General features: G+C 42.2%; 3 protein-coding genes, 1 long non-coding RNA gene and 4 pseudogenes across 7 annotated transcripts, besides 4 other annotated features; 3 read left to right on the top strand and 5 right to left on the bottom strand.

Moving 5' to 3' along the window:
• Nucleotides 3,254-3,755: an enhancer, noted in NCBI's record as "H3K4me1 hESC enhancer chr2:228451619-228452120 (GRCh37/hg19 assembly coordinates)". NCBI's record gives its function as "activates a minimal SCP1, AML or CMV promoter by ChIP-STARR-seq in primed H9 embryonic stem cells {active_cell/tissue: H9 hESC(primed)}" and the evidence as "EXISTENCE:reporter gene assay evidence [ECO:0000049][PMID:30033119]".
• On the bottom strand, nt 3,588-3,866 carry SCYGR9 (small cysteine and glycine repeat containing 9 (pseudogene); annotated as a pseudogene).
• Nucleotides 9,519-9,608: a silencer, noted in NCBI's record as "silent region_12401". NCBI's record gives its function as "represses an Ori minimal core promoter by ATAC-STARR-seq in GM12878 lymphoblastoid cells {active_cell/tissue: GM12878}" and the evidence as "EXISTENCE:reporter gene assay evidence [ECO:0000049][PMID:35858748]".
• Nucleotides 14,710-14,879: an enhancer, noted in NCBI's record as "experimental_57064 CRE fragment used in MPRA reporter constructs". NCBI's record gives its function as "activates a minimal promoter by MPRAs in K562 erythroleukemia cells, with activity observed for the non-introgressed 2:228463160 variant allele {active_cell/tissue: K562}" and the evidence as "EXISTENCE:reporter gene assay evidence [ECO:0000049][PMID:34662402]".
• SCYGR2 (small cysteine and glycine repeat containing 2) lies at nt 15,244-15,606 on the top strand. Its single transcript, NM_001395403.1, has one exon. The coding sequence runs from the start codon at nt 15,244-15,246 to the stop codon at nt 15,604-15,606; it is 363 nt and encodes a 120-aa protein (NP_001382332.1).
• Nucleotides 24,371-24,571: a silencer, noted in NCBI's record as "peak4071 fragment used in MPRA reporter construct". NCBI's record gives its function as "represses an SCP1 promoter by STARR-seq MPRAs in K562 erythroleukemia cells {active_cell/tissue: K562}" and the evidence as "EXISTENCE:reporter gene assay evidence [ECO:0000049][PMID:32103011]".
• Nucleotides 25,135-25,452, top strand: SCYGR10 (small cysteine and glycine repeat containing 10 (gene/pseudogene); annotated as a pseudogene). Its single transcript, NR_173327.1, has one exon. The product of NR_173327.1 is annotated as a small cysteine and glycine repeat containing 10 (gene/pseudogene), transcript variant 1, non-coding (transcript).
• Nucleotides 25,453-26,440: 988 nt separating this feature from the next.
• Nucleotides 26,441-49,671, bottom strand: SLC19A4P (solute carrier family 19 member 4, pseudogene; annotated as a pseudogene). Of its 2 annotated transcripts, NR_172911.1 has the most exons (4): nt 49,320-49,671; nt 44,790-44,862; nt 29,291-29,385; nt 26,441-28,007 (listed from the first exon to the last, which is right to left on the bottom strand). The product of NR_172911.1 is annotated as a solute carrier family 19 member 4, pseudogene, transcript variant 2 (transcript). The 2 variants fall into 2 exon arrangements; NR_172912.1 differs by lacking the exon at nt 29,291-29,385.
• On the bottom strand, nt 30,889-31,191 carry SCYGR3 (small cysteine and glycine repeat containing 3). The gene has a single exon (NM_001395404.1). The coding sequence runs from the start codon at nt 31,189-31,191 to the stop codon at nt 30,889-30,891; it is 303 nt and encodes a 100-aa protein (NP_001382333.1).
• On the bottom strand, nt 33,342-35,006 carry LOC729968 (spore coat protein SP96). The gene is made up of 2 exons (NR_149019.1): nt 33,829-35,006; nt 33,342-33,575 (listed from the first exon to the last, which is right to left on the bottom strand). It is a non-coding gene; the product is annotated as a spore coat protein SP96 (long non-coding RNA).
• Nucleotides 33,849-34,166, top strand: SCYGR4 (small cysteine and glycine repeat containing 4). Its single transcript, NM_001395405.1, has one exon. The coding sequence runs from the start codon at nt 33,849-33,851 to the stop codon at nt 34,164-34,166; it is 318 nt and encodes a 105-aa protein (NP_001382334.1).
• Nucleotides 64,193-64,962, bottom strand: LOC100420667 (solute carrier family 19 member 3 pseudogene; annotated as a pseudogene).

The following is a 71,019-nucleotide window of genomic DNA, read 5'->3' on the forward strand; positions in this document are numbered from 1 at the left end:
GTTTAATTGGCTCACAGTTCTGCAGGCTGTACAAGCATGGCACTGGCATCTGTGTGGCTTCTGGGGAGTCCTCAGAAAGCTTTTACTCATGGCAATAGGCAAAGTGGGAGCAGGCATGTCACACTGCAAAAGCAGGAGCAAGAGACAGAGTTGGAGGGGGAGGTGCCACACATTTTTAAACGACTAGATCTCACAGGAACTCACTCACTGTCACAAGAACAGCACCAAGCCATGAAGGATCTGCACTCATGATCCAATCACTTCCCACAATGCCCCACCTCCAACATTGCAGATTACATTTCAACATGAGATTTGGGTGGAACAAGTATCTAAACCACATCAAGCCCCCACACAGAGTCCCCGGCAGGGCACTGCCTAGTGGAGCTGTGGGAAGGGGGCCACCACCCTCCAGACCCCAGAATGGTAGTGCTACCAGCAGCTTACACCCTGAGCCTAGAAAAGCCACAGAGTCAATTATGACCCATGAGAATAGCCATGGGGGCTGCACTCTGCAAAGCCACAGCGGTGGAGCTGCCCAAGCCTTGGGAGCCCACCCCTTGCACCAGTGTGCCCAGGATATGAGGAGACCTGGAGTCAAACATTATTTTGGAGCTTTAAAGTTTAATGCCTGCTTGCTGTGTTTTGAATTTGTGTCTGGCCTGTTGCCACTTTCTTTTTGCCAGTTTCTCTCTTTTGGAATGGGGATATTTACCCAATGCCTGTACCACTATTATGTCTTGAAAGTAAATAATTTGATTTTGGTCTTACAAGCTCATAGGAGGAAGGAACTTGCCTTAAGTCTCAAATGAGACTTTGGAATTCTGAACTGTTGCTAGAATGAGTTAACACTTTTGGGGACTCTTGGGAAGGGATGACTGTATTTTGCATTGTGAGAAGGACATGAGATTTAGGAGGCAAAGGGCAGAATGATATGGTTTGCGTATTTGTTCCCTCCAAATCTCATGTTGAAGTGTGACCTCCAGTGTTGGAGGGGGGCCTAGTGCAACGTGTTTGGATCATGGAGGCGGATCCCTCATGAATGGCTTGGTGCCTTCCCTACAGTAATGAGTTCACACGAGATCTGGTTGTTAAAAACACCAGACTGTCCCAGGTCTATAAAGGGTTTTGTTGAGCAGATCTTTAGATGTTGTTCTTTGGTCTACAGAGGACAAGAGGAAACACAAAAGCAGGGAAGATTTCAATCATGTGTATGGAAGACTTTTAAGTGGAGGATAATAGTACATTGAAATGGGCTAGCAATAGAGGGCATGGATTTTCTGTACCTGGACTCCTTCTAAAGAGAACAGGCACCCTTTATCCTGAATTTTTTAGAAATTCTCCTGTCTAAAGGTAAATGATTAAGTTATTAAAATGTAGGATATATCACAAAATCAGTGTAGATTAATTCTTTCCAATTTCTAAGTCTACTAGGTGTTGCCATTGAATTCTTCAGTTATGTAGATGTTTTCTTTCTGTTTAATTTTTCTAACTTACTATTTATTTTTCTTTTTTTGAGACAGGGTCTCACTGTGTCACCTAGGCTGGAGTGCAGTGGCATGTTCTCAACTCACTGCAACCTCACCTCCCCGGGTTCAAGCGACTCTCCTGCCTCAGACATCCAAGTAGCTAGGATTACAGGTGTGCGCCACCAAGCCTGGCTAATTTTTATACTTTTAGTAGAGATGGGGTTTCACCATGTTGCCCAGGCTAGTCTTGAACTTTTGAGTTCAAGTGATCCACCCGCCTCTGCTCCCAAAGTGCTGGGATTATAGGCATGAGCCACTGTGCCAGGCCTCTGTTTAACTTATATTCTGTTAGTTACACATGAGGAGCAACTTCCTGGGTCATGAACAATCAGGTACTTATATTATATTCTTAGTTTGGATTGGCTAAGTGTAATTTCAGTTTTTATTTGCATGTTGCAGAGAGACTTTAAAAAATCTTCATGCCCTTGCACGTGAATGCATGTAAATAGTACGGTGGATCCTTGATCAACATCTTAGGTCCATTTTGTACTTTTGCTTTGTTCTCCTCATGGGAATGAGGTGAAGAATTGCTCTTAGAAACTGGCAAATATAAAATTAAGCCATTATCACCATTTCTAAGATTAATGCTAGAGTAAAAACAAAGAGATTGAAACCTCTACTTCTTCAGGGTGGGCCTAACCTGGGCTCATTAGACTTTGTCAGTACCTGCATGCACATCTGCTCCCAATACGTCTCAACCCATCCCAGCACAGAGCCAATTCTGCATGAGGCAGATATCTGCTGGCCTGACCTGGTTGTGGCCTCTTCTGAAAATCCTTCTCTGTGATAAGTATTTTGTATCCAAGGTCATATACTTCCTTTTTTTTATTTTTATTTTTTTTGAGTCGGAATTTTGCTCTGTCACCCAGGCTGGAGGGCAGTGGTGCGATCTTGGCTTACTGCAACCTCCAGCTCCTAGGTTCAAGCAATCCTCCTGAGTAGCTGGGATTACAGGCACCTGCCACCATGCCCACCTAATTTTTCTATTTTTAGTAGAGATGTGATTTCACCATGTTGGCCGGGCTGGTCTCAAACTCCTGACTTCAGGTGATTCACCCACCTCGGCCTCCCAAAGTTTTGGGATTATAGGCGTGAGCCATTGTGCCCAGCCCTAAGGTCATATACTTCTAATTGGGATTAGAAAAGGAAAGATTTAAGGCAGATTTGAAAATGTATTACATTTGTTTTAAGGTTATCATTTTCAGGGATGGGTTAGGCTGATTTGGGGTAAAGCACCTGCTATTCTTTTGGCATGTCAGCAACCCAAATTGGGTTCATGCTCCTTTGACCTGACCCAATGAGTGGAAGTGAGATGTAGGCAATTTGGGAGTAAATTACATTAACATTGACTCCAAAGAAATGACTGTCACAAACAGTGAGACAGGGAAATTGAAATTGGGTAAATAAGGCTTCCCTGAGACCTGCTCCACATGCGAAGTATTTCTGCCCTGGATATTGAGCCCATAATGCATTTTAGCACAAGTTTGATCATAAAAGAAATGAATCTCACAGTAGAGGAAATTCTTCCCAACAGGGTTCCTTTATTTAACTTGCGTGAATTTATACAGCACAAAAGGTCCTTTTATAGCAAGACAATAAGTAAAAGAGATGGTTAGCCATCAATATATGGTACATTATTCTGTGCATTTAGTTTTTAGCAGTACAGAACTGCTGGATATGAGAATAGAGTAGAAATAGCATGTAGTTTACAGCACAGTGAAAAGAAGGCAGGCACTGAAGTTTGTGTTAAGGAATTTCAGAAAAACATAAAAGTTAGTAACTATGATTTCATTTTCCATTTCTTCAACCGTGAATTGTTTGCAGGAGCTGGGCTGTCCCTTGCTTTCATAGTTTTCATTGTTCACATGAATATCACTCAATATTTTGAAATTATAGATTTGTGATGTGACAGAGAGGAGGGTATCAAATCTACAGCCCTTGTGTGACTCCCAGTCACATGTGTGACTCCCAGTGATGGAAAGAGAACCAGGGCGAGGTTGGGGGAAGGCTTGCAATGGGCAAGCAAGATGCAGCAAACTCTTCCAGAGTCAGGTGCCCTGCCTAGCAGCAGCATTGCTTTTGGCAGCAGGATTTCTGTTGGCAACAGCCCTTCCCACAGCCGCAGCCACACGAGCTGCAGGTACGGCGGCAGCAGCAGATCACGGGAGTGCTGCAGCAGCCTCCACAGCAGCCGCGGCAGCAGGGGCAGCAGCTGGAGCAGCAGCCCACCCGGTAGCACCTGCAGGTGGTGCAGCTGCCACAGCCACCACCGCAGCCACCACCGCAGCCACCACCTCAGCCACCACTGCAGCCACAACTTCCACAACCACAGCAACCCATGGTGTCAGTAGAGAGGACTCAGGTGAAGTGAGGAGGGAGGATGTGAGAGGTGACGAGGTCTGATGTTTGCCTCTGCAAGGGACCCTTAAATACTGCTGCTGGGGCTTGGCACATGACTATAGTCACTTCCTTGTTGTTTTGGCCACTTTCCGTGGCAAACTTTTGTTTCCTGTTTATTACTTCCTCAGGGGTGTACACAACTTGATTTTTTATTTCAATTTTAGATAAATTCACTTCTATTTCAAAAACGGAATCAGAACTGACATTTTTTTCAGAAAACACTGCATTGTTTCAATCTGTCTACCTGAGGGTAAAATTATTTTGATAGTAGTCAATGGTCTAAGCCAAAGAGATCCAGCCGTTCCTCGTCTTTCGCAAATCAGTAATAGCTGCCCAGAGGAAAGAGTCCTCTTCAAAATGTATCTGTCTTTTACTCTAAGTATATACATTTTATGTGTATTATCCTTAATCACCCTTTATAAAAACCCCAACACATTAGGTATATAGAGTCTTTATTAAAATGAGTTTTGTCATCAAAGAAGCCCAGGAAATGTTGCATATTGTTTCCATTTGGGAAATTCACATTAATATATTAAAGGTAATAGGAAGTCCTGGAGGAAAAGGGAGTCTCAAAAATCAATATTCAACATAAAGAGATTTCATATCAAATAGAAAATGTAGTTAAAAAATTACTTTTTGAATGGGTTTACTCAAAACAAGGATTTAGAGAATCCATTTGAAATAGCAACAAAAATAAAATTAAAGTATGATATATGACTCCAATGACATGCAGGATCTTGATGGAAAAAATTTTTAAATTCTACTGAGGGACATAAAAGAAGAAAGAAATAGAGGTTTGTGGATGGAACATCTCAACTGACATCTAAAAGATGTCAATCCTTTCCAAATAAATTAATAAATTCATTGCAATTCTATTAAAAACACTAAGAGATGTACAAACTTTTCTTGTTTTGATTTAACTTGACAGCTGCCCCCAAAATACATTTGACAAAACAAAAGGTCAATAATATCAAATACATGTTTTAAGAGGAATGAGAAGGACAGTTTGCCCTATCAGATGTTGGGACTCCTTCTAAGGCCATGGTCATTAAAACAGTGAGAAATTTTGTTGCTGAGAGAGATAGACTAATGGAGAGGAATAGAGAGCCCAGAAATGGAATCACATAGATTTTGGAATTTGATATATGGCAGAACAGTTACAAATCAGAAGAAAATATTGACTATTCAATATTAGTACTGAAATAACAGGTTATCCGTATGGATAAAAATAACACTAGCATCCTTCTTCACACCATACATAAAAGAAAGTTCCAGATGATTTTTGAGATCTAAAAATGAAAAGCAAAGCTTGATATTTTAAGAAGACACAATAAATTATTTTTCTTTTTTTTAACTTTTAGGTTCAGGAGTACATGTGCAGGTTTGTTATAGGTAAACTCATGTCATGAGGGTTTGGTTTACAGATTATTTCATTACCTGGGTGCTAAACTTAGTACTCAATAGTTATTTTTTCTGATCCCCTTCCTCCTCCCAGCTTCCACCCTCAAGTAGACTCCAGTGTCTGCTGTTCTTCTATTCATATCCATATGTTCTCATAATTTAGCTCCCCCTTATAAGTGAGAAAAAGCGGTATTTGGTTTTCTGTTCCTGCATTAGCTTGCTAAGGATAATCACCTCCAGCTCCATCCATGCCCCTGCATGATCTTGTTCTTTTTTATGGCTGCATAATATTCCATAATAGTAGACTGGATAAAGAAATTTCTAAATGGATAAATTTCATTATCCAGTCTACCACTGATGGGCATTTAGGTTGATTCCATGTCTTTGCTATAGTGAATAGTGCTGCAATGAACATGTGTGTAAGTATCTTTATGGTAGAATGATTTATATTCCTTTGGGTATATACCCAGTAATGGGATTGCTGGGTCAAATGGTAGTTTTGTTTTTAGCTCTTTGAGGAATCACCAGACTACTTTCCACAATGGTTGAACTAATTTACACTCCAACCAACAGTATATAAGCATTTCCTTTCCTCTGCATCCTCACCAGCATCTGTTACATTTTGACTTTTTGATAATAGCCATTCTGACTTGTGAGACAGTATCTCATTGTAATTTCGATTTGCATTTCTCTAATGATTAGTGATACTGAGCTTTTCTTCATATGCTTGTTGGCTGCATATATGACTTCTTTTGAAACGTGTCCATTCATTTCCTTTGCCCACTTTTTAATGAGGTTGTTTTTTGCTTGTACATTTGTTCAAGTTCCTTACAGATGCTGGATATTTGACCTTTGTTAGATGCATAGTTTGCAAATAATTTCTCTCATTCTGTAGGTTTTCTATTTACTCTGTTGATAGTTTCTTTTGTTGCATGGAACCTCTTTAGTTTAATTAGATCCCATTTGTCAATTTTTGCTTTTGTCACAATTGCTTTTGGCATCTTCGGCATGAAATCTTTGCCCATGCAGATGTCCTGAAAGGTACTGCCTAGATTTTCTTCTAGGGTTTTTATAGTTTTGGGTTTCACATTTAAGTCTTTAATCCATCTTGAGTTGATTTTGTTGATTTTTGTATATGGTGTAAGGTAGGGGTCCAGTTTCAATCTTCTGCATATGGCTAGCCAGTTATCCCAGCACCATTTATTGAATAGGGAGTCCTTTCTCTGTTGCTTGTTTTTGTCAGCTTTGTCAAAGATCAGATGGTTGTAGGTGAGCAGCATTATTTCTGGGCTCTCTATTCGGTTTCATTGGTCTATGTGTCTGTTTTAGTGCCAGTACCATTCTGTTTTGGTTACTGTAGCCTTGTAGTATAGTTTGAAGTTAGGTAACATGTTGCCTCCAGCTTCTTTCTTTTCGCTTAGGATTACTTTGGCTGTTCAGACACTTTTTTGGTTCTATGTGAATTTTAAAATAATTTTTTCTAGTTCTGTAAAGAATGTCATTGGTAGTTTGATAGGAAAGAATTGAATCTGTAAATTGCTTTGGGCAGTATGGCCATTTTAATGATTTTGATTCTTCCTATCTATGAGCATAAGATGTTTTTCCATTTGTTTGTGTCATCTCTGATTTCTTTGAGGAGTGCTTTGTAATTCTCATTGTAGAACTCTTTCACCTCCCTGGTTAACTGTATTCCTAAGTATTTTATTCTTTTTGTTGCAATTGTGAATGGGATTGCATTCCTGACTTGGCTCTCAGCTTGACTGTTGTTGGTGTATAGGAATGCTGCTGATTTTTGTTCATTGATTTTTGTATCCTAAAGCTTTGCTGAAATTGTTTATCAGCTTAAGGAGCTTTGGGGCAGAGACTGTGGGGTTTTCTAGATGTAGGATTATGTTATCTGCAAACAGGGATAGTTTGACTTCCTCTCTTTCTATTTTGATGCCCTTTATTTATCTTTTTATTATTATTTTTTGAGATGTAGTTTCACTCCTGTTGCCCAGGCTGGAGTGCAATGGCACGATCTCGGCTCACTGCAACCTCCACCTCCCAGGTTCAAGCGATTCTCCTGTCTCAACCTCCCAAGTAGCTGGGATTACAGGCATTCACCACCATGCCTGGCTAATTTTGTATTTTTAATAGAGATGGGGTTTCTCCATGTTGATCAGGCTGGTCTTGAACTCCTGACCTCAGGTGCTCTGCCCACCTAGGCCTCCCAAAGTGCTGGGTTGCCTTTATTTATTTCTCTTGCCTGATTGCTCTGTCCAGAACTTGCAATACTATGTTGAATAGGAATGGTGAGAGAGGGCATCCTTGTCTTTTGCCAGTTTTGAAGGGGAATACTTCCAGCTTTTGCCCATTCAGTATAATATTGGCTGTGGGTTTGTCTTAGATGACTCTTATTATTTTGAGATATGTTTCTTCAATACCTAGTTTATTGAGAGTTTTTAATGTGAAAGGATGTTGAATTTTATTAATAGCCTTTTCTGCATCTATTGGGATAATCAAGTGGTTTTTGTCTTTAGTTTTGTTTATGTGATGAATCCCATTTATTGATTTGCATGTGTTGAACCAACATTTTATCCCAGGGATAAAGCCTACTTGATCATGGTGGATAAGCTTTTTGATGTGCTGTGGGATTTGGTTTGCAGTATTTTGTTGAGCATTTCTGCATCTATGTTCATCAAGGATAAATTATTTCTTAGAATAGAGAAATCCAAACAATAAAGAAAAATATGAATTAAATAGAAAATACTTCAAATGAAAGAGAAGAAAACATTTTCACATAAAAACATGCTGAAAATTGGCTGGGTGCAGTGGCTCATGCCTGTAATCCCAGCACTTTGGGAGGCTGAGGTGGGCAGATCACCTGAGGTCAGGTGGGCAGATCACCTGAGGTCAGGAGTTCGAGACTAGCCTGACTAACATGCTGAAACCCCGTTTCTACTAAAAATACAAAAAATTAGCCGGGTGTGGTGGCACATACCTGTAATCCCAGCTACTCGGGCATCTGAGGCAGGAGAATCACTTGAACCCGGGAGGCAGAGGTTTCAGTGAGCCAAGATCGTGCCATTGCACTCCAACCTGGCCAACAAGAGCAAAACTCCGTCTCAAACAAAAACAAAAACAAAAAACAAACCAAAAAAATGCTGAAAATAAAGATTAAAATAAACTTTAGCCTAAAGAACAATTAATTTTAAAAAGAAAACAAATTATTAGAAAAGTGAATGAAGAATATGAATTGAGGAGTTATAGAAGACAAAATTCAACACAGAAAGATGCTCAACCTCACTGGTAATCAGAAAAGTGCAAATTAAAACCACACCATGGTTTTAATTTTATACCCACCTGATTATCAAAATGTTCAAGTCTGACAATACCAAATATTGGTGAGAATGTCAAACAATTGGAATTCTCATACTTTGTTGGGTGGGAGTGTAAATTGCTATAACCAATTCTGAGAGCAATTAAGCAACGTCTGGCTAGGTCAAAGATATGCATTCTCCTGTTTAATCATTTATATCAATATTGGCTGATCGAACCCTATTCTATTCATTGAGTTATAAATCTGTTACTGTCATTATTCTGATGCTCAAGTTGTCCCAAATTTTGCCATTGGTAGCACCTTCAAGCTGGTCTGTGGTTTTAAAAAATATCTCCATAATTTTTGAAGTACTAACTTAAATTCTGGCACAAGATGTTCAAGGTCCCATTTCATCCTTTTCCTGTCCCAGATCTGGAATCAGCCTGTTCTCCAAGGATTCTGGTTCCTTTTATTGGATAGTGATATTTAGAATCCAAGATCTGGGTACTAACTGCACTCATTGCTAGGATTTGTTTTCTGCACCTACAGTCAGTTCTTCTATAACACAACATATGTGCTCCTAAAAATCATGAGACTGTACAAAATTGTGCAATAAAAGCATAGGACTCATGGCTAACACTGAGCTTTGGGAACAGCACTCAAAAAACTTCATCAGTGACTCATTAAAGAAAAGATGGAGAACTTAGTAAAAAGGGTGCACAGTTCTATACATAACATGTGTGTATATATGTGTGTGTGTGTGTATTACAGGATATACATATATCATGTAATAAATGTGGCATTTTACCTGAAGTTTGCTTATGGAAGTGGGCATAAGAAGGGTTGCAGCTTGTGGTATTGTCAAGTGATAGGAAGGGAGTGGTATCTGAAATGAAACAGAAAGTTGTAACTGTTATGTGCAGAAGGGTTTCATTCACAGCACATTGGTGAGCAGGTAGCTAGTAGGTAGTTGTTTGAAGTATGCATGCGTGCATTTTAGCTGGGTGCAGTTTTCTGTATCTACTTGGTATTTCTCTAGGACAAAATCACATATAAGCAAATGCAAAATTTGCCTTATGTTCCAGTTGTTTCTCAATACATCAGCCTCCTTGGAACACATTTACATTTTCAAAAACAAGTGTTATACCAGAACTGACTGTATTACATATTAGGAACCGTGCTAGGCATTGGGAATTTGAATAATTGATCCCCTGTATGTTTTCCACTTGGCTTTCTGTTTCAGGGCTTTTCATATTTTCTTATGGTTTGCTTTTGTGTTTGTCTTATTTGATGGACCTTACATGCTTCTTTAGGGCCAGTTTCATCTCTCATTCATCTTACTCTCCCAAGTGCTACACAGTGTCTGAAATGTATAACAGTATTATTAAACTTTTGATAAATTGATACCAGTAAGGATAATGTATAGTTCCTCCTTTCAAAGAACTACAGTCTGGAATTGTTCCGTCCAATATGGCAGCCACTTACAATGTAGGCTAATTCAGTTCAAATTAATCAAAATTAAATAAAGTAAACAATTTTGTTCTTCAGCTTCATTAGCTACATTTACGTACTCAATAGACACATGTGGTAAGTGGCTACCATATTGGTCAGCTCAGAATAGAACATTTCCATCTTTCCAGAAAGTCCAACTGGGCAGCTCTGGTCCAGATCCAAGTGGATGGAGAATTACAGCTGCCTTATTATTCAGATCACTATCGGAAGACCTGGTGATGACCTGCCTCCTGTCCCCACAGAAAGAAAAAGTGACCCTACATGTAGGAAGATATAATTGAAAATATTTGAGACTGGAGGTCTTCTGAAAAATCAGAATTTTAAAAAGGTAGATCCATGTAATAAAGCCTAAAGTATTCAACAAAGAAGTCAATGAGATCTAAAGAAAGTGAAATTCTCCCAAAGACATAACAAGGAAGACTTACTTACCAAGTTTCAAACCTCCCAGAGTCATTTTCTGCAAAGTGGACTGGAGAAGAATAACAGAAGTAGTAGGAGAAAAACAAGGAATTTTGTCTCATAAAAGTCAACAGATGAGAATGTGTTAAGAAAGATTTGTCAACTGCATAGTGCTGAGAAGTCATCTTGCAACACTGTCAAAGAGCATATTGTGGACTCCGCCGCAGTGGAGGTCACGGGGGATTTGAGTTAGAGCATTTCACATGCAGGGGTTGTCTAGGGAGAAGTGGGGAAGTTTTGGAGGATTTTTGGTGAAGATTCTTATTTTTTATAGTAAGTGAAAAAACAATAACTCAATATATGTACCATAATCCCCAATTTTGTTTTTAAGTAGTGCAGATGGGTGGACATAAAATTCTGGAAGAAAAATAAAAAGTGAAGAATGGTTATTTCCATAAGGTGTGATTGTGGATAATTTTTTTCTTCATATTTCTGTGTATTTTTCAATTTTCTGCAATAAGCATGTATAACTTTCATAGTAGAAAAATATCACTAATTATACTTAAATAGAATTATAGGTAATATTTTGTTTCTTCATATTTTTTATATTTTAAAAGACATGTCAACACATTTTATTATGTATAATCTTTTAAAAGTTTTTTTATTTATTCTTTCTAAGAGAAGCAGTCTTGCTATTTTGCCCAGACTGACCTAAAATTCCTGGGCTAAAGGGATTCTCCAGCCTCAGCCTTTCAAATAGCTTGGACTACAGACATGCTCCACTGTGCCTGGCTTTTTGTGTATAATCTTTGAGACGGAGTTGTGCTCTGTTGCCCAGGTTGGAGTGCAGTGGTGTGATCTTGGCTTACTGCAACCTCCACCTTCCAAGTTCAAGCCATTCTCCTGCCTCATCTTCCCAAGTAGCTGGGACTACAGGTGTGTGCCACCATGCCTGGCTAATTTTTGTATTTTTGGTAGAGACAGAGTTTCGCCATGTTGGCCAGGCTGGCCTCGAACTCCTGGCCTCAAGTGATCTGCCCGCCTTGGCCTCCCAAAGTGTTGGGATTACAGGCGTGAGCCACTGCACCTGGCCGCTGTATATAATCCTATGCGTACTTTGCTGACTCCTCATCCCACATTCCTGCTTCCTCACCCAACACCTATTTTTTAGTGTCACTGTTCCCCTGCCTATCATCTAGAGGGAGGTTTTTTTTTGTTGTTGTTTTCTTGGCTTTTTTTGGACAATGCTCTCTGCAAGTGTGGCTGTCAAGGGGAGGAGAGACAAAGGCAGTAGCTGGAGGGGCACTGGACTCAACAGTGTGCTTTTTTTGCTTGAAGGGAGGAGAAATGCCACTTACAAGGTTTTGATGTGGATGGAAGAATCTGGAAGGTTGGGGGAGTGTTGATTGCTGTGTTTGTAGTGTCTAGGATGGGTGGCACTTCACAGATGCTCAGCAAATACCCGTGGAGTGAGGGAATGAGAGGAAGAGATGCCTGAGAAAGGAGATTTAGAAAGCCAGATGGAGGTGGTTTCAAGTGCACAGGTGCAGGGGCCAGTCTTGGATGGTGGGAGTGGGATCCACACCCACCTCCTCCTCCATGGTTAACCGAAGAAGAGGAGGACTGACTGGATTCCAGCACTTTTTTGCACAGTATGGTAGGAAGTGCCTTCTTGGAGTGAAGGGGTCGGAGAAGGCATCCAACATCTGAAGAAAGGGGAGAAGATAGGAAGTAGTCATTGTAGGAAGAGGGCAGGCCAGCTGATGGGAGAAGGGGAGAACCTGGAGGAGGGCAGGCAGCTCCCTCTGCTGCCATCTGTGGTGGTGATGACAGATCCCAGCCCCCTCTTTATTCTCCTGCCTCCACACCGTTGCCTCCTCATTTTCCCACTGTTGCTCTCCCTTCTTTTGTTATAATTTCGTGGAGATATGACCAAAACAGAAGGGGGAGAAAAAGAGACAGCTAAGTTTCAATTGGGGTGATTGGGGATTGATGACATTTGAACTGTGTCTTTGAGGAATGCTTGGGACGTCCCTGCTGGAAGAGGGCCCTTTAAATTAAGGCACAGCCACAAGGGAGGTGGGGGAGGAGGCAAGTTCAAGTTATGGTGATGCGGCTGGCATGTTTCTTGTGTGAAAGCAAAGGGTCTGTGTCAGAGGAGCAACCTGGTGCCTGCCCTGCATTTGCTCCCTTACTCCCAAGTGTCCTTTGCTTTGTTGGTTTCGTTCCTGTCCTTTGGTGAATCTTGCCCCCTTCATTGTTCTTGTCTCTGTCTTATTTCTAAGAGTGTGGTACAGTGTTGAACACGTGGTACCTGCACTGTAGATATTAACTTCTACTAGTAGTCATGATGTTAATTACAAACTTGCCCTTCTCATGTAGCCTTGGGCTACTCTAGAGCCTCAGACAGGAGATTAAGCTGCAAAGATAAATTGAAGCTAGATTATTTATTATTATTATTATTATTATTTGAGATGGAGTCTCGCTCTGTCACCCAGGCTGGAGCACAATGGCGTGATCTTGGCTCACTGCAACCTCTGCCTCCCAGGCTCAAGCGATTCTCCTGCCTTAGCCTCTCGACTAGCTGGGACTACAGGACTGCACCACCACGCAGGGCTAATTTTTGTATTTTTGGTAGAGACGGGGTTTCACCATGTTGGCCAGGCTGGTCTCAAACTCCTGTCTTTAAGTGATCCACCTGCCTCGGCCTCCCAAAGTGTTAGGATTACAGGCATGAGCCACCGCACCTGGCCTGAAGCTGGATTGTTGAGGGCATTTTAATGCCATACTAGTGAGTCTGAATTGTTGAGTAGGAAAGAAATGTTGAACATTAGAATATAGAGCAGCACAAGATAGCTTTTAAAATACAGAAGCACAAAAATTTCATAAAATTGTGTTAACATCATTATACCATATACTGACCATGTATAAGGATTTATACTTCATGAGGTCATAGTTAATAATAGGGACTATTTTAAAGTAGTTTGTTTCCTCAAGGACCAAAATCTTTCCAAGTCTCTGCTCTGGCAGTCTTCAAAGTGTGATCTAAGGACCTCTGGAGGCCCTGAGCTTATTAAGATACTCCTCCTTTTTCCAACTGCATATCTGTGTCAGGCTGGATTTTTACTCCAGCCAAAACACTGTAGGATAATAGATTCATCAAAGAAGGAGAATGAGAATCCAGCTGTCTTTGATCAAGACAGACATTAAAGAGATTGGCAAAAATATAAAATAATGGCCACTGTACTCATTAATTCTTTTTTATTTTGGAAAATGGAGTTTTTTTTCCAAAATGTATTATGTATGTGATCATGTAATGGGCTTATATTATTTAAAAATGAATTAATAAACTTTTTAAAAGTCTCAGTGTTAATTTAGAATGCAATAAGTATCTATAGATTTAAGCCATATAACAAGGACAATTTGGAGTTCTCAATACTTTTTAGGAGCATAGGGATCCCGAGAGTAATAAGTTTGAGAACCACTGCTCCAACCTTTCTCTTCTCTTTGGTCAATGTGTGAATGTGCTTTTCCAAATCCACCGTTAAAATCTGAACGTAGGACGTCCTGGGACTCCACACCTGAGAAGTAAATGAAAGCCTTGCTTTCCAGACTGAAAGGAAGTTCGGGGCGGGGTGAGGGGTGCGGAGTGCGGTACTCCCCCTCCCACTTAGAGAGTCACAGAGCACGTGACAAAGGCAAGCCACTGAGGACAGAGTCAAAAAGCCTGTCTGGCTTTATTTAAATTCATTATTTCTCAAAAATAGTCAAACCTTTTTTGTGTGTTGCCTTTTAATGTCCTGTGGAACGAATCTTCTACCAAATGTGTTTTGGGAAGCCTGACATTGATTAGTCCCCTTCGTCCTGAGTTCTGAGGAGCATTGCAAGGCCAGATGAGGGCATCTCTGGGGACAGTGGAGCTTCCTGGGGCCTCTGGACCCTTACTTTGGGGTTGCCTTGCTGCCAGCTCTGTCATTAAGGTGGGACCTACAAAGTGTGACTCATGCGAGAAGAATTCATTAGGAGGAAGAAACCCGAGGACCAGAAGGTACTGAAGCCGGATCTGAGGGCTGTGGGCTTCTCTAATGAGGCTGATCTTGATAATTCCCTAAATGAGCTCACTGTGTGTGCTGAGGGCTCTCCCAGGTAGAATAATCAGACATAGCCACTAACCTAGATGCAGGTGGCCTCTTTGAATTGTGACTTCCAGACCAGTGATAGAAAATAGCAAAGATTGGGAACTTCCTTTATGTTAGCTTCTGTGTTCTCCTTCTACTCAAGTAAACCCTAGGAATTTTTTTTGGAGAGATGTCAAGGGAAATATATGATTCTCCTGGGAAAATATTAGTAAGCAAGGAAACCATCAATGACAGATATATCTCTCTGGCTCATCTATTCAAGACTGGCTGTATTTGAAAATAGGGATAGGTCCTTGGCTGAATATTCCCACTGGATGGAACAGAGGTTAATTTAGCTGAACTGAAGATAAATGACTTAATGAGATGAAAGGTGCCTAATAGGGACATAAACAGGAGGTTTCCCTGTGGAAACTGAAATAAACAATAACAAGGAAGTGGTCATGTGTCTTCCCTCTCCTCTCCCCAGAGTTGGTACATAAGGGCCTCCCCCAGCAGAAGGAGGCATCAGACCTCCTCACCTCTCCTGAGTCCTCCTCACTTCACCTGAGTCCTCTCTACTGACACCATGGGTTGCTGTGGTTGTGGAGGTTGTGGTGGCTGCGGTGGCCGCTGTGGTGGCTGCGGTGGTGGCTGTGGTGGTGGCTGTGGTGGTGGCTGCGGTGGTGGCTGTGGTGGTGGCTGTGGTGGTGGCTGCGGTGGTGGCTGCGGTGGTGGCTGTGGTGGTAGCTGTGGCAGCTGCACCACCTGCAGGTGCTACCGGGTGGGCTGCTGCTCCAGCTGCTGCCCCTGCTGCCGTGGCTGCTGTGGAGGCTGCTGCAGCACTCCCGTGATCTGTTGCTGCCGCCGCACCTGCCACTCATGTGGCTGTGGCTGTGGGAAGGGCTGTTGCCAGCAGAAATGCTGCTGCCAGAAGCAATGCTGCTGCTAGGTGGCCGGCCTGGTTCCACCCCTGCCCAGGAGCTGTGGGAACCCTCACTGTCTCCTGCTGGCAAGGCTCTGCTTAACCCCATTCTGTCTAATCCTTTTTCTAACCTATCTGTCACCAGCAGATCCCCTTGGCTTCTGCCTCATGTGCCTTGTGCTTTGTCCTTCTGGGATCTTCCTTTGCCCACACACGGCACCAACTTGCCCAGACCACACAATGTGAAACAAACGGGCAACCGAGCAGCCGGTGATAACCAGATAAAGTCAGAGCCAACCAGGAAACTTAGTACTTTATTATTTTGTAATGTTCAATCTTTCCTAAATAGTCAGTCCTGGATTTCACCATTTTTCTGTTCACTGTCTGTGTGCAATCTTTTCCATTGCTTTTGTCTATATTTGCTCTTTAAAATTTCCCAGTAAAATGACTTGGTATGTCACAAAAATCTCTTCATTAGTCATTTTTTTTTTAATCGGTTCCTTCGTCGGCTTATCCATCCCTGTGCTGTGAGTCCAGTTCTGGCCCTCACACTCCTGCAACCTCCTGAAGCTGGCCATGGGCCCAGCCGCTGAACTTGTAGCTGTTGATCAGAGAGGCACAGAGCTCCCTGTGCTGCTGCTCTGACATGATGTCTTACCTGTGGGGTCTGTGTACTCGGACTCTCCCAAGGATTTTCTAGGGTGGGATGAGGGTGGTGTGAATTGATGGTGGTGATAGGTCTCTGTTTCTCCTTGAAATTTATCTAGGAGGCTGGGTGTAGTGGCTCATGTCTGTAGTCCCAGCACTTTGGGAGCCCAAGATGGGTGGATCCCTTGAGACCCGTTGTTCGAGACCAGCCTGGGCAATATAGGAGACCTCATCTCTGAAAAAAAACCCAAAATGTTAGCTGGGTATGGTGAAGTGCTCCTATAGTATCAGCTACTTCGGAGGCTGAGGCAGGAGGATCGCTTGATCTCAGGAGGCTGAGGCTGCAATGAACTGTGACAACATCACTGCACTCCAGCCTGGGTGACAGAGTGAGACACTATCTAAAACAAATTATGTAGGAAATGAAAAATGAGCCCCAAAGGAGGGGGGAATGGATGTAGCCTCTACCTTGCTGTGCTCAGTGGTTTCTGAAAAGACTGGAAAGTGTTTGCCAGGACAAGGAGGTTGAGCACTGTGGGGGGTGGGGCAGTTCCATGTAGCTCATGTCCTTGCTGGTGTTCTCGGCATGGCCTCCGAGACCACTACTAGGCATCAGTAGTCGTAAAGACTTGTAAATAAATAAGAAAGTTGGGGCTGGGTGTGGTGGCTCATGCCTGTAATCCCAGCACTTTGGGAGGCTGAGGTGGGAGAATCACCTGAGTCCAGGAGTTTGAGACCAGCCTGGGCAATATAGTGAGACCCTATCTTTACAAATAATCAAAAATTAGCCAAGCATAGTGGTGCACACCTGTAGTCCTAGCTACTTGGGAGGCTGAGGCAGGAGAATTACTTGAGCCCAGGAAGTCGAGGCTATAGTGAGCCATGATCACCAGCAGTCAGCTTGAGCAACAGAGTGAGACCCTGTCTCTAAATAAATAGGAAAGTCATTCTAACCCTGGTTATGGCAATGAAACAGATTCCACTTAGGAGGGAGGTTGGCTACAAAAGCTTAGAGAAGTGTCATGCTCATTCAAGGTGGGAGAAAGAACAAACTCGCCAAACTCGTATTAGATTGGAGCTCACCACAGTGTACCAGGCCCAAGGCAGTTTGCTTGCACTCAAAAATCTTTTTTTGACTAAATGTTCTTCATGATCTAGACTACGCTTTGGCAATTTTTTCTGTGAAGTATCAGATGTAAATATTTTCAGCCTTGCAGGCCACATGATTTGTTGTAACTTGTCAACTCAGCCATTCTACCTTTAAAACAGCCACTGACAACAATTAAATGTGTAAGTGGCTGTGTTCCAAGAAAATATTGTGTACAAAAGCAGGTGGCAGGCCAAAAGTGGGCATCAGTTTGTTGACCCCTGGTCTTGACATTGAACGGTGAAGATGAGTGCAATGTTGCACAGTGGTTAAGAGGGCTGGCTCTGAGGTCAGCCTGCCTGGGCCTGTTTTCCAACTCTCCAATTTAACAGTATATGCTTTGCAAAGTTATTTCAAGAATTAAATCAAATGATACATGTAAAATACCTAGAATTGTGCCCGCAACATTAGAAGAGCTCAAAAAGATTTCTACAGAGAACCAGAAAGGTTTAAGCATTGTGGAAGTACTCGTAATATAGATTTGACTTTCTTAGCGACTGGGGGAACATGTTCTCTGTGCTCCAATGTCCTGGTAGACCCTGATCTTGGCAGGACCACGTGGGGCGCCAGAGCTCTTTCAGGGAGTTGGTTCTCCTCTCCTTCCTCAGGGTTCAGCTCAGATCTCATTTCCCTCCATAGACAGGGCCTGCGACTGCTCTCCCAGTGACCAATGGGCCCCTCACATATCTTTAGCAAAACTTTTTCGCCGGGCGCGGTGGCTCACGCCTGTAATCCCAGCACTTTGGGAGGCCGAGGTGGGTGGATCACAAGGTCAGGAGATCGAGACCATCCTGGCTCACACGGTGAAACTCCCTCTCTACTAAAAATACAAAAAATTAGCCAGGGGTAGTAGCGGGCGCCTGTAGTCCCAGCTACTCGGGAGGCTGAGGCAGGAGAATGGCGTGAACCCGGGAGGCGGAGCTGGCAGTGAGCCGAGATCGCGCCACTGCACTCCAGCCTGGGTGACAGAGCGAGACTCCGTCTCAAAAAAACAAAAAAACAAACAAAAAAAAACCTGTTTGACGTTGGACTAGGAACATCTGCTCAGTCTGCCCTCAGCCTATGAGAACCATTTCCTTTTTCCGTTTCCTCGTTTCCCATCTTTATCTTCCCGAGTTCATGCACACACGTGCCGCTTTGAGGCTGTCTCAGTCACCTTCGTAGATCATCCCTCTCACTCCCACCCATGCCCAGCGCCCAGCACAACACCTGGCAAAGAAGCGTGCAGCACGGTGTGATTGTTCTGTCGGCAAAGAATAACAGGGCACATGTTCAGCTTGTGTTTCTGTTGTTGACTGTAATCGCTTTGGGGAATTATCTTTATTGTATCCATTACTGTAATATAGTACGATGAACAAGAATTTCAAGAAGACTGTTGGCATTTGAGAATTTTTAATGGGAATGAAGTTCTCTAAAGCCATCTAACTGACCCATCTCTAGGTTTTCTTTTTTAATTTGATCCTACAAGCTGCTGTCAGATATATCTTCCTGAAATGCTATATATTCATTTTTTATTGTGCTATATAATTCACTTGCAAAAGAAACATCAAAGTCTTCACAGTCTAAAGTTCATAACTACTCTCAAATTTTATTTCCAGCTTAAATATCTATTAACTTCATTGGATAAACTTTCTACTGTAGGTAAATTGCTTTCCTTCCTGTTTCCTGAATAAGTCTTCTATTTTCCCTTAACAACGTGTAGCCTACGTTAAAATTCTAATAATAACTAACATTTATTGAGTGATTACTATGTCCCAAGCCCTATTCTATGTGTTTTATATGTGTTATCACATTTCCATTTCATAGTAACCCTATGATATACATACTATTTTTCCATCAGGGAATTCAGGTATAAAAAGATCAGGTCACATCTTTCTAGAAGCAGAGGATCAGTTTACATAGGATAATCCCAGACTGCACTGCACCATACCCTCTACCCTCTGCTTCTCCTTCCTCTCCACCTATTCAAGTCCAGTTTTCCATTCAAGAAGGCTCTGCCTTCTTCATAAAACCTCCCTTTCTTCTATCTAATTGGAAGTAATTTGTCTCTTCTCTTGTAAGTTTTGATATTCACCAGCAACTACTTTGAGACAACTCTTATTGGGCTATTAGTTAAATCTTTTTTCTTCCTTACTTTTCCCAATTATTTCTTCTCATCTCTCTTTTTTATGTATTTATTTGAGACTGAGTTTCACTCTTGTTGCCCAGGCTGGAGTGCAATGGAGTTTTACTCTTGCCGCCCAGGCTGGAGTACAATAATGCAATCTCGGTTCACTGCAACCTCTGCCTCCCCAGTTCAAGTGATCCTCCTGCCTTAGCCTCACGAGTAGCTGGGTTTATAGGCACCCACTTGTATTTTTAGTAGAGACGGGGTTTCATCACATTGGCCAGACTGGTCTTGAACTCCTGACCTCAGGTGATCCACCCCCCTTGGCCTCCCAAAGTGCTGGGATTACATGCATGAGCCACCATGCCCGCTATCATCTCTCTTATTAATTTGAAGTAATTTAGACATATATATCTTTATATCACCTGTATTGCCTTGCACATTACAAGGTTTCAGCAAATGCTTGTTGATTAGGTTTGATTTTGCTCAAATGTTTATCTTTCACAATAGGATTACAAGCAGGAAGTTAATGGATAGATGCACTGAATAGCATCCTCTATTTAGGACAGCAACACCTGGTTATATTTAACTGGCATGCTTATGCACTTGAGCCATGCTTTATGTAGGAACTTATGCTACTGACTAATAGGTCACATATTTGAATCCCCTGTGGTTTCCAATGACCTGGATTTTACAGGTTGGCTGATTGGGGCTTGGGACCACTGTGTATCCCCAAGAAGCCGAGCAGAGCTGCCTGCCTGTATGTAGGTGAATCTGAATGCAAATACACTTTGAATGAGTTCTAGTTATTGCCCAATATAATTTTTTTTCTAATTTTGGTTTAAAAGTTCAAGAAAAGCAAAGAACCTATTAGATGGTATCTGTGATCTGTGTAGGAGTCTAGTCTAGTCTTTGGGTAATTAGTCTTTGGGATTCCTCTTATAATGGAAGGCATTATTGTTAGTATTAAATACGGTGGTGGGCAATATATCCATGCAACAAACCTACACATGTACCCCCTACATCTAAAATTAAAAATATGTGCATGGGGCTGAGGCAGGAGAATCGCTTGAACCTGGGAGGCGGAGGTTGCAGTGAGCCAAGATTGTGCCATTGCGCTCCAGCCTGGGCAACAAGAGCAAAAATCTGTCCATATATATATATATACACACACACACACACACAGACACACACACAGACACACACATATATATACACACACACATATACATATATATGTGTGTATATATATGTATATACACGCATATTTATACAACATATAACATATATATTATATATGTATATATGTGTGGTGGTCCAGGATTCACCAGAATGTTGGAGTGCCCTGAGTCCAGATTTCTTCAACCTCTGTCTACCTTTTCTCAACTTAACCCATCCAATCCATCATCTCTTTGGCTCTGTGAAGTGTCCCTAATGGACATCCTTTTGCCACATCCATTGATGTTTATTTTTCCTCTAGGGCAGTGTAGCAGTGTACAGAACCCTTCTTTCCTTTCCTATAAGAAGGAAAGGGAAGCAGATTACTTTTTTTTCTTAAATAAGCGTGCTCTCCCACTACTTACAAAATATAGAAAAAGTACACAGTTACAATGTTCAAGGTACAAACAAATAATTCAATTTTGTTTACAGAAAACAAGAAACTTTAAATTGTTGTTAATCCATTCGATATTAATTCAGTCAAGAGCAGAGCCTCTGAATGGCAATTTCCACATTACTGTGATACTTGTTCATACCTCATTAATTATCTGAATACCTAGTTTGAAAGTTGGCTGTGGGGGTGGGGAAACCTAATGAAACAATTCTCGCTACTTGACTTGTAATAAATACACTTTCTAGCACGTTCACTGCATGTAGAAATTTACATTTTGACCTAATTGTATTGAGCATTGGTAGGAAAACAGTGAGCAGTTGCAAGTAGGTGATTCCCGACTACTCCTCATATTTCCCTGTCTCCAATCTTTTTTTTTTTTTGAGATGGAGTTTCGCCTAGGCTGGAGTGCAATGGCACAATCTTGGCTCTCTGCAACCTCTGCCTCCTGGGTTCAACTGATTCTCCTGCCTCAGCCTCCCAAGTAACTGGGATTACAGGTGCCTGCCACCACGCTTGGCTATTTTTTGTATTTTTAGTAGAGACAGGATTTTGCCATGTTGGCCATGCTGGTCTCAAACCCTGACCTCAGGTGATCTGCCTGCCTTGGCCTCCCAAAGTGCTGGGATTATGGGCGTGAGACACCGTGCCCAGCCCCCTGTCTCCAATCTTTACTGAAGCCCTTTCCTGTGATAGACAGTCCCTGTCAGAGTTCCTCCCATTCCCCTTCTCCCACAGACACTCAGACTTGATTTATTTTTCCCCACACATCTAAGAAAGTCATTCGGTAGGGTTCTTGTTGCAGGTGCTTTTATTGGAATCTCTTTTCATGCATTTCTTATCAGACCGGGAGCTTGTGGATTCATCTTGTTAAGTCCTCACAGTGTGCCCTGCGGAGCCACTTTCTCCTAAGAGGAGGACAATCCAACAACTGTTTGTTAAATTGACTACACTGCTCCCTGCAAGTTTATATGATGGGAAAGTATTACGGTGCATCAAAGTAGAGGTTCATGGGCCTCTTTAAGTAAAAACAGACAAATCCTGGAGATTAGAACGTTGGAAAGAAATGTATACCAGGTGAAGGCATGGAAGAAATGCTTGTTTAATGTGTATTTTACAATATGGTTATTGAAGCAATTTAACTGTTCTGTCTTTAATCTGGAATATTGGAAAAAATTACCAAACATTGGCAGGAAATTATTACATTCCAAAATTTGAGGGAAAAATATGAACCAAAAACTAACTATTTTACACAGGGGCTCATCCTTGAAACGTGGTACCTGAAGCCAACTAAGTATAGGCAGGACTTAGAGGGCTGTACAACAGAACCACAGTATTGAACCACTTCATTATCTTTCTGGATTGAAAAGTAGTACGCAGTTGCACTCTCGAAAAAGTAATCTTTAAGACTTCTTGTACAGTAACTAAAAATTAATCTGAAGAAAGGCCAGTGTTAAAGATCTAGCTCATATGGCTGAGTGCGGTGGCTCATGCCTGTAATCCTAGCACTCTGGGAGGCTGAGGTGGGCGGATTGTCTAAGCTCAGGAGTTCAAGACCAGCCTGGGCAACACGCTGAAACCCCATCTCTACTAAAGTACAAAAAATTAGCCAGGTGTGGTGGCACGTGCCTGTATTCCCAGCTACCTGGGAGGCTGAGGCATGAGAATTGCTTGAACATGAGAGGCAGAGATTGCAGTGAGCCAAGATCACACCACTGCACTCCAGCCCCAGTGACAGAGCAAGACTCCAACTTAAAAAAAAAGAAAAGATCCAGATCATATTATTCCAGGGTATTATTATTCAGAGTTCTCCTGAGAAACGGAACCAGTAGGAAACATGAATAGATAAATGAGATTTATTATGGGAATTGGCTCATGTGATTATGGATGCCAAGAAGTCCCATGATCTGCTCTCTGCCAGGAAAGCCAGTGGTGCAATTCAGTCCAAATCAGAAGGGCTGAGAACAAGGGCAGCCAATGCTGTAAGTCCCAATCAGAGTCCAATTGAAACTCAAGAACCAGGGTGCTGATGTCTGAGAGCAGGAGATGGATGTTCTAGCTTAAGAGGAGGGAGAGAGAATTCCCCTCACTCTATCTTTTGTTCTATTTGGGCCCTTAATGGACTGGATGATGCCTTAGTCCATTTTTTTTGTTGCTATAACAGAATACCTGAGACTGGGTAATTTATAAAGAACAGAAATTTATTCTCTTACAGTTTGGCTGGGAAGTCCAAGATTAAAGCACTGGCATCTGGTGAGGCCTTTCTGCAGCTTCGCATGATAGAAGGCAAAAGGGCAAGAGAGAGATAAACTATGTGTCCTCTCTTGGCAGAAGAGCAGAAGAGGGTGAACTCACTCTCACAGGCCCCCCTTTTTTTTTCTTTTTGAGATGGAGTCTGGCTCTGTCACCCAGGCTGGAGTGTGATCTGGGCTCACTGCAACCTCCAACTCCCAGGTTCAAGTGATTCTCCTGACTCAGCCTCCTGAGTAGCTATTACAGGCACCCACCACCATGCCTGGCTAATTTTTGTACTGTTAGTAGAGATGGGGGTTTCACCATGTTGGCCAGGCTGGTCTCGAACTCCTGACCTAAAGTGATCCACCCACCTTGGCCTCCCAAAGTGTTAGGATTACAGGCATGAGCCACCACACACGGCCTCACAGGCCTCTGTTTATAGTGGTATTAGTTCCTTCATGAGGGCAGAGTCCTCACGATCTAAACACCTCCCATTAGGCCCCACCTTCCAACACTATTGCATTGGAATTATTTCCAACACGTGACTTTTGGGGAGCACGTTCAGACCATAGCAATGCCCACGGTGAAGGTGATCTTCTTTACTCAGTCCACTGATTCAAATGCTAATATCTTTTAGAAATACCCTAACAGACATATCCAGAAATAATGTTTACCAGCTATCTGGACATCTCTTAACCCAGTCAGGTTGACACATAAAATTTACCATCATGCAGGGGAATCAGAGTTCCTCCAACTCTGGGGCCTGCGGGGACCTGAGAGGACTCTTGGGTTCTCCTTGTCTTGTGCTCCTTGGCATGGCCTGGGGTGAGTGATAAGAGCACTATATTCTGAGAACAGATACGCAGGGCTAGAACCTGTAGATTTCATTGATGGCCTTCACTATTCTATTTTTCATTTTCATTTTTCCTTTGACAGGAAAGAGTAGTCTGCATAGGGATGGCCAATTGGAACTAATCATTTCAAGTCAGCATTCCATGGGGGACTGGTCCAGGATCAACCAGGCTCCAGGGGACTGCCAGAAACATGCCTTCAGCATTATCCTCCTTTCTTAACAGGCTGATGATAACAGAAGCCTCTTTGAGTTTGGAAAGTGACTTGGAAACGTTCTGCTCAGGATATGCTTTTATCATCTGCACAACACGAAGGATGCCCTGTCATAACCCTTGATAATGCAGGATCCCCTCTTCTCTGAATCAGAGAGTCCTGACTCATGTTACAGGGCTAGCAAATGGCCGAGGAGCTCTGCCTGGGGAAGACAAAATAACATAACCTGAGACCACTCTTTCCTTTTCCATATTCAAAGTGCTCTCCTCCATCTAAAGGGATGTTTTGCAAATTAATAAATAGTTACAAATAACGTAGGAATGAAAAAATCTTTGTCCTGGGCTGATACAATGGAGATATGTACAATAGCTAAGGGAAATTGTAACCCCACTCTGACTTTTCCAATCACCAAAAAAAAAAAAAAAAAAAAAAAAGGGAGTTGTTAGATGTTTACTATTCTATATTATAGATGGCTTTAAAAAAACAAGTGAAAGCTAAATTTAGCAAATTTTTGAAGTCAGAAGGACCCATTAAGGAAGTGTACAAAAGGCCATGTGAGATTCTGCTTTGGATATTTGCCAAAGGGAAGTGGCAACAACAGAGAAGTGGCATTGAGTCTTAGGTCAATATTCTCCCCCAGAGTTAGTATATAAGCTCCACCCCCAGCAGAAAGAGGCATCGTATCTCCCTCACCTCTCCTGAGTCCTCTCTTCTCACTTCACCTGAGATTTCTCTACTGACGCCATGGGTTGCTGTGGTTGTGGTGGCTGCGGTGGCCGCTGCAGTGGTGGCTGTGGTGGTGGCTGTGGTGGTGGCTGCGGTGGTGGCTGCGGTGGTGGCTGTGGTGGCTGTGGTGGTGGCTGTGGCAGCTACACCACCTGCAGGTAGTACCGGGTGGGCTGCTGCTCCAGCTGCTGCCCCTGCTGCCGCGGCTGCTGTGGGGGCTGCTGCAGCACACCTGTGATCTGCTGCTGCCGCCGCACCTGCCGCTCATGTGGCTGCGGCTGTGGGAAGAGCTGTTGCCAGCAGAAGTGCTGCTGCCAGAAGCAATGCTGCTGTTAGGTGGGCTGGCCTGGCCTCCGTCCTGTGGCAGGATATGCTGGGGACTTTCCTTCACCCCATTCACCTGCCTTACCCATCCTCTGGGTATCCTAGCACTTATGCTCTTGGACTGTAACTTTGCTCCTGTATTCTGGGTTCGTGTATTTTCTGCTTTGGGTGTTTCCAGTCTGCCTACGTGAAAAGTTTCCTCTCTAATATCAAGCAGCCAAAACAAAGACACAAGGACAACCTACCTCTTCAGGAAGAGTCCACATCACTGAGCTCAATCAAAGAGGATCATGATTCCCAACAGACTTTTTGATGTATATGATCATTTCATTTCCATTAGTGTGCTTTTCTCTGCTCCTTTTCTATCTTGTATTCCTATTTGTCAATAGCTACTTTCTAAATTTCCTAATAAAATAAAAATATATTATTAAAAGTTTATCTTTGCATTTTTTTTTTGGTTTGAACATATCTCACATTCTAGAAAATCTTAATCTCTCTTAGAAAGCCTTTGGTGGATGCGCAGTGATCGTGGAGCAAGTTAAAGACCCTGAGAGTAGCTTCCTGCCTCTGTTGTTTGTGCCCTCTAGTTACCAAACAGAATACTTGAATGTCCAGCTTCTCTCTACAGTTCGTATTCAATTTTGAGATGTGAGGTTCCTTTAAAAATAGACAAGCTGGGCCAGGCGCAGTGGCTCACATCTGTAATCCTAGCACTTTGGGAGGTCGAGGCGGGCAGATCACCTGAGGTTGGGAGTTCAAGACCAGCCTGGCCAACATGGCAAAACCCCATCTCTACTAAAAATACAAAAAAATTAGCCGGGCGTGGTGGCGCACACCTGTAATCCCAGCTACTCAGGAGGCTGAGGCAGGAGAATCGCTTGAACTCTGGAGACAGAGGTTGTAGTGAGCCGAGATTGTGCTACTGCACTCCAGCCTGGGCCACAGAGCGAGACTCTGTAAAAAAAAAAAAAAAAAAAAAAAAAAAGACAAGCTTCCTGAATGCATTCAAAATCCTGTTTTATTTACAAAGAACTAATTCAAACAAATTCTCAGAAACACACCTATTTTCAAAATGCAGGTGATTACATTTGCTTTAGTTTTCCATCTGCTGGGGCCATTTACTCCTTGCCTGGAGGGCAGAGTCCCATCCTTTCTTAGAAGCCTAATTTTTACCACCCCCCACCACACCATAAGTTCAGCCAACAGTGCACATTTAGAACTGTGGTATTATCGATTTCACTTTCACATTTCCCCAACCACAGAATTAATGCCATCAGGTTGTACTGAATGTGTAGGCATTGATGAACATTGGATTTGGGATTTATCTTAGCCCTCCTGGATTTCTTGTATCCACCTTCGGCTCCACTTCTTATTTTCAAGTCAATTGCTATTTGCTTTTCTGTCTAAATTAATTTAACTGTGATTGGAGTATTGTTAAGGCTTATGGTTTCTTTCTAATTCATTTCAGATATTACTTAATAACAAACTGTGATTTAAGTTTTTGTTCATTTCTTCTATTTTTTTTTTTGAATTCATAAGCCTAAGGGGCCTTGAGATTAGAATAATCTAATCTGTGTCCTTTTGCCAGGCGAGTGAGTCCATTTCTGATAGAAAAACCATTTTTGTGTGTATAGGATCTATGGTGTTTTTTATATCTAGAGAGAAACGTAGATAATAATTAGATAATCCTCAATAATCATATTCACTTGGAAGGTATAAATTGAAAGGCAAATGATGTTTTATGACTCAGACTATGAGTAGTCTATAAAAGCATTAACAATTTTTAGAAGAGACTTCTTTCTGTCGACCAATGCTCATCAAGAGACTCCTAGATATAGGCTGGGCCTGGTGGCTCACACCTGTAATCCCAGCACTTTGGGAGGCTGAGGCGGGCGGATCACTTGAAGTCAAGAGTTTGAGACCAGCCTGGCCAACATGGTGAAACCTCATCTCTACTAAAAATATAAAAATTGGCCAGTCATGGTGGCACGTGCCTTTAATCCCAGCTACTTGGGAGGCTGAGGCACAAGAATCACTTGAACCCAGGAGGTGGAGGTTGCAGTGAGCTGAGATCACGCCGCTGCAGTCCAGCCTGGGCAATGGAGCGAGACTCTGTCTCAAAAAAATAAAATAAAATAAAGAAACTCCTAGATATAAAGGCAGGTTTAAGGGGGTAAGACCAGTTCAGAGATGGAGCAAGTCCTGCTGTGGACTGTCTTTGGGATGGGATGCATTGTGCACAAAGAATTATAATCCTAGGCAAAGAGTGGTATTTGCCATGGTATCCCTGTCAGAGGTGGGAAGCTAGTTCCCCTGAAACCATCTAGAATGGCTCCAGAGCACCGAATCTTGTGGCTTCTTGTTCTCTGTGGACTTTTCATTACATGCTCCCTCCCTCACACTTGGTCTGTTTAGGGCAGTGCTGGAGAGAGTTTCGGCTGAAGCCTCTGCAGTTGGATGGCAGAGGCCATGGCCCGCAGGGTGAATGAAGGTCAGCCCGCATGTCTGTACGGTAAGTTTCCTCATCCCTGGGTCCCAAGGCTCTAGTTTCTCAGATGGACTTAATACTGAAAAAAGAAAAAAAGATAGTCAGAATTTAAAGAAGATATTTCTGTAGTTCGATTGTGCCCAACAAATTGTTTTCATTTTTCAATCTGCTAGTATTCTCACTTGCTTTGCAAATCCCTATAAGCCCTGCCTATAAATTCCCCTACAGTAGGGGATAGTTGACTACATTTGTGCTAATTATTCAGACAGCCTAAAGCAAGACTCCAACTCACAATTGGATTACAGGGAGGTACCTACAGCCACTCCTCTGCGGGGGTGAGATGCAGACAGGTGCCCCCAGTGCACTGCATTGTAAGTTTTGCGCATCTCTCCCAGGTGAGCCCCAGCGTGGTATGTTTAGCCCCTGCCACAGGTTCACCTCCCTGTCCTCCCCTGACTGAGACCCAGTAACATTCAGATGCACTGATGGACACCCCTGCACCTCTTGCTCATATATTCCACCCTGACACCCGTGAGCAAGCCTATGGGTCCTTTCTCCCTGTCTGCCTGGCTGAGACCACTCCCCCGGTGCTGCCTCCCATGTGACCCCCTCTTGGCATGCAGTGACTCCATCTCTTTAGGACCTGTGATGGGAATACACTGTTTTCCTGAACCTATCCTTTGTCTCTTCTTTTTATTTATTTATTTATTTAATTTTTGAGATAAAGTCTCACTCTGTTGCCCAGTGGCACGATCTTGGCTCACTGCAACCTCCACCTCACGGGTTCAAGTAATTCTCTGTCTCAGCTTCCCGAGTAGTTGGGACTACAGGCACATGCCACTGTGCCCAGCTAATTTTTGTATATATATTTTTAGTAGAGTTGGGGTTTCACCATATTGGTCAGGCTGGTCTTGAACTACTGACCTCAGGTGATCCAACCACCTCGGCCTCACAAAGTGCTACGATTACAAGCATGAGCCACCGTGCCCAGCCGCCTTTGCCTCTTCTTGTGGCCGCGCCTGACAGACCATCTGACTATCTCATAATATATGTACATATATACACACACAACACAAACCCCATACCAGGCCACCTGGGTTCTTTTTTCACAAATCTATGTCAACATGAGTATTGAGACCCAGCAAATCCTGGCAGACAGCCACATCTTCTATTTACGCTGACTGGAAACAAACTCACATTTTCAGCGAGTGGGACAGGAGGAGCAAGTGCCTAAGAAGTGTTGGGTCTTGGTGGCTGGAAAAACCACATGTCCCAGAATTCTGCCCATTAGGTTGGTCAACATTACTGGGAAAAGCGACTTGAGGGGTCCTCCCTCAGTGGGGAAAAGCGGATGCCACTTGCCTTAGCGTAAGATGGATGAACTGGCACTTCTCTCCTGACCCCGCTCTTCCAGCTGAGAACCATCACAAGGGAGGGGGCAGTTCTACAGGTGAAGCCTGGGAGGGAAGAATGAGTGAGAGGGTGGAGCCCCAGAGGTAATTCCTAAAGGCTGAGAGTAAGTAAGGGCCTTTGGGTAGCCTGAGGGTATTAGAGGCTCAGGGCTGTTGGAGCTGGAAAGGGAATAGAGACAGAGCCAGATGAGTGCCCAAAACCACCTTGTCAACTTAGACTTCAGAGGGCTCATCTCGCACCTGCCTCCAAACCCTCTCTTCTGAATTTCAAGGTGGAAGGAAAACTGTCTTTCTGTGACAGCATCTTCCCCTCTTTGGAAATCTTATTTGACATGGTTATTTGACTCATGTTCCCTTTGGTTATAACATTCATTTGGTCAGTTCAACCTGTTTAAGCTTCTGTCCAGAGCCAAACTGTGCTTAGAGTAACAAGGACACACCCTAAGTGGTCCTCGTGGGGCTGGTGCAAGAACCAGCTTCTCCGGGAGACACACCCAAGGAGCTTGGCTTCCCTCAGCCCCCGCCCCACTGCTCACCCAAGCTGGGATTCCCCGCTCTCTGCCTTGTTTCCTTCTCACTTTGCTGCTAAACTAGCCACAATAAATCAAGAATCTGAAGTCTGCAAAGAAAAGGATCAGGGAATCTCTATGAAAAATTAGCAAAATGGGTGTTTGGGGACATTTTTTATTGTGCATGGGGACACTCTCAGTAGGGTGTATCATTATTTTGATTCTAATGCTGATAGTCTCACATTACAACTGAAAGCTAATTTTGTAGTTTGAAGTGGTTGATACCACAGACTTCCATGATACCTAACATGGCTAAGAGCCAAATTTCATCATTGCCCAAAAGTGGTCAGGCTCCTGAATGATCATATGACCATTTGGAGTCTGAACAGGTATTTATGAGTCCAGACTTCTGTTTCTAAGACTCTATCAAGAGAGAGATTTGGGGAAAGTTTTGGTTTATGATAATGAAGTATCAGGCTGAGTATGTGCCCCCCAAGTCCCTTCCTTCTTTACAAACCCACAGTGAATTAATCATCCACGAATCTATGTGTCTAGTGTAAAGAATTCATCTAGTTTTTTATTCTTTGATTTATCTTTTGGGATAAAACTCATTTTTCCCCATGGACAGACAGTTTAGAGACTGGAAAGAACAAAAGAGATAGCTCTTTGAGAATGATTTAGTATAATTTATTAAGATAAGTGTTGCTTTGTGTATACAAATATACCCAGGCAGCGGTAAAAACAGCACAGAAATGAAGGCAACCTTAGAGGCATTTCAAGGTCTAACTATCTTCACTCCATTTTGTTGAGGTCATGACTTGAGTTGTAATCAACATAGAAGGCTGCATGGTTGTTATTTTTGTTGGTGATGATGATTAAATGCAGGCAGAATCACAAAAAAACTATAGAAATGTGAAATACTCACGGGCAGGTGACAGGTTCAGGTCATGCTTGTGTCCTATTAGTCAGTGGCAGCCAGAAGGGGAAAGCTTACCTACAGCAGTTACCTGCAGCAGCTGCCAGAGGCTGAGGGCCCTACCTAACAGCAGCATTGCTTCTGGCAGCAGCACTTCTGCTGGCAACAGCCCTTCCTACAGCCACAGCCACATGAGCGGCAGGTGCGGCGGCAGCAGCAGATCACAGGTGTGCTGCAACAGCCTCCACAGCAGCCGCGGCAGCAGGGGCAGCAGCTGGAGCAGCAGCCCACCCGGTAGCACCTGCAGGTGGTGCAGCTGCCACAGACACCACCACAGCCACCACCGCAGCCACCACCGCAGCCACCACCGCAGCCACCACAGCCACCACCACAGCCACCACAACTTCCACAACCACAGCAGCCCATGGTGTCAGTAGAGAGGATGCGGATGAAGTGAAGAAGGAGGACTCAGGAGAGGTGAGGAGGTCTGATGCCTCCTTCTCCTGGGGGAGGCCCTTATATACCAACTCTGGAGACAGGAGAGGGAAGGCACATGACCACTTCCTTGTTGTCATTTGACTTGATGTACATGGAAGAATCCCTCCATCTCATATTGACTTTCCTTTCAGACATCTTTGTCTTCACTACATTTTTGGTTTTGTTTATTTTTTTCATAAAACTATATGCCAGTATAAGTTAAAAAGGCCTAAAAGTTCTAGGGAAGCATTCTGGGAGCTGACGTGTGGTGAGGCTGTCCTTAGTAATGACAGCCTTCTCCTTCTTCCTAAGATGCCCTGGGAATACGCGCCATGTGCATAGGTCCATGAGTTGTTAGCAGGGCTTACAAACCCCACACAGCACCAGGCAGTCCCTGCACTGAACAATCTGAGAGCTTCTCAGCGATAGGTACAGTGATATTGAAGGCACAGTCCCTGACTTCAAAGGGCTTGCAATAGTAAGTAACAACGCAAGCTGGGAGGTGTAAATGGCCACAGATTCAAAGGTCACTGCCAAAGTCAGATGCCATCATCCCATTTATTGACCAGTGAAGGCACTGGGGCTGCTCCCTCCCTCCTCATTTGAAGCACATCATTGTGATTTGTCTTCTGCACACCAGGTCTTAATGATTATTTCAAAAGCAGAAATCAATCCTCTTAGGAGTCTGCATTTTGGTGATGTAATTCTTGGTCTGGTTCACTGTAAACTCCACCTCCCGGTTTTAAGCGATTCTCCTGCCTCAGCCTCCCGAGTAGCTGGGATTACAGGCATGTGCCACCATGCCTGGCTGATTTTTGTATTTTTAGTAGAGACAGAGTTTCACCATGTTGGCCAGGCTGGTCTCGAACTCCTGAGTTCAAGCAATCCTCCTGCCTTGGCCTCCCAAAGTGCTGGGATTACAGGCACGAGGCACTGCGCCCGGCCAGGAATTCATTTTTGTCCTTGATTAGGTGATGTCAATTGATGGCTGAGAGAAAAAAGTCTGTGCTAAATAGCCTGGCCTGGGCTCCCTAGAGAGCAGGCTCTTGGGCTATTGGGAGAGCGCAGGGTGGGAACATCGAGGGACACATGGTCCAGAGGTCAGAGAAGCTTGCTGAGCTGAATGAAGGCCCAGCATGGGGAGGAAAGGAGTTTATGGCTCCAAGGAGAAGCCTGTGGCTGTGGATCATGGTGGAGTGTGAGAATTTGTGACCAACAAGAAGCCTGTAAAAAAGGCAAGAAAAATATGAGTGCAAGCAGGGTCTTCTCCATGCATGCTGAGGTAGAGGCTTCTGGCGATCAGTCAGTGCTCAGCAGACAGCAGTCAGCATCTCTGCTGCAGACGAGATCATCCTCCAACTCATTTTGTAACAGGCTCGCTGCCCAAAGCCTGTTTTCCCAACTTGGTAAAATTGTTCTTCAGAAATTTGAGCAAGAGAAAGTGCTGCCACGTCCCTGTGGCTGATTAGAGTTGTTTATTAATGACCTCAAGCTGTCTCTGTGGTATATGGACTAAACAGAGCATTTTCAACTTGTCAGGGAGTTGCTTGAACTGGGGTCGCGGGGACAGTGGAGCTAGAGAGACGTGAATAGGTTTGAAGTTATTAACGAGGCAGAAGCAACAGAATTTGGTGAAAGACTAGAAATGGAACTAAGAGAAAAGAAAGATTCAAAGATAATTTTTAACATGGATTCATATCTTGATGGATACGGAGCAGTGGAGGGAACACACAGTTTTATTTTGGTGGCTAGTTGGTGATCAGGCAGGGAGAATTATGACTTGAGTCTGGAGCATGTGACATTGGAGGTGTCCCTGAAACTCCAAGGGGAGAAGGTGGAATGGAGAGTGGCTATTGATGGATTTTGTAGTCCGCAGGAGAGTCTGAGCTGGAGGCACCCCATGGAGAAACTAACCAGGGAATACGCATATGGAAATCTACACATGGGTGTGAATGTCAGCACTCTGGGAGGCAGGACGGAGTGAGAAGGGAAGGGAGTGTTGCTTCAAGCCTTATCATAGACAATTGTGAGCGGAAACAAAACAGAAAAAAGAGTCATTTACTATAAAGATCCCTTCAGAAATATAGTTGGCAAGTGAGCATTTTTGCAAAAATGACATGTTTTATTTGGATGCTCTTATTTACTCTTTTGCATCTCGGGAATTTCCATGAAAGCAGGGTGATTTCCTGGAGAGAAGCCATGGCAGAGAGATGGAAAAGCAGCTGGCAGCCACCTTGGGTTCCGGCTTAACCCGAAGTCTCAAGGATTCAAGTGGTTTCTGAGTAAATGAAGATCCTCTCCTACATGTTAGCATCTCTTGGCTTGCTTTTAATCTGGTTTTAACAGAGACAAGTGAAAATTAGCAAATGTTTTGGGTCAAATATAGTCCATAAGGATGTAAACAAGGAATAGTCCTAGATAACCTTATCATGGAAACTGCAGTAGCAACAACAAGGAAGTGACCACTGGTCATGTGTCCTGGGTCACTCCCTCTTCCTTTCCCCAAGATGGTACATAAGGGTGTCCCCCAGCAGAAGGAGGCATCAGACCTCCTCACCTCTCCTGAGTCCTCTCTGCTCACTTCACCTGAGTCCTCTACTGACACCATGGGTTGCTGTGGTTGTGGAAGTTGTGGTGGCTGTGGTGGCCGCTGCGGTGGTGGCTGTGGTGGTGGCTGCAGTGGTGGCTGCGGTGGTGGCTGCGGTGGTGGCTGTGGTGGTGGCTGTGGCAGCTGCACCACCTGCAGGTGCTACCGGGTGGGCTGCTGCTCCAGCTGCTGCCCCTGCTGCCGCGGCTGCTGTGGAGGCTGCTGCAGCACTCCCGTGATCTGCTGCTGCCGCCGCACCTGCGGCTCGTGTGGCTGTGGCTATGGGAAGGGCTGTTGCCAACAGAAATGCTGCTGCCAGAAGCAATGCTGCTGCTAGGCGGGCCCCCGGCCTCTGGGCAGGGGCTGCAGGTATCTGCCCTGTAGGTAAGACTCCCATCCTTCCCATCCTGTCTGGTCTCCCCCTCCTCTGTGGTCTTGAACTCTGTTGCTGTTTTTCTTTGGTGTTTCATGTCTTTCCGTCTGAAAAGCTTCCAAACTAATAGGAACGATCTCATGGAAAAATATGAGAACAGCACAGCAGCTGTGAAACTGTCCAGGTCACTGACCTCAGGGAAATGAAATCACAACTCCTCGTGTTTGGTCTGATGGACATGCTCATGGCTATGCAGCTCCGTCTTAGTTCCACTTTTCCCATCGGCATGCGATGCTTCTTTTGTTTCTTTGCTTTTGTGTTCTTAGTTATCACATAACATTGTCCAAATTTCCTAACAAAATAAACTAAGTGCCCATAAAAACTTCTCTTTTTGCCTTTCTTCCACTTGATCACACTGAATTCTGGTTTGTCTGTTCAGAAACTGGAGAGATGTTTTATCTTTTTTATCTTGGAACAAAGCCTTTGAAACACTTGTGCCCTGGCTCATCCCTGTAATCCCATCACTTTAGGAGGCCAAGGCAGGAGAGTCCAGGAGTTCAAGACCAACCTGGGCAACATGGTGAGTTCCCCCGTCTCTACAAAAAATACAAAAATTAGCCAGGTGTGGTGGTGCGTGCCTGTAGTCTCAGCTACTCGGGAGGCTGGGGCAGGAGGATCACTTGAGCCTAGGAGGTTGAGGCTGCAGTGAGCCGAGATCATGCCACTGCACTACAGTCTGGGGGACCCAGCAAGACCCTGACACACACACACACACACACACACACACACACACACTAAACAATAACCAAAAAAAAAAAAAAAGGAAAAAGATGAAAAACACTTGCTATGGCAGCAATGCAGCAAAGGATCATGTAAGAAGCTGTGGCCGGGCCTCTGGGGACCAGCCTTGCTCAGTGACACATTATGTTGCCTCAGAACAAGCCTGCAGTGTGTCTTCCTCCCTGGAGATCCAGGGTCCCTGTTTTTGTTTTTGTTTTTTTTTGAGATAGAGTCTCACTCTGCTCCTCAGGCTGGAGTGTAGTGGCGTGATCTCGGCTCACTGCAACCTCTGCCTCCCGGGTTCAAGTGATTATCCTGCCTCAGCCTCCTGAGTAGCTGGGACTATAGGCATGAGCCACCACGCCCAGCTGATTTTTGTATTTTTAGTACAGACAAGGTTTCGCCATGCTGGCCAGACTGGTCTCGAACTACTGACCTCAAGTGATCCACCCGCCTCAGCCTCCCAAGGTGCTGGGATTATAGGCATGAGCCACAGGACCCGGCCTGGGGCCCCTGTTTTATTGATGTAAGACGACACAGCCCTTCAGTGATAGACCCACATGCCAAGCTCAGGTGTTGCAATCAAGAACAAATATGGAATTTAATGGTGGGGTAAGCTCAGCTGGGTTTCGCTGGGTTTCGTTCATTCATATGTTTCATATTCTTCTTTCTTCTTCCTCCCTTTCTCCTGTGTGTGAGGTTTTCTTCTTTTCCTTTTTTTCCATACACTGCAACATTTCGTGGAAGACATTTGAAACCTTTTATTTATTTATTTATTTTGAGACAGAGTCTTGCTTTGTCGCTCAGGCTGGAGTGCAATGGCGTGATCTTGGCTCACTGCAACCTCCGCCTCCCAGGGTCAAGCGATTCTCCTGCCTCAGCCTCCTGAGTAGCTGGGATTAGAGGCGCCTGCCCCCGTACCTGGCTAATATTTGTTGAAACATTTTAAAACCAAATACATTCGATTGTGGAAAAATTCTCCCAGTGACACCGTCTTCTTTACTACCTTTAGTAAAAGCAAGAAATGAAATCAGGGCCTAATAAAAGAAAGCCGGTGGGAAGGGGGTTTTCAAACTTCTTTGAAGGAGGAAGTCTTTTTTTCAGTGCTTCAATTTAACGAAGAGCATGTTGCTCTTTCCTTTCCCTTCCTTTTTTCTTGTTGATTATTTTCTCTAGCTTCCACACTTTTTCTGACTGTTGAGATTCTATGGTTCTGTTTGCTGAAGAGACTTCAGGCTAAGGAGATTTGGGATCAAGATGGTTTCATGTGTTCACACATTGATGCGGCCTCTGCTCAAAACAGGAAAAAGAAAGTTTGTTTTTGTGTTATATACACAGGATAGATATGTGTATATAACATATAAAAATAAAATAACAACATAGCTGAACTCAAAAACAAGACATCTATCTCTGTGGATCACAGACTGAAAATATAAAATGCAGGGCTGGAGCTGTGGGCTTGCTGGGTTCTGGGTCACAGGCATGACGTGCGTAGGATACAAGAGAGGCCAAATACCTCATGAGAGTGGGGGATCAGAGCCAGTCTCACTTTTGAAGATAGGTGTCAGAGTGGGGCCACCTTCGTCTTGGAATAAACCTGCTGTCCTTGCTGCCCCAGGCTGTGGATTCTGAACTGCTAACCCCTTATACCAGGTGTCCCCAAACACCAGGCCACGGACCAGGACTCACAGCAGGAGGTGAGCGGTGGGCAAGTGAGCGAAGCTTCATCTGTATTTACACCTCTCCCCATCGTTCACATTACCATCACATTACCACCCAAGCTCCGCCTCCTGTCAGATCAGCAGCCACAGCATTAGCTTCTCATAGGAGCACAAACCCTATTGTGAACTCCGCATGTGAGGGATCTAGGTTGTACATACCTTATGAGAATCCAATGCCTGTTGATCGGTCACTGTCTCTCATCACCCCCAGATGGGACCATCTATTTGCAGGAAAACAAGCTCAGGGCTCCCACTGATTCTACATTATGGTGAGTTGTACAATTATTTCATGATATATTACATTGTAATAATAATAGAAATAAAATGCACAATAAGGGTAATGTGCTTGAATCATCCTGAAACCATCTCCCCACTTCCCATGGAAAAACTGTCTTCCACAAAACCAGTCCCTGATGCCAAAAAGTTGGGGACCACTGCCTTAGAGAGACTGGAGGATACAGACACAGTCTTTTTTTTTTTTTGAGACAGAGTCTCACTCTGTCACCCAGGCTGGAGTGCAGTGGTGGGATCTCAGCTCACTGCAACCTCCGCTTCTCGAATTCAAGCGATTCTCCTGTCTCAGCCTCCTGAGTAGCTGGGATTACAGGTGCCTGCCACCACACCTGACTAATTTTTTCTTCTTCTTATTTTTAGTAGAGACGGGGTTTCACCATGTTGGACAGGCTGGTCTCGAACTCCTGATCTCTGGTCATCTGCCTGCCTCGGCCTCCCAAAGTGTTGGAATTACAAACATGAGCCAACACGCCCAGCCCAGACACAGTCTTAGGCTACAGATTGACCTAAATCCTCTGCAGGCTTGAGAATAATCTATTATTATCCCCATTAGCACTACGGGATGGGGCCTGGGGATGGGACAGGAAAAGACAACTGCAAAACTGCTAGACAGGTAGAGGCAAGTGGTGCTGGGTCAGGGTGTGTGTGTGATTGGGATGAGGAGAGAAAGTGAGAGCAATGGAAACAAAAACACCTTGCACTGAAAATTATGACACTGACGGACTTCATCTGCCTCACATGGCTTCCTGAGCCCGGCTTCTTGATCATGATGAATCTCAGGCTTCTGATGCCCCTTGCTGCCTGCCTATAAGTAATCAACCTGCTTCATGTCATTCATTGTGTGTGTGGGTGTGAGCCTCCCTGGACTCAGAAAAATTGGTAATCAGTGCACAGTGAATTTGCTCCCCAAAACTGACACAGCAGGCGGGGTCCAGTCTGACAGAATCATGGCTTATTGGTGAAGCAGGGGGCAAAACCCCCTAGTACCTGGTTGAAGGTGGAGACGTCAGCCTGGGGGCACAAGAGCTAGATGGTACTGCTGGACATGTTATGGGTCAGGAGGGGTTATATGTGGGACTCCTGGATGTGAGTGAGCTGGACATGGACTGAGGCTGCCAGGAAGGCACGTGGAAACGAGATTGTGGCGCATGGCCCTGAATGTTGGGCACTGATGTGATCCTTCATTCCTGGGGCTGCAGAGCTCAGGAAGAGAATGCTCAGATGGACCCTGAGGCACCTGAGAAGGATGTGGTCCTGAGGCATCTGAGCAGGAACCAACCATGCAATGCAGGCTGCCACAGAAGAGGAGACTCTCTAGCTAAAGGACAGGTATGGAGATGGTTCAGAGATGGCTTATGCAGCCTGGTTGATGTGTTTGTTTGATAAAAGGACATTGCAGACCCAATGTCTCAGGCTAAATGGTGTGGTTAGATTGAGGCCAAGGTCTCTGGGTCTCCACTGGAGGTCAACGGCGCTATACTCCAGTCCATACAGAAAGGGAAAGAAGGGGAATTCAGACTTTTCTGGGGTTCTTGGATATTGGAATCCATATGGCAATATTTCCAGGTCCCCTTAGGGGAATAATTAGCCTGGTGACATTGGGATGTTTGAGGACAAACATGGTGACCTGTGGTGCTTATCTGCTTCCAGGTGGGGCCCTCAGGCCATTCTGGGTGCTGGTGACCATGGTTCCTACCACTTCATGTATTACAAGCACTAACATAGGCTGCTTGTGGCACAGACCATCACTGTGGCCTGAGGGGGTACAGCCCCCTACAGCTAAGAATTTGAGCTGTAATAGTGGAACATATCCACTGCTGCTGGCTACCTGAGCTCCCAAGCCTGATGGGTTATTCAACAAATTAGTGCTACAAACTAAGTGAAAGAAAGTACATTACTTGTTTAAATCTACATCAGGCAGGGTTCAACCTGAGATGCAGAACAAATAGGAGATATAAATTAAGAAACTAATTTAAAAAAGTTGGCTCCCATGGTGATGGAGGCTGGTAAGGCAGTCCAAAATTCACAGGACAGGCCATCAGAATGGGTGGGCTAGGACTCACAGGCACAGGCTGAAGCCCCTGAACACAGACCAAATCTCCCTTTTCAGAGGAACTTCAGCACTGCTGGTAAGGCCTTTCCCCTGATTGAATCAGGTCTACCCAGATTATTGAATCAGATCCTCTAGGACTGTATTTAAAATCAACTGATTATGGACTTTAATCACATCTGTAAAACACTAGCATGACCGAGGTTAGTGCTCTTAGATGGTCCCACTCTTTTGGTTTCCATGTTGTTTTGGGGGTAGACTTGAATGTGTTGAAACTGTATTTTGGGTTTCATTTGCTCACTGAGGTCATGTAGATGGTTTGTTTCAATCTGTTCCATTAAATAATTTGATTGTGCCCAGTTCACTGGCTGATGGGTGTGGTTTCAATGGGGCTCATGATGGCCCAGTCTTTCATGGCACCCAGTTTCATCAATTATCAATTCATGGCCAATCTAGTTTCATCAATGACCCAACCATTTACCCTTTCCCCCCATGGGTTAATTTGAATCCTGTATCATATAATTTAATAATATTTATTAATTTAATATTTAATATTTAATAAACATTTCAGTTTGTATTTTTAAAAATAAGGACCCAGAATGTAGAAATAAAGATTCAGAAAGACTGTATTACAAGGTAAGAAGAGATGCAAATTTAAATATGATCATCATGGCAGGCCTCATTGAAAAGGAGACATTTGAACAAAGACTTAAAGGAAGTGAGTCACAGAGCAATATCTGGGTGAAAGAGCATTCCAGGGAAAGGAAGCTAAAGTCCAAAGATGGTTTCTGAAATATTTAAAGACTCTCAAGGAGCCCAGTGTAGCTGAACTGAGTGAGAGGAAGAATAGTAGAAAATGAGACCAGACAGGTAAAGGAGAGGGCAGGAATATCAGGTGGGGTTTGCAGGTTATCCTCAGGCCTGTGGTTTTTTTACTGTGTATGAACTGAAAAGCCATTGGAGAGTTCAGAGCAGAAAAGTGACATGATCTCATGTATATTGTATGAAGAGCTCTGACTGCTATTTTGAGGCTAGGTTGAGGAGGGCAAAGGATTAAAGCAGAGATGAGTTAGAAGGTCTTGCAATAATCCATGTAGAAGAGATAGTGACAACTCAGAACAGAGTGGTAGCCATGGAGGTGATGAGAAGCAACTATCTCCTAGAATTACTTTGAAAATAAAGAATACTTTTTGACACATTATATCTGAGATGAGAGAGAACAGGAGGAGTCAAGGAGTCAAGTGAACAGGAGGACTTCAAGATTTTGGGCCTAAGCAACTTGAAAGATGGGGAAAAACTGTAGATAGCACCGTTTTGAGCAAGATGACGATTCCATCTGGAGCATGCTGAATTGCAGGTGTCTACTAGACATCCCAATGGAAATGCTGAGTAGTAGGCAGCTGGACACAGTGGTCTGAAGTTCAGGGGGAGAAGTCAAGGTCTGAGCTATCATTTTTTTGGTGTCATCGGTATACAAATATAGAGATTGCATGAAACCATCAAAGACTATATAGAGAAAAGAATTTGTAAGCACTTAACCTTAGGAGCTCCAGGGTTAAAAGCCTCTGAAAAAAGAGGAGAGGCCAGCAAAGGAGACGGAAAGGAGCATCTAGTGAAGAAAGAGTAAAATTAAAAATGCATGGTGCCCTGGAAGCGAGTATGGAACTGTTTCAAGGAGGAGAGAGTGATAATGGTGACAATGCTACCAAAGGATGAAGTGAGATGCGTGAAGTGAGGTGAGCACTGATGAATGACTGCTGGATCGACATCGGTGATCTGGACAGGAATGGTTTTGGCGAAGTATTGAAGATGAAAGATGGATATCAATGGGTTTAAGAAAAAGTGTGAAGAGAGGAATTAGAGCGACAGGAAGTAGACAACACTTCCATAAATTTTTGCCTTAAAGGGAAGCAAAGAAATGACTTAATTTCACAAATATAATGTTAAGCAAAACAATCTATGTAAGAATGCCCAACTATATTCATATAAAATATTTTTATGTATGTGTATGGGTATAAACACATATACATATACACACATTTTAGAGACAGGGTCTTGCTCTGTTGCCCAGGCTGCGTGAACCCTATAGTGAATTGTGCGTGTGAGGGATCTAGGTTGCACACTCCTTATGACAACCATAGCTCATTGCAGCCTTGAACTCCTAGGCTCAAGTGATCCTCCTGTCTCAGCCTCCCAACTAGCTAGGACTATAGTGGTGGTGATGAAGTGGTCTTCCCTAGGTACAGGCAGTAAGGAGGAGAATTACCTGTAGAGAATTTAAAAGCAATAGTAAAACTGATGAAGGGCCTGTCTGCATTTTATTGTTGCCATGTACCAGCAATTCTAAATAATGATGGTGATAAAGTATGCTCCCCACCAGGTGGGCTGCTACCCCTCCCGGCTTGGCATGCCACCCTGGCAGTGTCTAATTAATAACTTTTACCTTCTCTAGAACAGTACAAAAATCTTTGGTTTTGAACATTCTTCTAATTTCTAATTTATTATTGTCCAGGATGTTAGTCTTATGTTTTTCAAAACTCTTCAAGATATAAAACGTTACTACTGTTTGACATGGCCAGTGTTGAGATTTACTCACGTGTTTTCTGTTTCACACTCCCTCTTGCATCATATGCCTTCCTTTTGGGGTAATTTTCCTTCTTTCTTGAATGCATCCTTTAGAAATTGCTTTTGGAAGGGTCTGTTACACTCTTACAAAGCGAGTGTGCCTCACTCACTCCATTTCTCTTTGTCTGAAAATGTCTTTATTTTATTCTCATTTTTTGAAATGTTTTTCTCTTTGTATACAACCCTAAGCTGGCAATTATTTTCCCCAGCACTTTAAAGGCATTATTCCACGATCTTTCTGGCTTCCCTTGTGTGCCATTGAGAAGTCATTTGTCAATCTAATTATCATTTTTCTGTAGGTGATGCTCTTTTTATTTTTCTGACTGTTTATAAGATTTCTTTTTCTTTGGTATTCTGCAGTTTCACTACGGTGTGTTTAGACTTGAATTTCTTTTCATTTACTCTTTTGGAGAGCTGTTAGGCTTCCTAAATCTAATTCATGCCTTTCATCTCATCTGCAAAATTCTCCATGGATATTTCTTTGTCTGTCTCTCACTTCTATCTTATTATCTCCCCAAGGAACGTCAAATAGACATTCGTGAAACTTTCTCACTCTAACCTCCATGTGTGTTAATTTTTTCCACTTTCATCTCTGTGCTATATTCTAAATGAGTTCTTACAGTTTAATATTTTCTTCTTTATTGCTCTTAACTTCTACATAGCTCTTAACTTGTTTATTAAGCTTCTATTCTTGACTACAGTAATGCATCCTTAATAACAGGGATATTTCTTGAGAAATGCATTGCCAGGTGATTTTGTCATTGTGCAAACATCATATGGTATACTTATACAAACCTAGATGGCATAGCATACTACATACTTAGGCTAAATGGCATAGCCTATTGTTCCTAGGCTGTAAACTTGTACAGCATGTTACTGTACTGAATGCTGTAGACAATTGTAACACAATGGTAAGCATTTGTGTATCTAAACGTATTTACACATAGAAAAGATACAGTAAAAATACACATAAGAGATAAAACATGGTACACCCATATAGGGCACTTACATGAGTGGAGCTTCAGGGCTGGAAGTTGCTCTTTCAGGGTCTTGATCCATCACCCAGGCTGGAGTGCAGTGGTGCGATCTCGACTCACTGCAACCTCCACCTCCCAGGTTCAAGTGATTCTCCTGCCTCAGCCTCTGAGTAGCTGGGATTACAGGCACCTGCCACCATGGCCGGCTAAGTTTTGTATTATTTTTTTTTAGTAGTGACAGGGTTTCACCACATTGGCCATGCTGGTCTCAAACTCCTGACCTCCGGTGATCTGCCCGCCTCGGCCTCCCAAAGTGTTGGGTTTACAGGCGTGAGCCACCGCACCTGGCCATTTATTATAATTATCAAGTATTATATACTGTACGTAATTGCATGTGCTAGACTTTTATAAGACTGGCAGTGCAGTAGGTTTGTTTACACCGGCATCACCACAAACTCATGAGTAATGCTTTGTGATACAACATCACGATGGCTATGATGTCACTGGGTGGTAGGGATTTTTCAGTTCCACTACAATCTTATGGGACCACTGTCCTATATGCCAGGGGTTCTCAACCTCCAGTCCAAGGGCCTGTACCAGGGTCCATGGCCTGTTAGGAACCAAGCCACCACCAGGAGGTGAGTGGCAGGTGTGCAAGAGAAGCTTCATCTGTATTTACAGCCACTCCCCATTGCTCACATTACTGCCTGAGCTCTGCTTCCTGTCAGATTAGTGATGGCATGAAATTCTCATAGGAGCGGGAACCCTATTGTGAACTGTGCATGCGAGGGATCTAGGTTGTGCACTCCTTATGAGAATCTAATGCCTTATGATCTGTCACTGTCTCCCAGGAAAACAAACTCAGGGCTCCCACCGATTCTACATTATGGTGAGTTGTATAATTACTTCATTATATATTACAATGCAATAATAATAGAAATAAAATGTACAAAAATATAATGCACTTGAAACCATCCTGAAACCATCCCCCTGCCCTGGTTTGTGGAAAAATTGTCTTCCACAAAACCAGTCCCTGGTGTCAAAAAGGGTGGGGACTGCTGATACACATGGTCCATCATTAACCGAAACATAGTTATGCTTCCCATGACTGTAGTTCTATTTTTTCCCCAAATTCATGATTATTTTGTTCTATTCTTATGATGTTCTATTTATGTACCTTGTTCTATTCTTATGATGTTATTTTCCTCCATGTGTAAACATATTAAACATTTTATTTTATATTCTAATACTGATAATTCTTCTACGTCAAATCTTTGTTAGTCTGATTTCGCTATTTATTACTTCAGTTGGCTTGTTCATGAAACTTTATATCCTTGTTTGATTCTGAATTTTTAAAAATCATAATCTCCTATTCGATGGAATTTTATTTGTGGCAATATTTTGATTCCTGTATTGAGGTACATTCTTTCAGAAACCATTTGCCTTTGTTACATATAGGTGCCTGGAGACACTGCCAATCAGGACCACTTTAAACTAAATTTTCAGCTTGAAAAAAAAAGTTTAGCCTATAGGAATAGGACTCCAGAATTACGTAAGTGCTGGTTTATAAAGGCAAATGCTGAGGGTATATTCTCCAGACTCCACCCAGATTAGTCTTCTTCATTAGGGATTTTCCCCCTGTCATTTTGTATTTTGTTCTGATTCACCATTCACTGAGGATGTGGCCCTTTGGGGTTGTCACTAAAACCAAAACTCTAGGTTCTGGGGGAACCAGCAGATGCCTTGAGCACACCGCAGAGTCAATGCTTCCTTAGCTATCTGGCTTCCTGTTCTTGCTTTGGCATCTGAGGATTTTTCTTACTTTCTTACCAGTTTAGCCGTTTATTTTTTTTTAATTAAATTTATATCCACGAAATCCAAGGGTTTTGTGGTGTAAAGATTTTTCTGATATCCAGTCTGTTGTTGCCTAATGAAAGTAAGCCTTTCTTACTTTAATATTTTTTAAAAAGTCTGTTGCCTTTAATAAATAAGCTTTTCTTAATAAAAAAATTTAAAAACATTTACTGAAATTTGTTTAAATTTCAAACAACCCTAAAGTCCCCATCTTAGTCCATTTTCTGTTGACTGAGAATACCTGAGACTAAAACATTTGTTTAAAAAAGAAGCTTATTTAGCTCACAGTTCTGGAAGCTGGGAGGTCCAAGATCAGGTGGCAGCATCTGGCTGGCTTTTGGCGAGGGCTTTGCTTTGTGCTGTCATAACATGGTGGAGAAGGAAGGGGAAGCGCATGTTTAGAGACCAAACATGAGAGGCAGCCTTGCTTATAACAATTCACTCGAGTGGTAACTAATCCATTCCCAAGCAGGCAAGAGCTTACTTTCAGGAGAAAGGCATCGATCCCTCTTGAATGACCTAATCACCTCTTAAAGACACCAATTCTCAACACTGCCACATTAGGGACCAAGCCTCAGCACGAGATTTGGTGTCGTATTCCAGCCATGGCACCCCTTTCTCCTTTAAGCTCAACCCCTCAATCCCATTCCTCCTAAGGTAATTGCATGGAGACCATCTCCATTAGGATAGAAAAGTAAGAAAACAAGGCAACGTCTAAATGATCAGGACCCAAACTCACTCAAAATCCTTTTAAGGAGTTTATTTTGTTTGATAATGAAAATGTGGGCCACGTACGATGGCTCATGCCTATAATTGGAGCACTTTGGGAGGCCGAGGTGGGTGTATCACCTGAGGTCAGGAGTTCGAGACCAGCCTGGCCAACATGGCGAAACCCTGCCTCTACTAAAAATACAAAAATTAGCCGGGTGTGGTTGCATGTGCCTGTAATCCCAGCTACTCGGGAGGTGGAGGTGGCAGTGAGCCGAGATTGCACTCCAGCCTAGGCGACAAAGCAAGACTGTTTCAAAAAAGAAAAGAAAAGAAAAGAAAGAAAATCTGGCCTTTGACTTCAGCTGTCCTTTGAGTTAAGACACCAAAAAATAGTTTATGAAATAGTGGAACCTAAGCCTGATGGACCACACACAACCTGCATTTGAGTCCATGAATATGAAGTGAGAACACTCATCTGGGCTATCTGGAATGTCAAATAGCACATACTCCACACACACTGAAAAATATCCATTTTGATGTATGTGAGCCTATTCCAAATCCAGACGAATCCCCATTTCATGCACTTAAAATAATATCATCACTGTGTTTGACGTTTCGGGAGGTAATCTTTCTACGCAGAGTGCCCCTCTCCTTACTAATCCCTTTGGGGTTACAACTAAAATTCCATTTTCATGATTCTAACTTTTATTTAATTAAAGGTAGATTAAAGTACCAGTTATCCTAGCTGGTTAATCTAATGGAGGGTGCAATCAGAGGCCATCAGCTGGTCCCAGAGTGGCTGAGTGCAACGGCTGCTGGCTGTGAGCACTGGGCAGGGTCACTGCGTTATTTCCCAGTGAGGAAAATGAAGGCAGAGGAGCACAGCAGCTGCGGTTTCTGTGATATCAAAGGGGCACTTGGCGCCACTGGACTTTCCCTTTTCTTTTTTGTGTGTACTCCCCAAACTTGGTGATAAGAGTTGCTTTTCATGTCTTAAGCCTCAAGACCATCCAGGGAGGAGGAGGGTGAAGGCAAAGAAATTAGTGAATGACGGAGGAGTCTTACTGTCAACTCCCTTGATCAAGAAGAAATGGGCACTTACTCAGTCTGTTTCTCATTCCAAAAGTTATCGCTGCAAATTGGGGGGTGAAAGTGGGGAAGTGGGGGGCGATGAGAGGGATGAAGAGGTCTGGTAACAGGTAACCAAGAGGTGGGTGTTCTGGTGCAAAACTTGTGGGGTGTTATTACTTCATTTACCTAATTAAAGGCTTATTTTAAAAAATTAACCTTATTTGAGATGTTGTATGGTTATTTACCCACCCCCTCCAAATCCCTCTTATATTCAAACTTGTGAATTTCATCTATTTTTGGAAACAAGATTCTGCCAGAAAATCATTTTATATCATTAGTCAACCACAGTACAGTCTTGTGCCTTCAGTAAAGACAATTATATCTACCACTCTCTCCATAACCGGCTTGGTGATTATTACTAAATTACTCTTCAGCTTTTTCTAGTTGAGATAAAAATGCTTCTTTTAGCTTTCCTCATGGGCCTCTTCCCCTAATCTTTCAGTCATCTTCAAAGATGTGTCTTGAAGCCCCTTTTTAAGATCTTCATAAATCCATTAAGACCTTTGAAACTCCATAAATAGCTTATGTTGTGACAGCAGTTTGAGAGATGCTGGGAAAATGAAGGAATCGCTTCTGGAAGTCTCGATGCATCCTACTCTTTGCTGAATCTCTGTGTCAGAGAAAAATCCTGATTCAGTTTGTATTTTCTACTTTTTAGATTCCAATTTTTAAAAATGGCATTTGGCATCCTATTAGTGGAATATCATGAGTGCAGACAGAGTCAATGATGAATGGACATTTATGATTGAGATTTGGGAGTTACTAATCAATGCACTTCCATATTACTGGCTCTTAAAAACTTAATGAAAGCATATTTAATTAGATTCCTACCAAAAATCAATTTTTAAGAAGCACAGTTTTCAAGACCAGCCATTCATAATAACACCTTTTTTTCTTTGTATATAGGAATAGGGTTTGTCTTCTGTTATGCCTTTGAGCTGTATGTTTTTGCTCATCCTGCTCTGTACCTGGGTAAACTGGTCTCTTCTTTAGCAATTAAACTTTAAAATAGCTTTCCATGGAAGAACCGAATTGAAAGTTGTTCCAGCATTGAGGATGTCAGCAGAGACTAGCAGAGAAGATACGGTAGCAATACAAAGATTTTAAAGGAGTGACTTAAATCTATTCCTCTTGGTCAAGAAGGTAAAAGGATTCGGAAACATTGAAGTATCAGGGGATACAAAAGGTAAAGCTTGAATTTTTCTGCCAAATTTTAGATTTGTTTTCAGCTTTTCATGCCTGTGTGACCCCCTGCCTTTTGAAGAAAGAGCAAAAGGTGTTGATCTGCCAACAAAGAAGACACTGAAATTTTAAATTAGGTTACACAAAATAGTGGCAGAAAGGAGAATAGAAGGATTAATGGCTCGTTTTTATTTCTAGTCCTATTTTACCTAATTCAGTTATAGGAATTCATTCATTTCAACTTAGGATATAATGGATTTGTCGAAAAGTAAGGGAAATATCTGGAGCTGATTAATGTAAAAGTCTTTAGAAAAGGTAAGTGCCTCCTAACCATGTTGATTAATGTAAATAGATGTTATTTTTTTCAATTAGGAAAAGAGAGAGAGATGTTTGTTTATTGACAACACTAAAGGCCAGGAATAGTGTGGTTTAGAGGCCAGCACTTAACCTGTGTAAGAACTCATGCAGTAAGTCTTATATTCTCCATTTTACTCATAAGAAAATTGAGACATTAAGAACATATTACATCTTTAGGGTTTACTTTAAAATAATTTAGAAGCAGGGGTGAGAAATTTCATTGGGAGTGGAGTACAGATGAAACAAGATTGGCCACAAATTGATATTTGTTAAAGTTTGTTTCATTATACTATTTTTTCAAAATGTTGTATGTATTTGAAGTTTTCCAAAATGAAAAAATTTTAACATGTCACTATAAACATCAAGATTCAAAACCAGATTTTGCTGATTTCAAGCTTGTTCTCTCGCTAACAGATGATACACAGAATAATTTCTGAAAAACTGAAGAGCAATTTGCCAACCAGATAGTAAATTAGGAATTTACATTTTATTTTAGAAAGTAATGCTTACACGTCGAATAGCCTCAAACAAGCATATTATATTGAACAAGTGTGTAGTACTGAATCTACATGAATCTTAGTGTTAAGATTTATTAAATGGAAGCAATCCTTTCCTCTGTTGAACAAGTGCGACTACAAAGTAGATTTTTAAAAAATGTCCTGGCATTACTTCATTTAATTTTGTATTCTGAAATGATTTCTTTTTGCCTTTTTGCTTTTAAACAAGATAGCTTCTAAATATTTTGTAGGAATTCTCATCTATTTATAGAGAGGTAAGAATGACGATTTTGTCCATGAGACAGAGTAGATTTACAGAATTTGGGAACTAAGCTTTAATAAGATTGAACTTTAGCTAGGGCAAGGAAAAACCTTTAGCTGTAGCTAATGAGAACCACTTCCACTGGAATGACTTTATGGCTTTAATTTTATGCAGTTCTTTCATTCCTTCACCTCTTTAGTGAAAAGGTCACCTGTTTAATGAAAAGGTTTCTTAAGAAATAGAACCTTAACTACACCATATTTCTATTTCTCAGTATAAAATTATTCTATTGAAGACATCATGCTAAAGGAAAGAAACTAGAAATAAAAGGCTATATAAAAAATAATTCCATTGATATGGCATTCTATAATGACAAACTGTATGGATAGAAAACCAATCAGTTGTTGCCAGGGACGAGGGGTGGGGAGAGGGGATTGGTGGCAGAGAAACACAAGAGCACTGTTTGGGTTGATGTTTATCTTCATTGTGGTGGTAGTCACACAGCTGTACATTTGCCCTAATTCATAGAACTGTACATACAAAGTGTGAACTTACTGCACGTATATTATTTATCAATAACTCTGATTTTTAAAAGTATAAAGATAAATAGATATAGATATATAGTTTTGAAAACATGCCTCTTTGTCCATGAGAGCACAGTGGCCCATGCACTTACCTGAATGTCAACAGGAAGCCCCAGTCCTTGGTTGTCAACCACAGTCATCGTCACGATGGGTTGAATCATCAAGGCAATGAAGGGATTAATTCCAAACGTCAGGGCATAGTCTTCCATGCTCAGATTAACTCCAATCTGAAATCTGTCATTGTACAAATGGAAAGAGTTTTAAAAGGACACACACATGCGCATTCAAATACAAAACAGCGAATTGTGTTCTTCTCAAGGCTTTGGTCTGCTGAGGAAGCCCAGGTTTCTATTGACAGTTTCTTTCTGAAAGCTCTTTTAGCAGAGATAGACTGAAGAAATAGACAAATGGGATGGTGCAATGTATTTTAACATTCCGTGGGATGGGATATAGTACGCTAAGAATTTAAAACTAGTTAAACAATTCTAAAATTAAACCAAATTTTCAAAATACTCTGCAACTAGAAAACATTCAACATTATTTGAGATAAATATGGCTTAGCAAGTCACTTTTAAAATCAGATGTATCAGGCCGGTCACTGTGGCTCAGGCCTGTAATCCCAGCACTTTGGGAGGCTGAGGCAGGCAGATCACTTGAGGTCAGGAGTTTGAAACCAGCTTGGTCAACATGGTGAAACCCTGTCTCTACCAAAAAATACAAAAATTGGCTGGGTGTGGTGGCACATGCCTGTAGTCCCAGCTACTCAGAAGGCTAAGGCAGGAGAATCGCTTGAACCTGGGAGACAAAGGCTGCAGTGAGCTGAGATCGTGTCACTGCACTCCAGCCTGGGAGACAGAGGGAGACTCTGTTTCAAAAAAAAAAAAAAAAAAATTAAGCTTATCAATAAGTGAAAACAGGTCAGCATGAAGAATTTTTTACTTATTTAAAGATTTAATCACTGGATTATTTATTGAGTTAGCAATTTCAGAGTCTAATCAGTGAATATTTCTCTGCAAAATCCACAAATTATTTCCTTTCATAGTTCATTCAATCTGGTAATTAATTCATTTTAAATAATTGTACTGGGATGTTAAATTTAGTCAGTCAAGACTGACATATATAGTTAAAGTTCTTCCATGCAATTTAGCTAAAACATTTGTAATGTGAATCTATTTACAAAATGAACCAAATGAAAAATGTTAACTATTTTTATGTCCCTTCCAAAATTCTTTACATAAAAAAACAAATACAAGCATTTTAAAACGATGTGATTCAACAAAAGGCATTATTTCCATGCAAGATACTACCAACTAAACATAGCAAAACCCATAAATGACCTTAGGTCCCACGTAGTGAATATGACAGGTGGTTCAAATGGGACTTGTAATTTCAGGTCTTTCTTGTTCAGCTAACAGTTTTTCCCTTGAACAAATGTGGAACTACATTGATGCTTTTAAAACTTAGATGAAATCAAATGGCAGATTTCCTTTTAGTATGCAAATTATTTCATGTTGGAATCTTGATTTAATCCGTTCAGATGCCTAAGCAGCTTGACAGTGATTTATTTGGTTTTGGATAAGACCTCTACATGTGATGGATTAGAAAAAAACACAGTTCTGACGGTGGGCTGAGAGTGGCTTTGAATCCTAAGATTTTTAGTCCAAACCCCCAAATTATTTCCAAGATACCTGAAATTACATGTAATCATACTATTTCAAATCTTATCTTGAAGCTCCGGCTGGGTTATTTCACAGTGGCCTTCACTTGGTCGCTGTGGAGACATTGAGCTACCACGCAGAGAACATTGCCTAGGACTAGCAAGTTCTTAGAAAAGTAATTGTTGTATTTATATTCTTCCATTGGGCATTTGGCAGTAAGTACAGATGAGCCTCTGGGGGATTGTCTGTAATTTAAAAAATAGAACTACCTTGAAGTTTTATTCAATCATTTATATATCGTGTATTACGGAAGTATGAGATTAGCATTTCCCAATTTACTCTATAACTTAAAGGAAAGTAATGGGAACATTTACTAAAGCATAAAAAAATTAGGTTGTGCCTGTATAACAATGAAATTGTTAAATTAAAAAAATTTCAGGCTGGGCTCGGTGGCTCATGCCTGTAATCCCAGCACTTTGGGAGGCCGAGGCGGGCAGATCACGAGGTCAAGAGATCAAGATCATTCTGGCCAACACGGTGAAACCCCATCTCTACTAAAAATACAAAAATTAGCCAGGCGTGGTGGCACGTGCCTGTAGTCCCACCTACTCGGGAGGCTGAGGCAGGAGAATCGCTTGAACCCGGGAGGCAGAGGTTGCAGTGAGCCGAGATCATGCCACTGCACTCCAGCCTGGCGACAGAGAGAGACTCCACCACAAAAAAAAAAAAAAAAAAAAAAAAATCAATAGCTCAAAGTTTTACTTTCATATTGCATGTATTTATTTTTTTATTTTTTGAAGGAAATACTAACCAAGTACCTACTTAAAGTGAGAACTAGAGGAAACACCAGGGGCATAACAGGGAACAAGCTAGACAATGACGGCACCCACGGAGCTTGAGCTTGCACTCCATCAGGGAATAAATTAGGACCAGATAATTGCTTTGATTAATTGTTAATTAAATTTATCAGTTTTTATGTCATGAAAAAATGCAAAGTAAATATCTTTTTATATAATAATCACAAATTAGGCCAGGCGCAGTGGCTCACACATGTAATCCCAGCAGTTAAGAAGGCAGAGGCGGGCGGATCACTTGAGGTCGGGCGTTTGAGACCAGCTTGACCAACATGGCGAAACCAACAGGGCGAAACCCCATCTCTACTAAAAATACAAAATTAGCCAGGCGTGGTGGTGCATGCCTGTAATCCCAGCTACTCAGGAGGCAGAGGCACAAGAATCACTTGAACCCGGGAGGTGGAGGTTGCAGTGAGCTGAAATCGCACCACTGCACTCCAGCCTGGATGATGCAGCCAGACTCCAAAAAAAAAAAAAAAAAAAAAAAAAATCACAAATTATTTTATGTAAACTTCTATCATATAATGATTGAAATCATGGATGGTCAACAGTCTTAGAATTTCTTCTAAACCTCAATACTAACCCTTTGCATGAGATAAATTTATTCTACACTTGCTAAATTTATAAGTTGCCTAGAAGTTGGAGCAGTAATTAGATGTAAATGAACTTACAGAGATTGAATTCACACATGTAGAAAATGATATTTTGTCAGTATGTTGAGTTAGATATGTAAATGATCATTTTATTTAGTGCCAAAGTTCACACATCTATTTGGTCAAGTTCCCTTTGTTTCTCTACTGAGTATGTCTCCAGACACTAAAATACTAGGTTTATTCAATTCTTGCCCAGTAATTAATTTTAAAAATGTAACCCAAATTAATTGTGTCTGAAATAATTTTTCTCTTCACTAAACTTACTGACCATCTGACTGAATTGACAAATTAGATAAAAGATGATTGTGCAGGACTTTGGTGGAAAGCTCTGAACATATTCTCTGAGAAAACCCTAACAGTCAGATAACGAGTCTCATTTTACGGCCTCTTAGAATCTCAGGATTCTCACTATTCATGTGGCTTAACCTTTCACCGCTTTCATGTCCATAACAAAACATTCTGAGCATTTCTTAATTCATCAAAAGATTTTGTTTTTTCTAAATATTTCACATCCTGACAGTTAATTATTAATATTTTTCCAATTTCCCTATTTGTTTCCTCAGTAGAATGCAAGTTAACTTGCATCCATCAGTAGAATGAGATTAACATGCAATAGAAACGCAATACGGCTGTGAACCAATATGTTCTGAAATATTCAAGAATAATATACATTTATCTTTTAACAACATGGAAGTTATAGTCATGAATAGTAAAAATAACGGAAAAATCATTATCATTTTTACTAACTTTCAGGTTCTCCTTCCCAAGTATAGCCGTTGACCATGAAACGAAACTGATTTAGGTTTGGCTAGAATTATTTTTTCCTAATCAAGAGATTGCTAAGTGAAAACAAAATATTTAGAATGAATATTGGGGGAAGATAGAGATTTACTTCCTGTTACAGTAAGAAAATAACAAGGTAAGCTAAAAATCATATTTTTCCATAAAGAGAAAATAGGCATAAACTGCTGAAAATCAAATAAAAACAGAAAATCTAAAAGCAATTGCAGGCTGGGTGCGGTGGCTCACGCCCATAATCCCAACACTTTGGGGGGTGGGATCACCTGACGGGGGTGGGATCACCTGAGGTCAGGAGTTCGAGACCAGCCTGGCCAACGTAGTGAAACCCCATCGCTACTAAAAATACAAAAAGTAGCCGGGTGTGGTGTCTCATACCTGTAGTCCCAGCTACTCGGGAGGCTGAGGCAGGAGAATTGCTTGAACCTGGGAGGTGGAGCTTGTAGTGAGCCGAGATGGTGCCACTGCACACCAGCCTGGGCAACAAAGTAAGACTGGGTCTCAAAAAAATAAATAAATAGGCCGGGCACGGTGGCTCACTCCTGTAATCCCAGCACTTCGGGAGGCTGAGACGGGCGAATCATGAGGTCAGGAGCTCGAGACAAGCCTGGCCAACATGGTGGAACACCGTCTCTACTAAAAATACAAAAAATTAGTTGGGCGTAGTGGCGGGTGCCTGTAATCCCAGCTACATGGGAGGCTGAAGCAGGAGAATTGCTTGAACCCGGGAGGTGGAGGTTGCAGTGAGCCGAGATCATGCCGCTGCACTCCAGCTCCAGCAAAAGAGTGAGATTCTGTCTCAAAAAAATTAAATAAATAAAATAAAAATAAAATAAAATAAAAGCAACTGCAACAAAAACAAAAATTGACAAATGGGATCTAACTAAACTAAAGAGCTTCTGTACAGCAAAAGAAGCTATCAACGGAGTAAACAGGCAACCTACAAAATGGGAGAAAATATTTGCAAACTATGCATCCAACAAAAGTCTGATATCCATAATCTATAAGGAATTTACACAAATTAATGAGCCAAAATCAAAGAACCCAATTAAAAAGTGGGCAAAAGAGGCCAGGCATGGTGGCTCACACCTGTAATCCCAGCACTTTGGGAGGCTGAGGCAGGCAGATTGCTTGAGCTCAGGAGTTCCAGACCAGTCTGGGCAACATGGTGAAACCCTGTCTCTACAAAATATACAAAAATCAGCTGGGTATGGTGGCATGCACCTGTGGTCCCAGCTATTTGGAAGGCTGAGGGGGGAGAATCACTTGAACTCTGGGGGCAGAAGTTGCAGTGAACTGAGAAAGAGATGTAGTTATCTCCCTTTTTTCATTTCTGATATTGATAAATTGTATTTTTTCCATTCTATGCACGAGCACTCTCTCTCACATTTATTAGACTTTTCAAATGACTGATTTGGCTTTGGTAATTTTTCCTATTGTACTATTTTCTATTCCATTGATTTTATTTTTTGTTATCTCTAACATTTTCTTCTTTTCTTTGAGTTTCATTTGCTGTTCTCTTCTAGCTTCTGAAGATGAATGTTTAAATAACTTAATTTGTGTCCTTTCTTTTTTTAAAAAATAAATGCATTGGAGACTGTATGTTTCTCTCCTTGCACTGCTTAAGTGTATCCTATAAGTTGTGATTTTTCATATTTTCCTTGTCATTCAGTTCAAATTATTTTCTAACTCCAAGTATAATTTTTTGACCATGTTCTATCTTTAATTATAAAACATTTGGGTATTTTTAAATTACAATTTTGCTAACAATTTTAGCTTAATTATGGTTGTCAGAATACTTTTTCCATATGATTTCAATCTTTTGATATTTATTGAGGGCTACTTTTTGGCCCAGTCCAAGCCTGTTTTTGGTCACTCTTCTATGTTCACTTGAAAATAATCTTTATCCTGCAGTGTGTACAGTTTCCACATATCCATCACTGCAACTTTATTTGACATGTAGTTTCAATCTTCCTAATCCTCACTGATGTTGTTTGTCTACTTGTTATTGAGAGAGCTGTGTTCACATTTGCAACTGTGAGTGTGGACTATTTTATTTCTCTAAAATTTTTTTGGCATTTTGCTTAATACATTTTGAGGCTGTATTTTTCGTGCATACAAATTTAGAATAGCTTTATTGGCTGGGCACGGTGGCTCACACCTGTAATCCCAGCACTTTGGGAGGCCGAGGCGGGTGGATCACTTGAGGTCAAGAAGTTTGAGACCAGCTTGGCCAACATGGCGAAACCCCGTCTCTACTAAAAATACAAAAATTAGTTGGGTGTGTTGGCACACGCCTGTAATCTCAGCTACTCGGGAGGCCAAGGCAGGAGAATCGCTTGAACCTGGGAAACAGAGGTTGCAGTGAGCCGAGATCGTGCCACTGCACTCCAGCCTGGGTGACAGAGCAAGACTCTATCAAAAAAAAAAAAAAAAAAAAAAAAAAAAGAATAGCTTTATTTATCTAGTTGTTGATGAACACTTTTATCATTATAAAACGACTATGAAACTTATAATGCAAAGACAAATCACTCTGGTGTTATTGCTTATTTCATCTGATATTGGGATACCTAAACTAGCTTTCCTTGTATTAGCATTTGTACAGTTTATCTTTTCCCATATTTGCACTTTCAGCCTTTTGGAGACCTTATTTTCAAGAAGTGTGTCTTGAAAGCAACATAATTAGGTTTTGAGTTTTAAAATCCATTCAGCTGACTTTTGTCTTATAATTGGAGTAATTAGTTCAGGCACATTTTAATGATTTTGCTGCTATATTGGGTTTTAAATTTACCATTTATTTGTCCTGCCTGATTTACGTTCCTTGTTCTGTTTCTTGTCTTTTGTTGCCTTAATTAAGTTTAAAAACACTTTCCCTCCCTTCATTAGCTTGTTAGTACTATCTTATTGTATTATTCTTTTAGTAGTTACCATATATATTATAGCATGAATTTTTGACCTAGCAGAGTCTACCCTAAAATAGTATTTTCACCACTTCTTTGACAATACAAGGATTTTGCAATACTTTAAATTTATTATTTCCCCTTCCTTTTGTGCTATTACCATCATAAATTTTAACTGTACATATATTTTTATTTATTTATTTTTTTGAGATGGAGTCTTGTTCTGTCGCCCAGGCTAGAGTGCAATAGTGGGATCTCGGCTCACTGCAACATCCGCCTCCCAGGCTCAAGCGATTATCCTGCCTCAGCTTCTCCAGTAGCTGGGATTACAGGCACCTGCCACCACGCCCAGCTAATTTTTGTATTTTAGTAGAGATGGGGTTTCACCATGTTGGCCAGGCTGGTCTCAAACTCCTGACCTCAAGTGATCCGCCCGCCTTGGCCTCCCAAAGTGCTGAGATTACAGGTATTAACCATCGTGCCCGGACTCTACATATATTTTTAAAACTAGAAACATTAGGCCAGGTGCGGTGGCTCACATCTGTAATCCCAGAACTTTGGGAGGCTGAGGCAGGTGGATCACTTGAGGTCAGGAGTTGGAGACCAGCCTGGCCAACATGGTGAAACTCCTTCTCTACAAAAACTACAAAAAAATTAGCCAGGTATGGTGGTGCACACCTGTCATCCCAGCTACTTGAGTGGCTGAGGCTCGAGAATTGCTTGAACCTGGGAGGCAGAGCTTGCAGTGAGCTGAGATTGCACCACTTCACTCCAGCCTGCGCGAATCTGTCTTAAAAATCAAGATTTGCTTAGATTTACTTATATGTTTATTCTTTCCAGTATTATTTTTCCTATATTATTGCAATGCTAATGGTGATCATTTTCATTCTGCCTAAAGAATTCCCTTTATATTTCTTTTAGTGTAAGCCACAATAATTTTGCTTAATTTTTTTGTCTTAAAAATTCTTTATTTTGACTTAATTTTTGAGGAATATCTTTGCTTAGCATAAAATTCTAGGCTAGCAGTTCTTTACTTTTCACACTTTAAAAATATTCTTGGGAGGAGGGCAAAAGTTGAAAAACTACCAATTGGGTAATATGCTCACTAGCTGGGTGATGGGATCAATTGTATCCCAAACCTCAGCCTCAAGCAATATACCCATGTAACAAACCTGCACATGTACTTCCTGAATCTAAACCAAAAGGTGCAATTATTTTTAAAAGATAAAAATAAAAATAACAGGCTGGGCGTGGTGGCTTACGCCTGTAATCCCAGCACTTTGGGAGGCCAAGGTGGGCAGATCACGAGGTCAGGAGTTCGAGACCAGCCTGGCCAATATGGTGAAACCCCATTTCTACTAAAAATACAAAAATTAGCCGGGCATGGTGGCATGCACCTGTAGTCCCAGCTACTTGGGAGTCTGAGGCAGAAGAATCGCTTGAACCCGGGAGGCAGAGGTTGCAGTGAGCTGAGATCGTGCACTGCACTCCAGCCTGGACAATGGAGCAAGACTCCGTCTCTAAATAAATAAATAAATAAATAGAAATAAAAATTAAAATGTTGTTTCATTGTTTTCTGGCTTCCAGTATTTCTGTTGAAAATTCAGATGTCATCATTACTAATACTCCTTAGAAAGAAACGCATCTGACCTTCATTTTATAGCCAAACAGACTAGAAAACTTTAAGGCCACAGAGCATGTCAAAGATTATGCTGCCAGTAATGTTCAGCCAAGGAAAATATTTTCAGATGTTTATTTCGGATTAACTTGGTATATAGAATGAAATACATTGTTACACAGAAAACGAGAAGCAACATCGAATTCCTTGAAGTGTTCTCCAACCAGCATCCACCACCTCCTTAGCTCATTTACTTCATGATTAATCTAAATCAAATACTTCATATTTTTAAACTACTGTGTGATATAGTATTTAGACATAGTTTTATAGAACAGCTTCACTTCTGTAACAGCTCTCAGAATATTTGATAAGTCATTTCAAAAAGAAATAGATACGCTCTGACTATACAAGCAGGACAATTGGGAGTGAAAACTAAACTTAGTCAAAATTAGAATCGCATCTTATTATACTGTGTCGCTAAATCAGACAAAATAAAAGCCTAACAATATATTACTGCTTAAGAACTTCAGGTATCCTCCTGATTAGGAATCTTAGTCAAGTCGTAAGAGAAAGTTGATTCAAATGGGAATATAGTTTCATTGCCTCTTGTAGGAAGCCTTAGGCATAACATTGCAAAATGCTATTCAGAGGAACTGGAAGAATAAATAAACATGTTTTGTTGCTTCAGGTTTAGGTAGTTAAAAGAAAGAAATGGTAAATACTTACACGGCTATGGTTATAAAGAGCATAAAACTTGACTTGAATATCAAGAGACCAGCATAGTGCACCCAAATATTAGTTGTGAAATGCATGGGACATAGAGAACCTCCATCTGCTCCTGAGAAGATCACCAAGGGCAACTCACCCGGAAGATCCCAGATGACTTTGATGTAGCCACTGTGAAGGCTGCCACGGCTCCTAAAATAAAATAAAATAAAATAAAATGAAATAAAATAAAATAAAAAATAAACTACATCTTGTTAATCCATGTACAGTAAAATAGCACACGGTTTTGTTAAAATCCACAGTTACAGAAGCACTGAAGCGTTTTCAGACTAAGGTAAAAAAAAAATGCTGACTTATTGTGAACTTTGAATGAAAAATTGCTTGATCCACCTCTGTGAACTGTACATATCATTTTCTCTTAAGGGTTGAAATAGACCAATTGAATTTAGGCTTTCGTAAATCATAGACTGGAGAGGACCCATGGAGAGGGCCATTTTTTTCTTTCCTCTTCCCTTTGCAGATGTTAAAACTCAGGCTTAGAAACCTGGTGTCAAATAAAAAGAATATATATGTGACTTAGATAGGAGAGGCTTTATTTAGAAGAAAGGCTATTGCAATAAAAAGAACTCTCTGATTGCAGAAATCTGCATGACTCAAGATCAAACAGAAAAAGGATTTACTTTTATAGGGTAAAGAGGGTACAAGCAGACATAAGCAGAATCTCTGCAGAGGAAGCTGGATTCACAGGGGGAAATGGTCAGTGGCGTTTGACAGGAAAGTATCCCACTGTGGTCAGCCAATTCCCGTTTGGAGCTGATAAGGGTGACACATTCCACATTTTTTTGTGTTTGCTCAGGGTTTGGAGTAAGCAACATTTAGGGGTCTGTAGGAAAGCCAGGAGCCTGACTAAAGTCTGGTCAAGACAAACAGAGGGTAAGAAATGGGAAACTGAATGCTTGGTCATTGGCTTGAGGTGCACAAGGTCTGCAGCCTAAAGTTTCCTAATGTGTGGTGCCTGCTCTTTTCCCCCCCGCCCTTTCTGTGAGCCTATTACCAATGCCCTAGGAAGGATGGCCTCTCTCTCTTTGCCCTTGTCTCTCTTTTCTCTTTCCTTTCTGTAACACCATTTAAAAATTTTCCTCAAGATCCCTGGCAGATGCCAAGCTTTTCTCTCTCTCTCTCTCTCTCTCTCTCTCTCTCTCTCTCTCTATATATATATATATATATATATATATATATATATATATATAGAGAGAGAGAGAGAGAGAGAGAGAGAGAGAGAGAGACAGAGAGAGAGAGACAGAGAGACAGAGAGAGAGAGAGAGATGGGATCTCGCTATATTGACCAGGCTGGTCTCGAACTCCTGGCCTCAAGCAATCCTCCCATCTTGGCCTCTCAAATATTAGGATTACAGGTGTGAGCCACTATGCCTGGCCTGGTCATTCCCTTCTTTATTTGTTCCTTCCTTCCTTCTTTTCTTCCTTCCTTCTTTCCTTCATTTGTTAAACCAGCAAGTACTTTTGAGGTTCTCTGTGGAACAACATAGTGGTAAATTTTGGGTCCTTGCTTTGAAAACAATGCAGCCTAGTGGGGAAATTAGATAAATAAATTTAAGTTAATAAATAAATAAATAAATACGGTATGATAAAGATTATAAAAGAGTTCTGTTGGGATGCTGAGGCGGGTGGATCACCTGAGGTCAAGAGTTCGAGACCAGCCTGACCAACATGGTGAAACCCCATCTCTACTAAAGATACAAAAATTAGGGGGGCTGAGGCAGGAGAATTGCTTGAACCCGGGAGGCGGAGGTTGTAGTGAGCCTAGATCACGCCATTGCACTCTAGCCTGGGCGACAAAGCGAGACTCATTATCTCCCTCAACCCCCACCCAAAAGCTCTGACCCTAATCCAAATCTGATCTAGTGGTTGTCAACCAGGGGTATTTTTGCCTTCTAGCAGACAGGTGGCAATATTTGAAGACAGTTTTGGTTGTCACAATGGGGTGCATCCTGGCACCTAGTGGCTTACGGGCATACAATGTTGCTGAACATCCTACAGAGCTCAGAACAGTGCCCTCGACAAAGAATTGCCCAGCCCAAGAGGCCAGCAGTGCAGAGGATGAAACAGCGATCCGATCCCTGACCTAATCAACCAAGTGTTAGGAATTTTCAGGGAGGGAAATGACAAGAATGTGAGCTCAACAATGGGCCCCGCCATGTTCAATAAACAGGTGGGTGTGGAACAACCTAACTTTAAAATAAACAGCTTCAAAGTCTCATTTGATGTGAAAGCTTTGTTTTGTCAGGAAAATACATGCAGATTGTTGGGCTAACTTCAAAGACAGCTCTGGGGCCTGCCCTTTGTACCCTGGAGTATTAATGCCTGTGTCAGCCCACCTCTCCCTCCTTGCACCACACTGCCTTTGGAAGAGTGTTTTAAAGCTCACAAAGTATATTCTGGGAGAGATGAGGAGTGCCTGGACAAGCATCTCAAACTCTCCAAACTACTGTAGCTTCTGAGCCAGGAGGAAGGTTTTGCCCAAGCGGAAGGCCCAGGATGGACCTTGAAGGGTGAACCCAGGCGTGGGAGCTGAAACCCTCAGTACCCCAGAGACCTTCCCAAGATTTCTCTTGGTTGCTCAGTCTTCTTGCCTTTTTCCTGTCAGACAACACAAATATCAGAAATTCATCTTTAGATAAGGAGGAAGGAGACACCAGCCAACTCAAGGGACAGCAATGATACTCAGGCTGGGAACCCTGATATTTATAAGATAGCTCCAAGAGCAGAAGCTTTCAAACTTCTTTGACCATAGCCTGAGAAAAATATATTTTATATATTAATTAGTACATATATATGTGTGTGAACAGAATTTTTGCAAAACAAAATGTACCCTTACAAGCTGATATGCTCCCTATTCTATACTAGACAAGTCTACTCCGATTTAAAAATGCTGGTCAGCAACCCACTATATTGAATTCAAGATCCACAATCTCTAAAGGGCCAGGTAGTGAATACTTACGGCTTATGAGCCACATATCCTGTTTTACAAGTCTTGTTGCATATTTTTTTTTCTACAATCCCTTAAAAAGGTAAAACTATTAGCTGCGGTCAACTTTGGCTTAGGTCAGTTTATGCATATCAGGTTTGAAGACCATTACCGTGAGTGTGCCCACCTTATGGTAATGTAGTCTGCAAACCACATTTTATTATTATTTTTTGACACAGGGTCTCACTGTCATCCAGGATGGAGTACAGTGGTGCGATCTTAGCTTTCTGCAGGCTTGACCTCCTGGGTTCAAGTGATTCTCTTGCCTCAGCCTCCTGAGTGGCTGGGACAACAGGCGAACGCCACCAAACCCGGCTAATTTTTTTACATTTTTTGTAGAGATGGGGTTTCATCATGTTGCCCAGGCTGGTCCACATGCCTCGGCCTCCCAAAGTGTTAGGATTACAGGCATGAGCCATCACACCTGGCCTTTCAAACCACATTTTAAAGACTAGAGTTATTGAAAGATTCCAGAAAGAAAAAAAGTTTTTTTTGTTATTTTTTTTCCCAAGAGTCTTGCTCTGTTGCCCAGGCTGGAGTGCAGTGGCAAGATCTCAGCTCACTGCAACCTCCACCTACCAGGTTCAAGTGATTCTTGTGCCTCCCGAGTAGTTGAGATTACAGGTGCATGCCAGCATGCCTGGCTAATTTTTGTATTTTTAGTAGAGATGGGGTTTCACCACATTGGCCAGGCTGGTCTTGAACTCCTGACCTCATGATCCACCCACCTCGGCTTCCCAAAGTGCTGGGATTACAGGTGTGAACCACCGTGCCCAGCCTGTTTGTTTTACGAGACAAAGTCTCACTCTGTCACTCAGGCGGGAGTGCAGTGGCACAATCATAGCTCACCGAAGCCTAGAACTCCTGGGCTCAAGTGACCCTCCTGGCCTCAGCTTCCCCAGTTGCTAGGACTACAGGCACACACCACCATGCCCAGCTAATTAAAACAAATTTTTTTTTTTTATAGAGACAGGGTCTCACTATGTTGGCTGGGCTGGTCTTAAACTCCTGGCCTCCCCACCTCAGCCTCCCAAAGCTCTGGGATTACAGGCATGAGCCACCTTGCCTGCCTGAAAAGAGTTTTGATAGTTTAACCTTAAACCATCTAACTCTTCATGGTCAAACCATAATTGGCCAGCAGGACACCAGTTTGTAGCTCCTGTTTTTAGGGATGAGTGTAACTTTATCTTCCATGTATACCTTTTTCAATGTTTTATTACATTAGTTGCCTCTTTTAAATTTGTGACAAAACTCTTCTTTTTCAAACTACTTGGTAGTTGGTGTTGAAATCACTACAACAGGATTATTGAAGAATACAATTTGAAAGTTGTGTTATTTATTTTATGTTCAAGAAAATTAAATAAAAACAACTATTTTTTACCCAAGATACTACAGTACACAATTACCTCCGAATGCATGATATCTTTTGATCTTTAAAGCAATCCTGTGCAGCTACCCAGGAGGCTGAGGCAGGAGAATGGCTTGAACCAGGGAGCTGGAGGTTGCAGTGAGCCGAGATCGTGCCACTGCACTCCAGCCTGGTGACAGAGCCAGACCCCATCTCAAAAAAAAAAAAAAAAGAAAAAAAGCTATCCTGTGAAATAAACTAGCAGATATTGTTCTGGCCTTTTAAGAGAAGAGAAAATGGATTGCTAGAATTTTCATTGATTTGCCTACTTGGCAAATGATAGAACATAGATAAAAAAATTGAGCCCAGGGGCCAGGCACGGTGGCTCACGCCTGTAATCCCAGCACTTTGGGAGGCTGAGGTGGGTGGATCACGAGGTCAGGAGTTCAAGACCAGTCTGGCCAACACAGTGAAACCCCGTCTCTACTAAAAATACAAAAAATTAGCCAGGCGTGGTAGTGTGCACATGTAATCCCAGCTACTCGGGAGGCTGAGGCAGGAGAATCGCTTGAACCCAGGAGGTGGAGGTGGCAGTGAGCTGAGATGGTGCCACTGCACTCCCTCCTGGGCGACAGAGCGAGACTCTTTCTCTAAGAAAAAAAAAATTGAGCCCAGTGTTTTTTTATTTTTATTTTTTAATCTAGTCACTAGCTTCATTATAAACAGCAAAAATATCAATTAAATATGTGTTGTATACTTGACGTAGCGTAGGTCTTGTAATATCAGTTCTTACTATCTTACTTTTTTCAGGGCTCTATTGCACTGAAATGCATTGATTGGAGTTACTTCCGAACAGGTCTAATTTTTTACCATGGAGTATCTTACAACATGGAGCAGCACATTTTCTGCACATTGATGAGATAAAGTCTTATATACCTAGACCCAAAGGTTTCAAGGGCTTCTACTGCTCCATTATATATTGATAGGGTTTGACTGTATCCCCATCCAAATCTCTTCTTGAATTGCAGCTCCCATAATTCCCACGTGTTGTGGGAGGGACCCAGTGGGAGATAATTGAATCATGGGGGTAGTTTCCCCCGTACTGTTCTCATGATAGCAAATAACTCTCATAAGATCTGACAGTTTTATAAGGGGTTTCCCCTTTCGCTTGGCTCTCATTCTCTCTTGCCTGCTGCGATGTAATCAGTGACTTTGCTCCTCCTTTACCTTCTGCCATGATTGTGAGGCCTCTGCAGCCATGCTGAACTGTGAGTCAATTAAATCTCTTTCCTTATAAATTACCCAGTCTTGGGTATGTCTTTGTCAGCAGCATGAAAATCGACTAATACATGTATTGTGAAACTTTGAGATGGTGCCTTGTAATCCCATAGGATTTGAACATAGTTTAACATCTGGTTAAAACCTGTTGTGGAAAAAGCCCACCACAGGGGTCAGTAAAAGAGATGCTTCGAGGAGTAGCACTCCTGCAAATCCCGGGACCACTGCACAAAATCTCTCAAAGCCACATTGCTTGGCTTTGGGGTGCCCCACTGCTGGCATCCAGGTCCCCTGAAACAGTGAATAATTCCGAGTGAACTGCTTTGTGATCCTTGTGAGATTCCTCTAAGATGGCGTCCTCTCCTGGTGGCTTTTGAGGAGTTTCTTTTTTGGGTTTTGCATGAAAAAAACATGCTCTTTTTGGGCATTGGTAGAAAAGGTGAGAAAAGGAAGGCCACGGAGACAGAGGCCAAGGATATGACGTTGAGGTAAAAGTACAACAGGTTCACCGGGGATACCAAGAGTCGGGCCAGCACCGACCCTGCTGTGTAGGTGGCCAGCGTGACACTCCTGCAGTAGCCGCTCACTCTCTGGTAGTGCTCGGGGCTGACCACGCTGTATATGTAGGCGTAGTAAGCCACCTCGGCGGCAGTGACCATCCCGTAGAAGAACTCTACAACCTGCACGGTCTTCACTCCTTGGCCAAACAGGAGCGGCAGTCAGGTAATGATGAAACTAATAATACCTTGCAAGATGATGACTGGCTTGTAGCGGACGTAATCGGTGAGGACAAACACAAGCAGCAGCAGCACCAGGTAGGAGTATGTCCAAACGGGGAAGATCTCATCTGTCATCTGCAAGATTAAGTGGGGAGAGTGCAAAGACAAAAAAACATCAGGACGTGAAATACACCCTGGGCCTCTGACACTTAACATTATCAAGATGAGATGTATCAACCCCAGGACGCACTGCTTGGCCTTTGCCAAAGTGGGTCTAGTTTCATGGTTTACATGAATTTCTAACAATACTTTGGAAAGCAATGGGAAACTGAAATTCAGGGAAACAAATTGAATGACAGATATTCATAAGGTGAGAATTTATATTTCCAGGTGTAAAAAACACAGCAGCTATTATCTTAGTTATCAGCCTTTTAAACTTTATAAATGTAATTTGATCTGCAATAAGCTATGGAGGCTAGGAAAAGAGGCCATAATGGATAAATTAATCTGTTTACACTTGACAGGATTTCCAGAACAATCTAGGGCTGCTCAGATACTGTTGCTTACTAGCATGTAACAAAATAGTTTATTCCTCTTCACAGTGAGAACCAAAAGGTCAAAAAGGATGTTTCAGTACTGGAAAAACCTGACCGCCTTCTTTCCCTTTGATATCCATCAGTACAAAACTGAGGAGCCCATTGCGTTACCATCTCGGTGATCAGGAAAATATGGAACAAATGACCAGTTTGAGATTGAATGTCAGAGGAAGAAATGTGTGTGTTTATCTTCTACTCTTCCGTTTTCTTCACTTTACTTTTTTGGGCTGCCCTGGAGGAACCATAAGAAACTACTTAGTAGCTCTCTCATTCAAGACAATTTTGGCCACAGTTTCTCTTGGAACTGCTGGCACTGGCCAATTATCGGCGCCTATCTGTCGTAAGTGATTATTTCACTTTCTATAAGGGGAATGTACAGTGGGTGGAGGATGACACAAAGGCGGTTGGGGTAGACCTTCTCAAATCCCTGTCCTCTGAATTTCTAGACTACCAAAATAAATCCACAGATTTACTGAGCCTGAGAATGCCCTTTGCTATGACCTAATCTGTGTCCTCATGCTTTGGGTTCCCAGGTAGACTTTTACCCAAGCACTCTTGAAGTTTGGTAGAACTTTATTCTTGCTGTTTTTGGCTTTTGGGTATAGTCACTAACATGGTAAAAGCTGTATGCCAGATATGCTTTTTGTGACAATCTCTGGTATTTGAATCCAGCCCAGTCATAGCTTCTAGCTAAACCAGTTTGTACCTCATGGGATGTACTGGTGTTTATTGTGAAGAAAAAAGGTGGATTGGTTTAGAAGGCAAAATCTACTTGGTGTGAGGTGGGTGAATGTAGATGGTGGCTAGGAAAGAGAGGCAAAATAAGATAAAATTGTTGGGTGCAACGGCTCATGCCTGTAATCCTAGCACTTTGAAAGACCAAGGTGGGAGGATTGCTTGAGCCTGGGAGTTCCAGACCAGCCTAGGCAACATAGTGAGACCCTCTCTCTACAAAAAAAAGAAAAGTAAAAATTAGCCTGGCACCTATAGTCCTAGCAGCTTGGGAGGCTGAGGCAGGAGGATTGCTTGAGCCCAGGAGTTTGAGGCTGCAGTGAGCTATGATCATGCCACTGCACTCCAGCCTGGGCATGCCATTTAAGACCATGGATTCTGCAGTCAGACAGTCAGGTCCAAATCCTTCTCTGCTGCTTACAAACATGTGACCTTTGGTAAGTTACTGGACCTTTTTATACCTCAGAATCCTCATCTGTAAAGTGGGGATGATAATATGTTTTGAGGATTCCATTTGCTAGTGCATGTTAAAACAATGCCTGGCACACACTACGCAGTCATCAGTCATAAGCTATACAATTTGCCATACTGATGGCTTTGAAAGGTATTGATGTGCTGACACGCACATCTTACCACTAGCCTGGGATCTCCTTGAGAGCAGGGATTCAGTTTTGTCACCTTAGAGTCTAGCACAGTGTCTGACCCATCAAAGGTATCGAGCTGGGAGCAGTGGCTCATACTTATAATCCCAGCACTTTGGGAGGTAGAGGCGGGTGGATCACTTGAGGCCAGGAGTTCGGGACCTGCCTGGCCAACATGGCAAAACTCTGTCTCTACTAAAAATACAAAAATTAGCCAGGCATGGTGGCACATGCTTGTAGTGCCAGCTACTCTGGAGGCTGCGGCACAAGAATTGCTTGAGCCTGGGAGGCAGAGGTTGCAGTGAGCCATGATCTCGCCACTGTACTCCAGCCTGGGCAGCAGAGTGACACCCCGTCTCAAAAAAAAAAAAAAAAAAAAAAGTATCCTAGAAGCGCTTGTTGAAAGTACAGTCATCAAACCAGACTTTTCTGACCATAAAAATTCAAATAATAATATGTTTTCCAAGCGTTTAACTTATTTAAAGTTGTTCTCTGGAATGAGAACTACAAGCGACCATCTGATTCTCAAGAATATGCTGGTTACTTACTCCTAAAACAGCTCTGGAATAAGGAAAAGAGGATTTTCTGGTGGGAAGAACATGGGCATTGTAGTTGAGTAAATTAAAATCTCTAATCCACTCTTTCAAGTCATGTGATCCTGTCCGAGTTTCTCTGTGTCTTGGGGCCTCAGTTTCCCTTAGCTGACTAGGGAGATTGTAATGCACATCACACAGGTGTAGTCGTGAAGAAATTTCCTGGCCTAATGCTTTCCTGGTAGCAGGTGCATAACGTGGGTTACATTCCACATTATGCCACCTCTACGTAGGAATCCACATCTAGCTTCTGTGGCCGTGGAAGAGAGAAGGACCATCTTTCAGAGCGTGGAGACGCTGGTCATCATCCAGCTCGTATAAGTCACAGGCAGGTGCTGGAGCCTGAAACCGTTAAGTTTTAAGTGAGTTTAGCAATTGAGATTGTTATTTACACTGATTAGTCCTGCTGGCGATTAAGGGGAATAGCCAGGGGAGACCTGTATTCACTAGAAATAATCCTCTGGAAAGTGAGATATTAAATAATTGCATACTTTAGAAAAATGCATAATTTCTTGTCACCAGATCCATTGCAGTTTTACAAGTGTATTTTGCAGAACATTAATTCCTGGGTTACTTCTAATAAAATAGAGAGTAGAAATGATTTCTAGGGCCAGGCACAGTGGCTCACATCTATCATCCCAGAGTTTTGGGAGGCCAAGGCAGGAGGATCACTTGAGCCCAGGTGATGGAGGCTGCAGGGAGGTATGATCGTGCCACTGCACTCCAGCCTGAGTAATAGTGTGAGACCTTGTCTCAAATAAAACCCCCAAAATTAGCCAGGAAATCAAATCTCAAATCCTCTTTCTGAATCAGTCATGGACAAAACATCACTCACCATTTTTGAGGACCAGGAGAGACCATGGCTTCAGGTTTTTACATTGGAAATAACTCCTGATTCCTCCCCTAATGCTAGCAGCAGAATGTTTAACTCAAGATGGTTGGATGGGTTGGTTCAACTAAATTAGGAAGTCCATCACCAGCACAGTGAAAAGACTCAAAGAATATGAGTGCTCACATGGAGAAATAGCTACAACAAATCCTCTTCAGTGCGAGATTTCCACAACTCTGATTAGGATGGGCACCAAGTTTGCCCCCTGCTAGTATCTTCATTTATTATAAAAAGACGGTGAATGGTATATTATTTTATTTGTCAGCATTCTGCTTACATGGCCCCTCTGAACTGAATGCTTTTCCTTATGGACTACAGAAAACGAATGACTACCTAGGAAAAACTTTGAAAACATAAAGAATACAATATCCCTTGATTATGTGGTCTGTCTGAGATGGAAGGGAGCAAGAAACAGCCTGAAAGATTCAAACATTCTTTCCTTAGGGCTATTTTTCTAACTTCAAGGCATTCTTCTATTTTTACAATTAAAGGCAGAGTTATAACTATGTAACAAAAAAGACAAACAGTGAACTTACAATCCCATGTTATGCCAGTGGCATACTTTTTAATATATCAAGCAGGTGTTAATTTTTATTTACTGTTTAACCTCTGCTTCAAAGGTCATTGGTTAACATGGTCATTGGTTAAAATCAGTTAAAACGTCACCGAAGAAATGCTCTGATTTTCTCCTAATTATGTTAGAATGTAAATTTCTAACCTTTGCAAGGAAGATGGGTGCAGAGAAAGCAGTGGACTTCTGGTCTGGGCCACTGGTCTATCCTAGTGTTGCTATAGACAGGGAATCCTGGAACTTGGGGGCTCTGGCTATTGCAGAGCTGGTGGGCTGCTCTGAGCAGCTTGGTATTTCATAAACATCCCAGGTATTACTGTGATGTGGCCATCAGATATTTTTTTCTGTTGTACTTAATCACAGCTAGCTGACCTTACTCAGATTCCTTAACCTGAGTCCCACTGATTAAGAGAAGATAAAAATTATCCACTATTTTGTTTGTAAGGAGTAAATAAGATCAATAGGGGAGGAATCCAAGCAGCACCTAGTATAATAAATACAGCTGTCTTTCCCTTGCTTTTCCTTGAAAATCTCATCTAGTCCCAGTCACCCAGAAGATCACAAGGACCAATGAATTGGTGATAAAATAAAAGCTCATAATGTCAGACCCAGCTAATATAGATTGTTGATCATCTGTACAAAAACCAATGTAAAAGGTTACAAAATCAATTTCAAGGCTATCCTGTAAGAATAGAGAGAGATTGAAAAAGTAAATTTATGACTTAATTAAGGTTGCAAGGAAAACTGTTTCTTTAAGGAATTACATTGTTTGAAAGCACTTTATAAATACTAACTTATGTAAGACTAGCAATAAATCATTCTTAACTGCTCTTTAATCAAATGTTCAGTCCTTCATTCCATAGTTCCTTCCATAGGGAACCCTTGGTCGGCTTCGTTAAATTCTGCTCAAAATACATGCTTTCCACACCCATACTTCCCTATTTGGATGTTTTACTGATTCATTTTGATTCTTCTCTACATAGTCTAAATCAGCAAATATTTACCATATGTACTTTTTAAAGAGTTGAAAGGAAGTTATCCCTATATTCTAGCGCCTCATGACTCGTGTCTCAGCATGAAAAGTATTTTTTATCCAGATTACTTAAATCAACATTGCATGCCAACATTTCCCATCTGAACCTTGGCCTGCCCGTTTTTCCTGGCAATGTTGCTTAACACCCACTGACCATGTAGTCTCATCATTTTTAATGGTGATGAGGCAGATTTCCTCCTAGTTCACATTGAATAGTCTATGTCACTGATCTTGCTATTTGGATGCCATGAGCTAGGACTAGGGACTCGTTTCAATGGCCTGTTTCTCTATCACCCAGGAAATCACAAGGCTCAATGAATTGCTGATAGCAATTTTGGTACTGAAAAGTAGGGCGGGGCTATACCAAATATGTAAAAGTGTGGAAGTGCCTTTGGAATTCTGTGATGGGTAGAGGCTAGAAGTGTTTTGAAGCACTTCATAGAAAAAGCCTAGATTCACATGTCTGAAATTGTTGGTAGAAATACAGACATTAAAGGCAATTCTGGGCCGGGTGCAGTGGCTTATGCCTGTAATCCCAGCACGTTGGGAGGCTGAGGCAGGTGGATCATGAGGTCAGGAGTTCGAGACCAGCCTGGCCAACATGGTGAAATCCCATCTCTACTAAAAATACAAAAATTAGTTGGGCGTGGTGGTGCGTGCCTGTAATCCCAGCCACTCAGAAGGCTGAGGCAGGAGAATTGCCTGAACCTAGGAGGCAGAGGTTGCAGTGAGCCGAGATCATGCCACTGTACTCCAGCCTGGGCGACAGAGCAAGACTCTGCCTGGCGGAGTGGGGGTGGGCTGGGGGAAAGACAATTCTGATGAAGGCTCAAAAGGAAGAGAGGAGAGCTACAAAGAAAGCTTCTATTGTCTTAGAGAATACGTGTACCACCATGTACAGAATGTTTCTAGAATTATGCACATTACAAGGTGTTTCTGGTGAGGTCTCAGATGGAAAGGGGTAGCATTTATTGGACACTGAAGGAAAGGTGATTGATCTGTGTTATAAAGCAGCAGAGAACTTGGCTGTATTATGTCGTGGTGTTGGAAGGAAAGCAGAACTTGTAAGTGATGATGCACTTGGATATTTAGCTGAGGAGAATCCCAAGCAAAGTGTGCAAAGGGGAAGCCTGTTGTCT

The sequence above is a fragment of the Homo sapiens genome, chromosome 2 (assembly GCF_000001405.40).
Source record: "Homo sapiens chromosome 2, GRCh38.p14 Primary Assembly".
NCBI classification, from domain to species: Eukaryota; Metazoa; Chordata; class Mammalia; order Primates; family Hominidae; genus Homo; species Homo sapiens.

Bases quoted from the DNA above. Each gene is read 5' to 3' on its own strand.
- SCYGR2 (NM_001395403.1), top strand. From the start codon at position 15,244: ATGGGTTGCTGTGGTTGTGGAGGTTGTGGTGGCTGCGGTGGCCGCTGT.
- SCYGR4 (NM_001395405.1), top strand. From the start codon at position 33,849: ATGGGTTGCTGTGGTTGTGGAAGTTGTGGTGGCTGTGGTGGCCGCTGC.
- SCYGR3 (NM_001395404.1), bottom strand. From the start codon at position 31,191: ATGGGCTGCTGTGGTTGTGGAAGTTGTGGTGGCTGTGGTGGTGGCTGT.